The sequence below is a fragment of the Scyliorhinus canicula genome, chromosome 14 (assembly GCF_902713615.1).
Source record: "Scyliorhinus canicula chromosome 14, sScyCan1.1, whole genome shotgun sequence".
NCBI classification, from domain to species: Eukaryota; Metazoa; Chordata; class Chondrichthyes; order Carcharhiniformes; family Scyliorhinidae; genus Scyliorhinus; species Scyliorhinus canicula.
The window spans coordinates 20,499,835-20,568,180 of NC_052159.1; the positions used below are offsets into that span (position 1 = coordinate 20,499,835).

Here is a 68,346-nt window from a genome sequence, read left to right on the forward strand (position 1 = left end):
CACCGATGAACAGTGGCAGTCATGTGTACCATCTACAAGATGCACTGCAGTAACTCACCAAGGTTCCTTAGACAGCACCTTCCAAACCCACGACCATTACCATCTAGAAGAGCAGCGGATACCTGGGAGCACCACCACCTAGAGGTTCCCCTCCAAGTCACTCACCACCCCGACTTGGAAATATATCGCTGTTCCCTCACTGTCGCTGGGGCAAATTCCTGGAACTCCCTCCCTAACAACACAGTGGATGTACCTACACCTGACAGACTGCAGCTGTTCAAGAAGGCAACTCATCACCACCTTCTGAAGGGCAACTCGGGATGGGCAATAAATGATGGCCTAACCAGTAACGCCCACATCCCGTAAATTAATTGCACAAATGGATCACCTGGTGGTTACAAATTCATTTGACCATCAAATGTTTTCCGAGTGCCTCCTACAAGTGTGATTGCAGCATATGCGTGGAATCCAAAAAAAAAGGCATACACGTTTTCAACAAAGTAAAAAAAATGTACAGCTTCCTTACACGACTCAACTGCTGCATTGCAGATTAAATTCTAGGAGCGACCGGAACACGGGATGAATAATACACAGGCTGACACTGTTCAGGCTTGCTTGTACACCCGAATATTTTCCTAACATATTTGCGGCATTATCGAAGATCTGCCACCACAATTTTTGATGTCAAAACCTAAATTTGCAATGATTTCCAAAACAGATATCTCCAGGGACTCAGAAGTATGGGATTGTAGCTGAACAAAAAAAAAGAAATCGCTCAACATCTTCACCATCGCTGGTCACATATCTTAAAATTAATGTTAATTAGTACACGTGACTCACATCTGGTTTTGAATCAACAGGATGTTGCCTGGGATGGAACATTTAAGTTATGAAGAGAGGTTGGATAGGTTGGGTTGTTTTTGCTGGAGCTTTGAAGTCTGAGGGGTGACCTGATCGAGGTGGACAAGATTATGAAGGGCATGGACAGGGTGGATAGGGAGCAGCTGTTCAACTTGGCGAAAGGGTCAGTTACGAGGAGACACAAGTTCAAGTGAGGTTAGGAGATTCAGAGAGGATTTGAGGAAAAATGTTTTTCTACCCGGGGGGTGGTGACAGTCTGGCACGCACTGCCTGGGAGGGTGGTAGAGGCGGGTTGCCTCACATCCTTTAAAAAGTATCTGGATGAGCACTTGGCATGTCGTAACATTTGAGGCTATGGGCCAAGTGCTGGCAAATAGGATTGGGATTGGCAGATCAGATGCCTTTCATGTGTCGGTGCAGACCTGATGGGCCGAAGGGCCTTTTCTGCACTGTATTTTTCTGTGATTTCTGTAATCAGACTCTTGATTTTTGGTCACTAAGGGCAATTTATCATGGCCAATCCACCTAACCTGCACGTCTTTGGACTGTGGGAGGAAACCGGAGCACCCGGAGGAAACCCACGCAGACACGGGGAGAACGTGCAGACTCCGCACAGACAGTGACCCAGCGGGGAACCGAACCTGGGACCCTGACGCTGTGAAGCCACAGTGCGATCCACTTGTGCTTACCGTGCTGCCCAGCTTTGGATGAGCTTAGGTTAATGGAGGGAGTAAGTTTGACCTGAAATGCCAATTCTGTTTCTCTCTTCACAGATGCTGCCTGATCTGCTGAGTATTTGCAACACTTTTGTTTTTTATTTCTCACACGCATGCATTTTGTCACAGGAAACTAATAAAGAGGATATCAACAAGGGTCATCAAGAAATTGGAGTCGTGGGAAAAAGGATGACAGAAGAAAGTATGAAGAAAATGACCCTTAGTGTCTCCTTGAGAAAGGAACGGTCAATATTGGGACCTTTCTGGACTTAAGTGACACAGGGAATTTGTAAAGCCAATGGCTGTGTCCACGCTTATTCAATTCCTAACTAAATTGAAGTACTATACTCTTACCAACATGGACTTTCTCCACCTGGTTACTGTCAGGGTTCCATCTGTATACATTCTGTTCATGGATGTCCACATAGAGTAGCGTTCCATGCTTTTCTTCCCAAACAGGACTTTCGCCAAGCGAGTATTTCTCATTCAAAACACATTTAACTTTAACGGAGGCCATTGTCTGAAACAGAGGAAGTAAAAGCTTCTAAAGTGTTGATTCTTAACTGAACCTTAGAGCCTAGGCCTGTCCACATTCTCCCCGTGTCTGCGTGGGTTTCACACCCATAACCCAAAGATGTGGAGGGTAGATGGATTGGCCACGCTAAAGTGCCCCTTAATTGGAGAAAATAAATAATTGGGTCCTCTAAATTTTTTTTTTTTTAAAAGAGCCTAGGCATGTATTTTCTGCACTGATCAAAATCCTAGAATCCCAGCAGTGTAGAAGGAAGCCAATTGATCCATCAGGTCTGCACTGACACTCTGAAAGAGCACCCAATCCCCTACCCTATCCCCGTAACCCCACCTAACTGTTGGACTTTAGCATGGCCAATCCACTTAACCTGCACATCTTTGGACTGTGGGAGGACACCGGAGTACCCTTGGAAACCCACACAGACACGGGGAGAACGTGCAAACTCCACACGGACAGTGACCCGGGGCGAGGATCAAACCCTGGTCTATGGTGCTGTAAGGCAGCAGTGCTAACCACTGCGCCACCATGCCACCCTTGAGAACAGGAATGTTACACTTAACAATAGCTAACACCTTAATTTAATTTATGTAAACTAACAAGTGATCATGGATTTGGATTTAGGGTTGAATATATTATAAGTGATACAACATTCTCACAGAATTTGAGTGCCTCTGATGTTCCTCTGATATTTATAATGATTAAAACAAAATTTTCATGCCTAATTAATGAATAATCCCTATGTACAGTTTATCCACTCTTATATCAGCATTGACATCACGGTCAATCACCCCAAAGGCCGAGCCAAATTTCTGCCTTGCAGGTATACCCTTTCTTTATATTAAACTAACCCACAGCCCCCAACACAGGCAGATGAGTTCTTGGGTTGCCTTAAAGCCTTGTGTTGGATATCACGCAACTGTGCGTTGGATTTGGAGGCCAGCATTCACATCAGGGTAAAAGTATATTTAAAAGATTAAACCATTCACTGTTGCTATAAACTGTTTTTCTTGACTTTGCAATTCAATTTGTAGACTTTCTGTGATGATACAGCTGGCATCGGAAAGAAACACAAAAAATGGCGTTCCTGGTCACAATGTAGAGACAGCAGCAGCCAATTTACCACTGCTTCAACTCCCCAATTGTTTCTGGTCCTTTAAATTTGATACCCTTCCCTCCTTCACTGTTTCATTAACACAAGGTGTCAAATTTTCAAATGTCTGTGTCATAATCATTGAGTGATAGAGGTCTACAGCACAGAAAAGGCCCTTCGGCCCATCGCATCTGCGCCAGTCAAAAACAAGCACCTAACTATTCTAATCCCATTTTCCAGGATTTGGCCATAGACTGGTATGCCTTGGCATCACATGCGCACATCTAAATACTTCCTAAATGTAACGAGGGTCTCTGCCTCCACCACCCTTTCAGGCAAGTCACAGGTAGAGCCAGTCAGCCCCGAGGGAAATCTTCATCTTCCATTCACCACTCTGGGGGGGATAATAGCTGAACTCCTGATCTGACCTGGTAATAAAATGTTGCCATTCACACTGACCAGCTCACACCATTGCCGGGGGCTGAGTCCTTCTCCCACACCTGAAGCTCGCCGGGCCCCCGTGTGAAAGACTCAGCGACCACTGCTGGTCCCCGACTGGAGAATTAGACGACCCCCCCCCCCCCCCGCGCCCCGCCCCGGCCCGGCCCCAAACCACAAACATATTTGTGGGGGGTGAAACATGTCGCCCGGAAACATACAAAAGGAAAGTCTAAGAGAAAGAGTGAGGAATACCTGGCAGCAGAACTTGTACTTCGCCGCTTAATGTGAGAGATTTCGGGCTGGTTCAATGTCAAAGAGACATTGGTCAATCATTAATCCCAATCGTCCATCAACCCTGTCAGCACTTCATTTTTAGACGTAGCTCTCTGCTGTGCGCAACTCCTGCAGGAAAGTGTGTGTGTCAGAAAGGATTTCTTTTTTTTAAAATATCATTTTTATTGGAATTTTTTACAGAAAATATAAAACATAACGACAAACAATGAAATGCAACAAAATAACCCATAATAACCGTACCACCCCCAGTTTCTTTTGCAGTGAAAATGGGGTTGGCTATCTGGCTCACAATCAAATATCATTCCGTTGGGTAATGAGTCTTTTTGCTTTCCAATTGGGTGGGAGGAATCTGACCAAATTTGGCCGCGTGGGTTCTGGTGTGAAAGCCGCTGTGGCAGTGGCGACTGGGTCTAAAAATATTGGTTGCCAGGAGACAAAGGGGGCCCACCCACAACTACAATGCTATCATTTAATTTTCATAACGAATAAATAAAATTTTCCAAAAATACATACGGAAAAAAGGGTACAATTAAAATTTTTGTGGAAAAAATGTGTATTTCTTAGTAATTACAGTGTACATGTACTGTACATATTACGATGTGGAGATGCCGGCATTGGACTGGGGTGAGCACAGTAAGAAGTCTTACAACACCAGGTTAAAGTCCAACAGGTTTGATTCAAACACGAGCTTTCGGAGCGCAGCTCCTTCCTCAGGATTCACCTAGGAAGGAGCTGCGCTCCGAAAGCTTGTGTTTGAATCAAACCTGTTGGACTTTAACCTGGTGTTGTAAGACTTCTTACTGTACATATTACTGGCAGTAGATACCAAATGTAAATACAGAATGTTATAATTGAGTTTTTAATTTTAATTTTTTTAAAAGTAATTGGTTAATATTTTTAAATAGTTTACAATGTGCACAATTTACACATTAACAGATAGTTCAAAAGCACAATAGAGCATTGCATGCAGTCCACTATATTAAGAGCAATCATTTGTGTTCTCTAGATGATTGTGCGAATCTGCCAATAATTGCTTCTGCATCCAATTCATCTAACAATTCCTTTTCAATGGATAGCAACATGTATGATTCCAAATTCTCCTCAGACAGCGAATTTCTTAACCTTGTCTTTATGATCTTTAGCTTTGAAAATGTCCTCTCACATTGGACTTGAGTAACTGATAGTGTGCAGATGACTTTATAAAGTTCATAAAGGTTATCATATGCCTTGTCATGAAGTCTGTTGGATGCCAGAATTTTTAGTACACACGATGGGCAAGTGCTGCAAATTTTACAATTGTTGCAACTGGAATCCATATTCTCACCATCATTAAGCAATAGCTTTAATACATCAAAGTTTGAAGCAAAAGAAAACAATTCCAATATTACTTGATCTTTGCTGATTTGTGGAAACAGCTTAATAATACCTTCCAATGCTTCATCTTCAAGGCCCTTCTCTGCAATAGTTTTAAACTTTGCTGGGTCCAAGCAGGACAAATCTTTATACAACTGTTTGTGTTGTACAAAGCGTGATTCCAGTGACTGGACAATGCGATCCATTATTAGGTTAAACACATTTACTCGAAAATCAGCTAGAGAATCTGAGGAATTTCTTTCATCATCAATAAGCTCATCTGCCATTCTTTTCTTCCTCTGCCTCTTAACTGGCAATGCTGTTTCCAACGCATCAATTTCCAATGTTTGATTTTCATCCATATTCATCTGTGAAATCCTGTCATTACATTTATTTACAAATTCCAAAGCCTTGCTGTGAACGTTATCAAATGTTCTTGTCTGTTCCTTCAACTTTGTTGTAGCTGAATCTACCAAACTCTATGCAGTAATCATATCTAAACCACTTGTCTGTAGATAACTTGATAACGGGGTTGTAGTTTCAAATATATACAAGTAAGTAAATGCTGTCAATATGGTTTCAAACTTTAGAAGACTTTGAAGTAAAACATTTGCTTCATGTTTTGTTTTTGCATCAAACTTTTCTGAATCTTGTATCATTGATAAGCATGTCAATAGATTTACGAAAGTACTGGCAGCGGCATCATCAAAACGTCCAAATATAGTTGTTGCTGCATTGGATTTTCCTGATCATCTGGTCTCACCAATTAGCTTTAACCATTTCATTTGTCCTAGATGTTTTCCAACAACTTCTATCCATACAGCCATTCTCTTGAATGATGCTTTCACAAAAGTTACTATATTCTGGAGCATATTGAAAAAAGAAACTGCAGGCACACAACATTTTGTTGTTTCAGTTATCACCAAATTCAAGACATGGGCATAGCACCATATATGAACATGTTGATCAGCCACATCAGCAATTTTACTTTGTAAACTATTATACTGGCCATGGTAGCTTGCAGCGCCATCTGTGCTATCAGATAAACATTTTTGGGGGTCAATTTTAAGATGCTGTAATGTTTCAATCAATAGATCAAAAAGTCCCTGTCCTGTACCATCATTACTTGGCACAACTCAAAGTAGTCGCTCACAGATAATACCTTTAAGCACATACCAAATAATAATGCTAAACTGATCGATGGATGAATTATCTTGTGTTGAATCAACCTGAATAGAATAATATTTTGCTTGAGAAACTTCATGACTAATTCTTTCTTGTATCATATTCTTCATAATTTTGATTAACGTGTTTATAGTTGTTTTACTCAGGTATGTAACAAGTCCACCACGGCCTTTACTTTGAGCCTTTCCATGTTGCTCTAATCGTTTGATTCTTTGTTTAGACTTGTTTTGCACTGCAGAAACATGAGCTGCCATAATGGGGTCATATTTTGCCATCAACTGCACTGTAGCTAAAAAATTGCCATGATTCAGAACCTCATTATCTAGAGTGTAGGCCGATTCATTTCTGTGACCTCGAAAAGGAAGTGCTTGCTTGCCTAACATCTTTATGATGTCTATAATCCTCATGACAATACTTCTCTGCTTCAATACTTCTTCTTTCCTTTTAATTAGTGATGCTGCAAAAAATTTATCTAAGGTGCCATCATTAACCACACTGATATATTGCTGAGCATTTCTGAAGTGTTGTTGTCGATTCATGTAAAGTCAAGCTCTGGCTAATACACCTGTAGTCACTAAAGCCACATACGAAGGGTGATGGATTACAAGTGTTGGGAAACTCATGAACTATATAAGCATCTATTTTCTTTGTTATATATTAACCATTTTCTTGGGACTGAGTCATTCATAATTTTCCTCTCATACAAACGAGCATCAAATGGCAGATCATCAAGTGGCTGAAGTGGATGTTCAGCAAAAAACTGTTTTAGGTTTGCTTGTGATGGATATTGGAAGATTCCAGTAATTGATCTTTCATTTTCTTGCGTAGGTTCATTTACAGGATGTGCTTCAGACACCAAGTCATTTATGCTTGAAGGAATATCTTATTCCCTGTCACTAGTTGAAGCTACGTGTTCAGATGTTGCAGCTACAGGCAGTACAGAAGAAATATTGGGCCTGGGTTGATTAGTAATGGATGCACTTGTATTTGTCTCTACATTCAAAGTAGCTCTTCTCTGTTCTTGTAACTCGCATGTCATTGCATCATTACCATGAGCATTGTTTCTTGCTTCTTGATTATTTGTTGCTGAACTGGGTATTGATGTGGATTGTGCTTGTGGTATTATAAACTCTGTAATAGGCCTGCATCGCTTGGCTGATTCCTTCCTTTCTGCTTCTTTTTGTTCTTTGCGTTTTAGTGACCCAGATTTATGCTTTTTCTTTTCCATGCTGGTAGGGGTAATATTCCTGAAATAAAAACTTAATTAAAAATAGCCCACATTGGGAAAAATGAATATTGATGATTGCAAGAATAACTTGAAGGAACGCCAGATAACCCCTACTTGATAAAAAATATAAAATAACTTACTTACACTTCAATAGGCTATGTTTATTAGTCAATACTACTGTGTCCTATGCAGCTTCAGAAGAGGAGACAATCCACTGTCCAGTGTTCACACCAGCAAGCAACTGAGACAACTGTTGAAACTTAGAAGTTTGGTCCGACTATAGTAAGACATTAAGAATGGTCCCACGACCAAAGTTTTTTAAAATAAATTTAGAGTACCCAATTATTTTTTCCAATTAAGGGGCAATTTAGAGTGGCCAATCTACCTACCCTGCACATCTTTGGGTTGTGGGGGTGAAACCCACGCAGACACGGGGAGAATGTGCAAACTCCACACGGACAGTGACCCAGGGTCGGGATTCGAACCCGGGTCCTCAGCGCCGTAGGCAGCAGTGCTAACCACTGTGCCACCGTGCTGCCCCCAGACCAAAGTTAACATGTCCAGTTTGATAACAGTGTAGTGTTACAAGTCGCAACACTTTGAGTTTACTGATCATGGCTTATCACTTCAATATCTTTGACCTCATGATTCACGGTAAAAGGTACCGCTTCTCCTTTTCGGTGACCTCACGACCCTATGTACTGCTTCATATCCTATCAAGTTGCCGACCATCTCAAATCACGAACTGTAACTTTATCTTTAAATTCACACACTCTTGCTGAAAACGTGGATTTCCAACTATGTCCGACCCGGGTGAACCAGCCCCCCCCCCCCCCCCCCCCCCCCCCCCCACCCTCCTCCCTCCACTCCTTTTCACATCCGTTTAACACTGCTTTGTTCCTTCATACACTGAGTGATTATTTGTTTGTTTCTTTATTGCATTTTTATTTGGTATTGCTCTTTTTAAAAACAATTATATTTTATTGAGTTAGAATACAAATCTCAGGAAAGAAGTTGGAGATTTATTTTCTCATTAATTATAATTTTTAAGGGCCCTTCAGAGATTCACGGGTCCCTTCTTGGCTCTCCGGGCCCCGGACCGATGTACCGGCTGAACCAAGACTACTCCTTGATATCCTTTGAAGTTGCCGACCATCTCAAATCACGAATTGTAACTTTATCTTTAAATTCACACACTCTTGCTGAAAACATGGAATTTCCTTAATTATGCCCGACCCAGGGCCCCCTATTCCACATCCTTCCACTACCTCCCCTGCTTCGTTCCTTTTCATGCACTGCTTATTTGTATCCTGTTCTCTCTTTTTTCTTATTCCTTTTTATTACTAAAACAGTTGTCTGTGTTTATTTCTTTATTGCATTTTTATTTGATATAGGGGGCCCACTTCATCAGGGGCCCACTTGCCATCGGGCAAGCTGACACCCTGGCCAGTCCGCCACTGCCGCTGTGAATCCCGCCCGTGCCGGTGGTGGGATATCTCACCCAACGGCCTCCCACTGATTCGCTCCGCCCTGGAGCAAATTAATCTCTGCAATCAGTGGGGACCGCCATATAAACGCCTCCCCATCACTTGATCTATTAGGTGCCGGTGTTGGACTGGGGTGGGCGCAGTAAGAAGTCTCACAACACCAGGTTAAAGTCCAATAGGTTTGTTTGGAATCACTAGCTTTCGGAGCGCCGCTCCTTCATCAGGTGAGTGTATCCGTTAGAGGGAATGGCTACCAGGAAGACAGCATCGCAGTTCACCGAGGGCGCCCTGACCAAGGATTTTGATGGTGTGCAGCAGAGGTGGCATGTCCTCTATCCACAGTCGCGCTGACATCTTTCCAGCAAAGTCACCCCCCGGCCTGGGAGATAGTGACAGCCTTAGTGCCAGCTCACTGTGGAAACTGAATCACTCACTGCAACCCCTCACACACCCCTTACACCTCCAAGGTGATCTCTTACTCAGATACCGCACAGGTTGCCAACACCTGTCACAAGGCCCTCTTCGCTCCCCCCCCCCCATATCTCCATTGGCTCTCGCAGTATCTACTCTGCTCCTCACATCCCCTCTTCCCCCTCAAGTCCCACACACGACACATCTCATCACCACCTGAACTGGCAGGGCTCCCACCGACACCCTCTCCACCTGTCTCTTTACAGGACAAACCAGATCATAACAGTAGTGAACGGGCACAGCCACCTAGAGTCATGCGCAAGCCCAGATGCCTCACCCACTTTGAGGAAAGAGCCCTTGAGGTGACTGCAGAGGAGCAAAATCAGGCCTGTGTGCAAAGCGTAAAATGAGGGTGCAGACAAAAGGAGCGGCACAGTGGTTAGCATTGCTGCTTCACAGTTCCAGGGACCCGGGTTCAATTCCGGCCTCGGCTGACTGTGTGGAGTTTGCACGTTCTCCCTGTGTCTGTGTGGGTCTCCTCTGAGAATCTCCGGTTTCCATCTCACAGTCAAAAGATTGTCCATGATAAATTGCCTCCTAGCGTTCAAAAGGTGAGATGAGATTATTGAGTTACGAGGATAGGGTGGAGGCATGGGCTTCGGTAGGATGCTCTTTCCAAGGGCCAGTGCAGACTCGATGGGCTGAATGACCTCCTGCACTGTAAATCCTATGAACTGAGAACCCTCAGGACACACAGTCATTCTTCGAGCCTCACATAAGTAACCATTGCCCCATCATTGAGCCCCCATGATGCACTAATGCCACCTCCCTTCCCTAGCAGGGCAATCAGGCAACCACCCAGACCATCCTCACGCCCCTTGGAGACCACATACACGAGCAGCTCCAGGGGAGACTTCTCGAACACCCCCATTGAAGTGACGTCACAGCTGTCACCCACACCCTCCACCAACACAGTTGCTCGCATCTCAATGGGATTAAGTAGTAAGCAGCCTTCTGGGGAACTCAGTTGATGATCCACAGCAGGCGGAGACTAGGTGCCTCAGAGAACTAGGACTTGGAGGGATGCCAGAACCCAGGATTCTGCTGAGCCCCTGGCAAGTCCTTTGATCCGGTTGTCCCAGAGCTGATGGAACTGCAAAGGCAGAGTTGCGAACATCAGGAAGGGATGACAGTATTACTCCTTGGAGTACAAGGCTGATTGGAGGAGTCCCATTGCCTCTGTCCAAGGAGAGGCCAACACTGCGAGGGTGGCATCCTCAGACATTGCTGCACTCCATGGCAGGGGGCATCTGCTCCATGTCTCAACCCATGAGTTCCATGGATGAGGGCATGAGCTCCATGGTGCCGGGCTTCAACTGCGTCGTGCAGGAATGAGGCCATGCTGGATGCCATGGAGAGGCGGGCCACACTGTACCCTGGCCCGGGAAGGAGGCTGCCAGCCACCGCCCTTTGCCATGCCTAGGTGCAGGTGGCAGAGGCAGTCAGCACCACGAGTAACCAAAAGACCATAAGATGGCAGCACGGTAGCATTGTGGATAGCACAATCGCTTCACAGCTCCAAGGTCTCAGGTTCGATTCCGGCTTGGGTCACTGTCTGTGTGGAGTCTGCACATCCTCCCCGTGTGTGCGTGGGTTTCCTCCGGTTTCCTCCCACAGTCCAAAGATGTGCAGGTTAGGTGGATTGGCCATGATAAATTGCCCTTAGTGTCCAAAATTGCCCTTAGTGTTGGGTGGGGTTACTGGGTTATGGGGATAGGGTGGAGGTGTTAACCTTGGGTAGGGTGCTCTTTCCAGGAGCCGGTGCAGACTCGATGGGCTGAATGGCCTCCTTCTGCACTGTAAATTCTATGATTCAATGATATAGGAGCAAAATTGGGTCACACGGTCCATCGAGTCTGCTCTGCCATTCAATCATGGCTGATATTTTCTCATTCCCATTCGCCTGCCTTCTCCCCATAATCCCTGATCCCCTTATTAATCAAGAACCTATCTATCACTGGCTTAAAGACACGCAGTGATTTGGCATCCACAGCCTTCTGCGGCAAAGAGTTCCACAGATTCACCACCCTCTGGCTGAAGAAACTCCTTCTCATCTCTGTTTTAAAAGATTGTCCCTTTAGTCTGCGATCGTGTCCTCTGGTTCTAGTTTTTCCGACAAGTGGAAACATCCTCTCCACGTCCACTCTATCCAGGCCTCGCAGTATCCTGTAAGTTTCAATAAGATCCCCCCTCAGCTTTCTAATCTCCAAAAGTACAGACCGAGAGTCCTCAACTGTTCCTCATACAAGTTCTTCATTCCAGAGATCATTCTTGTGAACCTCCTCTGGACCCTTTCCGAGGCCAGCACATCCTTCCTTAGATACGGGACCCAAAACTGCTCACAATACTCCAAATGGGGGTCTGACCAGAGCCTTATACAGCTTCAGAAGTACATCCCTGGTCTTGTATTCTAGCCCTCTTGATATGAATGCTAACATTGCTTTTGCCTTCTTAACTGCTGACTGAACCTGCATGTTAACCTTAAGAGAATCGTGAACAAGGACTCCCAAGTCCCTTTGTGCTTCTGATTTCCAAAGCATTTCCCCATTTAAAAATAGTCTATGCCTAAATTCCTCCTTCCAAAGTACATAACCTCACACTTTTCCACATTGTATTTCAATTGCCACTTCATTGCCCACTCTCCTAGCTTGTCCAAATCCTTCTGCAACCGCCTTGCTTCCTCAATACTACCTGTCCCTCTACAGATCTTTGTATCATCTGCAAACTTAGCAACATTGCCTTCAGTTCCTTCTTCCAGATCATTAATGTATATTGTGAAAAGTTGTGGTCCCAGTACAGACCCCTGAGGCACACCACTAGTCACCGGCTCCCATCCGGAAAAAGACCACTTTATCACCACTCTCTGCCTTCTGCCAGTCAGGCAATCCTCTATCCATGCCAGGATCTTACCCTTAACACCATGGGCTTTTAACTTCTCACAGTTTCCTATGCGGCACCTTGTCAAAGACCTTCTGAAAATCTAAATAAATCAGGCCCACTGGTTCTCCTTTGACTAAATTCCTTGTTACCTCCTCAAAGAACTCTAACAGATTTGTCAGACACGACCTCCCTTTGACAAAGCCGTGCTGTCTCAGTCCTATTTTATCATGCACTTCCAAGTACTTCGCAATCTCAACTTTAATAACAGACTAAAATCTTACCAATGACCCAAGTCAGTCTAACCGGCTGATAATTTCCCATCTTCTGCCTCCCCCCCTTCTTAACCAGTGGTGTTACATTAGCCACTTTACAGTCCTCTGGGACCCTTCCTGCCTCGTGTGATTCCTGAAAGATCATCACCAATGCCTCCACAATCTCCTTAGCTATCTCTGTTAGGACATCCAGTCCAGGTGACCTATCCACCTTCAGACCTTTCAGTTTCCCCAGAACATTCTCCTTAGTAATGGTCACTGCACTCACCTCTACCCCCTGGTTCTCCCAGAGCTCTGGCATTCCACTGGTGTCTTCGACCGTGAAGACTGATAAAAAGTAACTATTCAGTTTGTCTGCCATTTCTTTGTTTCCCATTATTATTTCTCCAGCCACAGTTTCCAGTGGTCCAATGTCTATTTTTGCCTCTCTTACCTTTTATATATTGAAAAAAACTCTGTCTTCCTTTATATTACTAGCTAGTTTGCACTCATACTTCATCTTCTCCCCCCTTATTGCTTTCTTAGTTGTCCTCTGGTTGCTTTTAAAGGCTTCCCAATATGTACTATGACCTCTGCCTGTTTGACCTCCCCCTTCAGGATGCCCGCTACCTGTTCTGAGACACACTGGTCTGTTCCAATTGTCAAACAATTTATTGAGGGTATGCTGGTGGGGAGCGAGTCTCTGGGCGATCCAGATACTTCTCAATTTTTATACCAATTCAAATAGTTACTCAGTCCATCCCGGATGGACACAATCCAGTCATAATTATCATAGATGACATTATTTGATTGGGCCAATGAAATTGATTACTAGGCATCAGGAGACTTTGTGATCCACTCAGGGACAGCTGGGGAATACTCATGGTCTTATGATATCATCTAGACCCCCTTATCTGATGTCCTTGGGTCTCAGGCACACACAGCTCTCTTACCTTAACCCTGCACATGCTGGTATCATCACCATCAGCATTCCACAAGGACATCTGCCCAAAGGGAATCATTCTGCTGCGTGTGCCTTTGTGTATATTTGAGTGAGACAGCCCATCCAGGGAATGTGATCAAGCTGGTCAGCTAGATTCCCATGTTCTCTGATGCCTTACAAACTGTTAGATATGAATATATGTATTTTATATGGAAATACATGTGAGTAATGTAATATTTATCACACTTGCCTCTGCCCTAGGAAACCCACTTCTACAGGAGAAATTACATTTCATTCCGTCATCTAAATCATTAACGTTGCGAATAGCTGGGGTCCCAGCACCAATCTCTGCGGTACCCCACTAATCACTATCTGTCATTTAGACAATGACCCATTTATCGCTGCTCTATTTCCGATCTGCCACCGGTTTTCTATCCATCTCAGTACACTATCTCTAACCCCATGCACTTTAAGTATACACGCTAGAATCATAGAATCCACACAGTGCAGAAGGAGGCCGTTCGGCCCATCAAGGCTACACTGACCCTCCGAAAGAAAACCCTACCTGACCCCCACCCCATCCCTGCACATCTTTGGACTGTGGAAGGAAACCGGAGCACCCGGAGGAAATCCATGTATACACTGGGAGACTTTGCAAATTAAACCCAGTCACCCGACTCCCCGAACATCTGGTGCACCTGTCCTCACCCCCAAAGAACCTACTCATCCTAGTCCCGGACATGTGGGCCCGATGCAGCACCTTAAATTGGATGAGACTAAGCCTCGCACATGAGGAGGAAGAGTTGACTCTCTCCAAGGCATCCGCCCAAGTCCCGTCCTCTATCTGCTCCCCGAGTTCCTCCTCCCATTTAGCCTTCAGCTCCTCCACTGACGACTCCTCCACATCCTGCATTACCTTATAGATGTCAGACACCTTCCCCTCTCCGACCCACACCCCCGAAAGCACTCTGTCCATCGTCCCCCACGAGGGCAGCAAAGGGAATCCCTCTACCTGTCGCCTAGCAAACGCCTTTACCTGCAAGTATCTGAACATGTTCCCTTGGGGAAGCCCAAATTTATCTTCCAGTTCCCCCAGGCCCGCAAACCTCCCGCCAATAAACAGGTCCCTCAATTTACTGATGCCCACCCTTTGCCACCCCCTAAATCCCCCATCCCTGTTCCCTGGGATGAACCGATGATTGCCACCCAATGGAGCCTCCATCGAGCCCCCTGTTTCCCCCCTATGCCGTCTCCATTGTCCCCAGATTCTTAGGGTCGCCATCACCACCGGGCTCGTGGTAAACCTCTTAGGGGAGAGCGGCAACGGCGCCGTTACCATGGCACCCAGGCTCGTACCTCTACATGACACCGTCTCCATTCTTTTCCACGCCGCCCCTCCCCCCTCCATCACCCATTTACGCACCATTAACACATTGGCCGCCCAACAGTACCCCAAAAGGTTGAGCAGCGCCAGCCCGCCTCTATCCCTCCCTCGCTCCAGGAACACCCTCTTCACTCTCGGAGTCCCATGTGCCCACACAAAGCTCAAGATACTAGTCACTCTCCTAAAGAAGGCCCTGGGGATAAAGATGGGCAGGCACTGAAAGAGGAACAAGAACCTCGGAAGCACCGTCATTTTGATGGACTGCACCCTCCCGTCAACGACAATGGCAGCATGTCCCACCTCTTGAACTCCTCCTCCATCTGATTTACAAGTCTGGTGAAATTATGTTTGTGAAGAGTCCCCCAGTTCCTGGCCACCTGCACCCCCAGGTACCTGAAGCTCTCCCCTGCCCGCCTAAGCGGGAGCCTACCAATTCCTTCCTCCTGGTCTCCAGGGTGCACCACAAACACCAACAAATTAAATGTTATTAATAAAAGATGCAAAAAAAAGGGCAGGATGGTGGCACATGGGTTAGCACTGTTGCCTCATGGCGCCTAGGTCCTAGGTTCGATCCCGTTTCTGGGATCATGTGGAGTTTGCACATTCTCCCCGTGTTTGCGTGGGTTTCGCCCCCACAACCCAAAGATGTGCAGGTTAGCTGGATTGGCCACGCTAAATTGCCCCTTAATTGGAAAAAAAATGAATTGGGTACTCTACATTTATTTAAAAAAATAAAAGATGCAAAACAGCAAGAACTTCAAAGTGGGAAAGAATTTGGTATGTACGTGGAGATCCCACATAGGGGACAACGAGTTCTAACTCATAGATGTATATGCATGGAAAAGGTGCTTCCTGATGGAATTTATAATGTCAAAGCCAGGCTGGTGGCACAAGATTTAGAAGAAAACCTGGGTGACCAATATGTAAGGGTAGATCCGCCTACGCCAGGAAAGGTTATTTTGAAGATCTTCTTGGTTCTGTGAGCCATAAATGCTTGGGAATGCAAGGCATTAGATATTAATCTTACAGGGACATCAGCTTCAAAGAGAAATATTTTTTTTGTCCTCTGTGAGAGGCGTTAAAAATGGAAAAGGTACTCTGGAAGTTAAATAAATGTGGATATGGGTTGAATGACACCTCAGAGTTTGATATTTCTCAGTGAGGTTGGCCTTGTTAAAGTTGGGCTGTCTTCAGTTGAAAGCAGACCCTGCGATGTTTTATTGGTACCATGGGGGGGAAACGTACAGGCATTTTAATGTATGTAGGTGATTCTTATTGTGGGATCGTGGTGGCAAATTTGAAAACACTTATCAACGGTCTTAGAATGGAGTTCAAGATTGGAAAGTCAGGCCTCTGGCGCATTCAAATACATTGGGTTATAAATCGGGCAGAGTGGTTCACATGTTACTCTACATCAATAGCCTTACTTGGAGAATATTAACCCCATAGCGATTAATCATGGAAGAGCCTCACAAAAGGAAACGGTGGCTTCTGAGATGGAAAAAGAGGAACTCCATAGTTTAATTGGGCAGCTGAATTGGTTAGCTCGGGGCTGGTTTAGCACAGTGGGCTAAACAGCTGGCTTGTAATGCAGAACAAGGCCAGTTCAATTCCCGTGCCGGTCTCCCCGAACAGGTGCCGGAATGTGGCGACTAGGGGCTTTTCACAGTAACTTCATTGAAGCCTACTTGTGACAATAAACGATTATTAAATTAGACAAATATGACTGGAGGCCAGTTTTGATGTTTTAGAATTAAGCACTAAATGAACAATCGCAAAGTTGAAGAAATTGTTCGAAATTGGCCGCATCCCACACTGTCGGTGAACACCAAAAGGGATTAATGGTTGTCTCCAATCTGAGTTGGTAATTGTGCTTTTAGTTGTTAATCCTGAAGTTGGGAGATTCAATTCCTAATGCAGAATCAGAATTGACAGCAGTAACTGATCTAATAATCGGACAACATAGTGCTTAATCCCTGACCTCTAACCCCTACCCAATTCTCTACTCTACCCAGACTGCAATCAATTAAAGTCACTGAGTTGACGAGAACTTCCCATTTTACGTTGCAATATCGCTGTCAAAACATCACAGTTGGCTTTCAGGCACAAATGCAGCTAATTTCTGCACTGTAACAGCAAATGAAATATTGAACTGACTTTGGGAGCTGGGTGAGGAATATATCTTGCCCAGGACATGGGGAGAATTCCCCTGCACTTCTTCAAGTACCTTGTTCATGTACCATGAGATGTTCTGTATCTACCGGAGAAGGAAAACAGGGGCTCACAGTTTGACACCTCCTCAGGCAATGCAACACCTTTTTAAAAATAAATTTAGAGCACCCGATTCTTTTTTTTTCCAATTAAGGGGCAATTTAACATGGCCAATCCACCTACCTTGCACATCTTTGCGTTATGGGGGTGTGAGACCCACGCAAACACAGGGAGAATGTGTAAACCCCACACAGACAGTGACCCAGAGCCGGGATCGAACCCGGGTCCTCGGCGTCGTGAGGCAGCAGTGCTAACCACTGCGCCGCCGTGCCACCCTTTAGCAATGCATCGGCGCTGAGCTGAGGTGTCAGTTTCGATGATGTACCCAAGCGGGGATTGAACCCATGATGGGAGAGTGCTGCCAGTGAGGCAAGCTGGCACTTACCACTCTATTGGCAGCATGGTAGCATAGTGGTTAGCACAGTTGCTTCACAGCTCCTGGGTCCGAGGTTCGATTCCCGGCTGGCTCACTGTCTGTGCAGAGTCTGCACGCTCTCCCCGTGTCTGCGTGGGTTTCCTCCCGCAGTCCAAAGATATGCGGGTTAGGTGGATTGGCCATGATAAATTGCCCTTAGTGTCAAAAAAAGGTTAAGTGGGGGATACGGGAATAGGGTAGATAGGTAGGCTTGAGTAAGGGCCGGTGCAGAGTCAATGGGCTGAATGGCCTCCTTCTGCACTGTAAATTCTATGATTCACACATTCAACCATCAAAAACAAAATGACACCATACAGAGTCTTGGAAGGAATACTTTTATTGTCTCACAGAAGATCGATTGGTATATTGAGATGACATCACCAACATTTGAGTATTATTCAAATTAACTATTAAGCCAGGATTAGAATATGGGAAAAGTAGAAAAAAAAGATCACGTGGAACAAAAGAGTTTAATGATTTCTCAGTCCATCTGCAAAATGGTATTGTTAGTTTTGTTTGGCTTGCAGTTGATATTGGTCACAGCAGGCGACCAATAACTGCACGGAATACAGGTAGTTAACGGTGTTTTTTATCCTCCATATGAATATGGTGGAAGTCCCTTGACTCCAAGCCCAGTAATCTGAAAGACAGAAAGATGAGGCTCAGCATTAAAGATTATATAACATTGAGGATGTACTCGAGTCCCATGGCGGTGCTTGAACCTACAGTGAGAGTCAAGTTGACACCTAACAGTCTAGTCACAAAGAAGCGACACAGTGCAGATTCTTGAAGAAATTGGTGTTTTTCATAATAAATCCATTTATATATTAAGATGATATTTGAGTAAGTGATGTTAGTCACGGTGATGGAGGAAAAAAAATCATTGAATTATACATGGAAATACCGGACGTTAGAAAGACCTGAGTTTATATTTTAAACCCTGAAGATGGCTGGAAATGTACAATCACTGACAGGAATGGCTGCCGGGTGATTCTCTCAGGGACAAAGGAATCTCTTGCTGATTCCAGACAAGGTACATCTAAAAGCATCCAAAGACTGATTGCCATCTCCTGTAAAGACAAAGGATCGTAATGGCCACCCTATCTCCAAGGTTCCTGGGCAATGTCTGGACTGACTAGTGGGTTCTGGTCTCCACTTGGAATATACAAAGGAGGGGTTAAAAGTTAGCTGGGAAAAGTGTGTGCTAGGAAGATAAGCCGTTGGACGTTTTTCAGACTAAAGGTGGGTGATACAGGAGGAGAAGCAGTACAGCTGCAAAAATAGCCATCTTTTGCCATTGTGCCTCTGAAAAGAGCACTCCACCCAAATCCACTTCCCAACAACCCCTTAACCTAAACTTCACATCCCTGGACACTAAGGGCAATTTAGCTTGGTCAATCCAGCTAACCTGCACATCTTTGAACTGTGGGAGGAAACTGGAGCACCCAGAGGAAACCCACACAGACACGGGGAGAATGTGCAAACTCCACACAGATAAAGTTTGCCAAGGCCCGAATTGAATCCGGGTCCCTGGCGCTGTGAGGCAGCAGTGCTAATCACTGTGCTGCCCTTGAGTCTCTTTCTTTTTCTGACTGTGGAAGTCAAAGCAAGCAGCAAGAGGATCACAACTGGAAAGAGAACTGAATGATTTGACTGCCAAATTGACTGATTCACTATTCACCTCTACTGGAATCACATCGTAATGGTTGCACACTTCATCATTGACTCCTGGCAAGTCAAGGACTGTTTCATACCCCTTTTTAGTTTTATTTTCTACTATTGGACTCATTTTTCACTCATTAATCTGTATGACTATATAGGCATGTGTTTTACCATTATTACTTGCTTTTTAGTTGTTAATAAACTCACTCTATCTTTAACTCAAGAATTCCCAGTTAAATTGGATCATTTATTAAATGTAGCTATTGGGTCTGGAAAAGAGAACCTTGTTAGATTAAACCTTGTTGCTCCCAGCAGAGGGAGGTGTGTTGGGAGGGAGGGGGAAGCGTTGGATAAAGATAGGGGGCGCGATTCTCCCAGACAGGGAGAAATCGTAAGGCTGGCGTCAAATCCGGGCGGGTTTGACGCCAGCCCCCCCCCCCCCCCCCTCCCCGACCGGGAACCGATTCTGGTCCCCGGTCGGGGCTAGTATGCCGCGGCCGTAAACTCCGGCATCGCGGGCTTAAAGAATTTCGTTAAGCCCGCTTGCCAGAGTTTGCGCCGGCTGACGCGTCACATGACGTCAGCCGCGCATGCGCGGATTGGAAGACTCCAACCCGCGCATGCGCGGATGACGTCATCGCGCATTTGCGCGAAACCCGCACATGCGCGGGCCGGGATGCCCCTCAGCCGCCCCGCGAAGTGATATAGCGGGGCGGCGGAAGGACAAAGAGTGCACGGGTATCGGACCCTCTGTGGTACTGCCGTGCCAATCGGTGCCATGGTTTTCAAAATCGGGACTTTACGGCCGTTTTTACGAACGGCCAGACCAGGTGTGTTTGCCGTTCGTAAAAACAGCCGTAAAGGGCTTGGACTTCGGCCCATCGGCCAGCTGAGAATCGCTGCTGGCCGTAAAAAAACGGCGGCAGCGATTCGTGTCGGGAGTTGGGCGTGGGGGGGGGGGGGAATAGCGGGAGGGCGTCAGACTAGCGTGGCCGTAAAATTTTACGAACCCCGCTATTCTCCGCACCGTCGTGAGTGCGGAGAATTGCGCCCAGAGAGCCTGTCCTCCCTCCTCACCTGGGTCTGTAATACTTTGGGGGCATCCCAGCCAGAGAGTGATAAATCGGGCACCCGGACCAGCAATTTTTATGGGAATGTCACCTGGGAGTGATTGCAACACATTTCATTCAATTGCAATCCATAAAATTAAATATCAGGCACTGTGCACAAGAATTGCCCGATCTGATTCCACCTGTTTTTGCACCACAGCCCTGGATGAGTTTCTACTCATTTACCTACGACATTACGGGCAGCACGGTAGCATGGTGGTTAGCATAAATGCTTCACAGCTCCAGGGTCCCAGGTTCAATTCCCGGCTGGGTCACTGTCTGTGCGGAGTCTGCACGTCCTCCCCGTGTGTGCGTGGGTTTCCTCCGGGTGCTCCGGTTTCCTCCCACAGTCCAAAGATGTGCGGGTTAGGTGGATTGGCCATGATAAATTGCCCTTAGTGTTAAAGTAAGGTTAATTGGGGGGGGGGGGGGGGGGGTACTGGTATAGGGTGGATACGTTAGGCTTGAGTAGGGGGTGATCATTGCTCGGCACAACATCGAGGGCCGAAGGGCCTGTTCTGTGCTGTACTGTTCTATCTTCTGAGCTTTCTGCTTTGGATAAGCATTCTACTAGTTTTACTTGTGTGCTAATGTGACTGTACCAATCTGTTTGGTACAAACATCCCATACTAGAGGCTACAGAGGGAAACATAGAAAATAGGAGCAGGATTTGGCCATTCGGCCCTTCGAACCTGCTCTGCCATTCAATGTGATCATGGCTGATCGTCGAACTCAATGCCATATTCCTTCATTCTCCCCATACCCCTTGATGCAATTAAGATCTAAACATTATCTATCTTTTTCTTGAATACATTCAGTGACTTGACCAGCACACCTTTCTGTGGTAGGGAATTCCACAGGTTCACCACCTTCTGAGTGAAGACATCTTCCCTCATCTCAGTCCTAAATCGTTTACCCTGTATCCTGAGACTGTGTCCCATGGTTCCAGACTCCTCAACCAGGGGACACATCCTCCCTGCCAACCCTGTTAGAATTTTATACATTTTAATCAGATCTTCTCTCATCCTTCTAAACTCTAGTGAATACAAGCCCAGATGAACCAATTTCTCCTCATTGGGCAGTCCCACCAATCCCAGTATCGGCCTAGTGAAACTCTGCTGCACTCCCTCTGTGGCAAGTCCTTTCTCAGGTAGGGAGACCAAAACTGCTCACAATGCTCCAGGTGTGGACTCTCCAAGGCCCTGTAGTACGATATCTCTACTTCTGAATGGATGGCATGGTGACTTGTCACTTATGTGATCTCACTGATGTCACCTTCATAGGCCAGCACATTGGGTGGCACGGTGGCGCAGTGGTTAGCACTGCTGCCTTGTGGCACCGGGTACCCGGGTTCGAACCGGCCCTGGGTCACTGTCTGTGTAGAGTTTGCACGTATTCCCCGTGTCTGCTTGGGTCTCACCCCCATAACTCAAAGATGTGCAGGGTAGGTGGATTGGCCGCGCTAAATTGCCCCTTAATTAGAAAAGAAATTGGCAACTCTAAATATAAATTTTTAAAAAGATAGGCCTGCACATCATTGAGCATTAGAAAAATGCTTGAAATAACGACAGATTACAAATTACTCTTCTACGTATCATGTATGTATATGGTGGACATTTTGGCTAAGATCCTGTGCCAGAAAATATTAGAATCGTAGAATTTTACAACAAATAGTTATCAAATAATTATCCACTTTTTAAAAAACCTACTGCAGATTCCGCTTGCGCTATTAGTTCTGGCAGAGAATTCAAGATGGAAATTGATTCTGACCCAATTTTAGGTTCATGGCTTGCAGTCCACTGACTGACAGCATGTCGTGGCACGGTGGCACAGTGGCTAGCACTGCTGCCTCACAGTGCCAGGGACATGGGTTCAATTCCAGCCTTGGATGACTGTCTACGTGGAGTTTGCACGTTCTCCCCGTGTCTGCGTGGGTTTCCTCTGGGTGCTTCCTCTCACGATCCAAAGATGTGCAGCTTAGGGGTGCAGGCTCGATGGGCTGAATGGCCTTCTGCACTGTAGAGATTCTATGGTCTATGTTCCCCAACAGGCAGTGCCAAGGTCTAAAAAGTTCAGAATTATGAAACTTACGAGAAACACTTGTGATTTTGCCAGCTATAACACTGTAGAATCCACCTACCTTAAAAATACCCCCTGCTTCCGGCTGCCTTCGTTTCCACTCTTCGTCCATTGCATCTGCTGCTGTTGTGACATAAAGTTCCGAGTAATCCTTTCCCCCAAAGCAACAAGATGTCGTCTTGTCAACTGGGAGTTTCACTGTCTGGATTCTTTTACCTGAGGGAAATAATTTCATCTGTCATATTTTGTTTTCACTTTAAGACTTCACTCTGTGGCTAAAATGAGGATTTGGATTAGTCGGCTGGTATTGGATTTACTGAAGAATAAATAGGTTAGCAGAGATGCTATGTCTTTCAATCTGTCATAATAAGTTACGAGAGAAATGAAATGAAATTAAATGAAAATCGCTTATTGTCATGAGTAGGCTTCAAATGAAGTTACTGTGAAAAGCCCCTAGTCACCACATTCCGGCGGCTGTTCAGGGAGGCTGGTACGGGAACACACCTATTGTCAATATCCTTAAGTAACCTTCATGTGGTTTCATTATAACCCAATCAAATTAAGTCAACACACCTTCAGTGATGGCTACTCCAGCATCCCTTGCATTTTGGTTGGTTGAATCCCCATGAGTAGCTGCCCTTGACCCTGTATTAATTTTCAAATCTTACCCCTGGATTTTCCCTGTCATCTCTGCAGCTTCCTCCAGTCTTATTTACTGATCTTATAAAATGTATCCTTTCATGGGATGTGGGTGTCAGTGGCAAGGCCAACATTTGTTGCCCATCCCCAATTGCCCTTGAACTATGTGCATTGCTCGGCCATTCCAGAGAGCAGTTTGGAGTCAACCACATTGCTGTGGGTCTGGAGTCACAGTAGACCAGACCAGGTAAGAACATTTGTGATTCAGGTGGATTTTTACAACAATCGATGGGCACCATTCCTGAGACTAGCTTTCAATTCAATTTGTTCACGGAATTTAAATTCCACCATCTGCCATGGTGGGATTTGAACCCATATATCTCCATTAAATGAAATGAAAATTGCTTATTGTCACGAGTAGGCTTCAATGAAGTTACTGTGAAAAGCCCCAAGTCGCCACATTCCGGCGCTTGTTCGGGGAGGCTGGTACGGGAATCGAACCGTGCTGCTGGCCTGCCTTGGTCTGCTATCAAAGCCAGCAATTTAGCCCAGTGTGCATTATCCTGGACTATTTATTGGATTGCTAATGTAGTGACATTAGCACTACATTCCCATCATTCCCTAACACCCTTATACCCCATTTATCCTTCAGCCCTTAGACTTTAAAAAATATATTTTATTCCAAACACAAAACAACAAAAAAAAACAACCAAGTTACAAACAGTTTGTCATTATCCCCCTTTTCACCCCTTAACTACTGCAATACCAATCCCCCCTGCCTCCGCCCAACAGACCCCACACCCACTGGCAACAAACAGATCCTTAAACAGAGACAGAAAAAGCCCCCATCTTACGTAAAATCCTTCTTCTGACCCTCTAAATGTGAACTTAATCTTCTCCAGTTGTAAGAACTCCGCTATATTGGCCAACCATGGCGACACCTTCGGCAGCGCCGACCACCTCCATCCCAGTCAGATTTGCCGCCGGGTGATCAGAGTGGCGAAGGTCACAGCATCGGCCCCCTTCCCCTCTAGTTGCTCCGGCTGCTCCAAAACACCAAAAACCGCCACCAATGGGCACCAATGGACAATCTCTTTTAAAAAATAAATTTAGAGTACCCAATTAATTTTTTCCAGATAAGGAGCAATTTAGCGTGGCCAATCCACCTACGCTGCACATTTTTGGGTTGTGGGGCGAAACCCATGCAAACACGGGGATAATGTGCAAACTCCACACGGACAGTGACCCAAAGCCGGTATCGAACCTGGGGCCTTGGCGCCATGAGGCAGCAGTACTAACCCACAGCGCCACCATGCTGCCCCACCCCCACCATCTCTGACAGCATCTCGAAAATCCATGCCCAGAATCCCACCAACTTCGGGCACAACCAAAACGTATGGACAAGATTCACAGGCCCCCTCGCGCACCTCTCGTATTTGTCCTCAACCTCCGGGACAACACACTCATGCGAGCCCGAGTCACATGGGCCCTGTGCACCACCTCAAACTGTATCAAGCCCATCCTGGCACAGGATGATGTCGCATTCACCTGGTGCATAATTTCCCTCCAGGCCCTCCACCCCCCAAACTCTATCCCCAGCTCCTCCTCCCATTTCAGTCTTCTCCCCTCCACTGGCGCCTTCTCCGTTTCTAGCAACCACCCATAAATATCTGCAATCTTCCCTTCCCCCAGTTCATCCTGAGTTAGCAACTTATCGAGTAGAGTATACTTTGGCAAATGAGGGAACGAGGGGAACTCCTTTTGTATTAAATCATGCGCCCGGAGGTACCTCAATTCACTTCCTCTCGGCAGCTGGAACTTCACCCGCAACACCTCCAGACTCGCGAATCTCCCTTCTACGAACAGATCTCTTACCCACACTACCCCTTCCCTCTGCCAGCTCCTGTACGTCACGTCTATCCCAGCTGGTATGAACCTATGATTCCCGCATATTGGGGCCAGTACCAACATACCCTCTACTCCAAAGTGCCGCTTCAGCTGGTTCCATATCTTGAGGGAAACACCATGACCGGGCTGTTGGCATACCTATCTGGGGAGAATGGGAGGGGCCAGGGCCCTGATGTACGCCCCCACATAGGAGGCCTCCTCCACCCGCACCCATTCTGACCCCCCTTCCCCCCCACCACCGTCTCACCTTCTCCACGTTTGCCGCCAAGGAGTAATATAGCGGGTTTGGGAGCGCAGCCCCTCCAACTGCTGACTTCTCTGCAAAAAGACCCTCTGGATCCTAGACGTCCCAACCATGGGCCACCCATGTTCCCAGATACCAAAACCTTATTGTGGCCAGCTTAAATGACAAGGCTCCCAAATTCTAAGCATTCATGGGAATACCTCACTCTTTGCCACATTCAGTTTACACCCAGAAAAGGCGCTAAACTTCCCTAGTAGGTTCATTATTATCCCCATACACTCTAGTGGGTTTGAAACATATAGCAACAGATCATCTGCATACAGTGACACCCTATGCTCCCTACCTCCCCTTTCAAAGCCCTTCCACTCTCTTGACGGCTGGAGCACAGTAGCCAAAGGCAAACAGCAGCGGGGACAGCGGGCATCCCTTTCTCGTGTCCCTACTTAGTCCAAAATATCCTGAACTCATCGTGGGAGTGTCAGACGGCAAATGCACCCACAGACTGAAAATTGGCCTGAACCGCCCCAGGATCTCAAACTAGTACCTCCATTCTACCCGGTCAAAAGCCTTCTCCGTGTCCATTGATTTAATAATTTCCGGCGCTTTACCCCGAGACGGAATCATTATCACATTCAGCAGGCTCCTGGTGTTGCTCGATAACTGCTGCCCCATAACAAAACCTGTCTGATCCTCAGAGGCCACCTCTGGCACACACCCCTCCAGCCACCAAGCCAGCACCTTAGCATTTAACAGGGAGATGGACCCTTAAGACCCACACACCACTGGGTCCTTATCCTTCTTTGGGATAAAAAGAGATTGATGCCTGAGCCAGCATGGCCGGCAACCCCCCCCCCCCCCCACCAGCAAATCATTACACATCCCCAACTTTGCTGAATACTTAATAAAATTCTACTGGAGAGCCATCCGGCCTCAATGCCTTCCCCAACTGCAACAACCCAATGGACTCAATTGTCTGCTGTATTCCCAATAGTGCCTCCAATCCCTGTCCTTCCCTCCCTCCATCTCCAGGAATACCAACCCATCTAAAATATGTCCCATCTCCGTATCCTCCCCCCGGGGCTCAGATCTATACAGCCCAGGGATAAAAGGCCTTGAATGCCTCATTAAGTTTCTCTGGCGTTGTCACCAACCATCCTCCCCCAGCCCTCACTTGCGCAATCTCCCATGTGGCCCCTGCCGCCTCATCTGATATCTGATATGCAGTCAACTAGCCTTCTCCCTATACTCATAAAACACTCCCCTTGAGCAACGAAGCTGACCCACCACCCACAGTGGCATAGTGGTTAGTACTGCTGCCTCACAGATCCAGGGACCCAGGTTCAACTCTGTGTGGAGTTTGCACTTTCTCCCCAAGTCTGCGTGGGTTACCTCCGGGTGCTCCGGTTTCCTCCCAGGATGTGCAGATTAGGTGGACTGGCCACGCCAAATTGCCCCTTAGTGTCCAAAAGATTAAGTCGGATTACTGAGTTACAGGGACAGGGTGGAGGCATGGGCTTAAGTTGGGTGCTCGTTCCAAGGGCCAATGCAGACTCAATGGGCCAAATGGCCTTCTTCTGCACTGCAAATTCTAAGATTCTATGATTCCCGTGGCCACTGAGTACCGTCGATTCACTTCTACAATGGCATCCAGCAACCTCTGTCTCTCCGCCTTCTCAACTTTGCCCCTGTGGGCCTTGTATGATATAACCTGCCTCCAGACCACTACCTTCAACGCTTCCCAAAACCTCCCCATTCTGGTTAAACTGCACGTTAGTCCTTTATCACCGAGGCTGCCATCTCACAGAATTTCGTGTCTTCCAGAAGCGCCGAATCAAACCTCCACACGGGTCCTTGCGCTCGGCCTGTTTCGAACGTCATGTCCACATAATGTGGCACATGGTCCGAAATCACTATAGCTACATATTCCACCCCCACAATCACCGGGAGTATTGACTTCCCCACCACAAAAAGATCTATACGGGACTTTACCTGATGTACATGGGAAAAGGAAACCTCCATGGATCCACCCCCCAGTCTGGTCCATAAATACCCTCAGGCCCTCCGTCGGTGATTTTACTTGACCTGACCACTGACTTGAGGTTGAACCTATCAATCCTTGGGCCTAACATGCAATTGAAGTTGCCCCCATTAACAGCTGATGTGAATCCAGCTCCAGGATGGATGCCAACGTCTTCTTAACAAAGTCTGCCTTGTCCAAGTTGGCCGCATAGACATTTACTAAAACAACCGGTGCCCCGCCAAGACCCCGCACACCTGCCTCCCGGGTCCCGCACATCACTGGCTCCCACAAATACCACCCTTTTACTAAGCAGGATCGCAACCCCCCTTGACTTAGAGTCAACCCCTACCCTCTCTTTCTTAGCCGCATCTGGTCATTCACCCACAGGTTTGTGTCCTGAAGGAAGACAGCATCTCCCTTTAAACCCCTTAAATGTGCGAACATTCGTGACCGTTTCACTGGACCATTCAGCCCCCACGTCACTATCCTCACTGAGGGTTTCTGAACCCATCCTCGATTAAAGTCCATCATCCCCACTTAGCTCGAAACTCGTCCTACCTCCAGGCTCCACTCTGGTTCGGGCCGCCCCCTCCACTCAACCCCAAAGTCACCGGTGTCTCCAGCACATTCCCCAAAAGCCTCCCCCCTGCCCCATCCCCAAACCCCTCTGCCTTAGCACCATGCCTCCACCTCCTACCCAACCGCTCCCCGCTCCCTGCCCCCCCCCCCCTCCCCCCCCTCTCCCCCCCCCTCTCCCCCCCCTCTCCCCCCTCTCCCCCCCCCTCCCTCTCCCCCCCCCCCCTCCCCCCCCTCCCTCTCCCCCCCCCTCCCCCCCTCCCTCTCCCCCCCTCTCCCCCCCCTCTCCCCCTCCCCCCCTCTCCCCCCCCTCTCCCCCCCCTCCCCCCCTCCCTCCCCCTCCCTCTCCCCCCCCTCCCTCTCCCCCCTCCCTCTCCCCCCCCCCTCCCTCTCCCCCCCCTCCCTCCCCCCCCCCCTCCCTCTCCCCCCCCCTCCCTCTCCCCCCCCTCCCTCTCCCCCCCCCCCTCTCCCCCCCCCCCTCTCTCTCCCCCCCTCTCCCCCCCCCCCTCTCTCTCCCCCCCCTCTCTCTCCCCCCCCCTCTCTCTCCCCCCCCCCCCCTCTCCCCCTCCCTCTCCCCCCCCCCTCCCTCTCTCCCCCCCCCTCTCCCCCCCCTCCCTCTCTCCCCCCCCCCCCTCTCCCCCCCCCCCCCTCCCTCTCCCCCCCCCTCTCCCCCCCCCTCCCTCTCCCCCCCCCTCCCTCTCCCCCCCCCCTCCCTCTCCCCCCCCCTCTCCCCCCCCCTCCCTCTCCCCCCCCCTCCCTCTCCCCCCCCTCCCTCTCTCCCCCCCCCCCTCTCTCCCCCCCCCTCTCCCCCCCCTCCCTCCTCCCCCCCCTCCCTCTCCCCCCCCCTCCCTCTCCCCCCCCCCCCCCTCCCTCTCTTCCCCCCCCCCTCCCTCTCTCCCCCCCCCTCTCCCCCCCCCCTCTCATCCCCCCCCCTCCCTCTCCCCCCCCTCCCTCTCCTCCCCCCCCCCCTCCCTCTCCCCCCCCCTCCCTCTCCCCCCCCTCCCTCTTCCCCCCCCCCTCTTCCCCCCCCCTCTTTCCCCCCCCCCTCTTTCCCCCCCCCCTCTCCCCCCCTCCCTCTCCCCCCCCCTCTCCCCCCCCCCTCCCTCTCCCCCCCCTTCCCTCTCCCCCCCCCCTCCCTCTCCCCCCCTCCCTCTGCCCCCCCCTCTCCCCCCCCCCCAGGCTACCTGTCGCAGCCTCCTCCTCCTCCTCCACACTGCTTCCGTTTACTAGCATCTTCTGCTAGCATAACCACTTCCACCTGGAGATCTACACAATGAACCCCACCTAAACCACCCCTCACCCACTCTGCTTCCCCCACCCCCCACCTTCATCCTTCGGAAAGCCCCTACCAGGCCTCCCCTGCCAGAAAAAAAAAAGACATTTGAAGATTTCTACCGGTGATTTTACAGATCAGAGTCCATAGGGGAGAAAGAAGAGATGGGGTGGTACTTATTTGGGTTGATGTTTCCAGAGGTAGGTGAGGGGAAGAAACAAGGATTGGAAGAGTCACTGGGGCTACAAGAAATAATGGAGGGGGTATGGTTGATACAATCCCGGAAAGCACCAGGGCCAGATGGACTCACTGTAGAGTTATATAAACAGTTTCTGCCAGAACTAATACCCCATCTCCTGGCTATGTACAGTGAATCAATGGCGCAGCCTAAATTTCCAACCACGCTCACACAGGCCTCTATTGTGTTGATACCTTAAAAGGATAAAGGCCCAACAGAATGTGGATCTTATAGACTCATCTCCCTGCTAAATGCAGATATTAAGATCCTGGCCAAGGTACTAGCAAGACATTTAGAAGGTACCGGAGGTGGTCTCGGAGGACCAAACTGAGTTCATTAAGGGGCGGCAACTAGTTAGCAATATCGATGGATGCAGAAAATGCCTTCAACCAGATAGAATGGAGATACCTATTTGAGACTCTAAGGAGGTTTGGATTTGGACCATTATTTATAGCATGGAAACGGTTATTATATACCGCACCCACGGCAAGTGTGAGGACAAATGGGATGGACTCAAGGTATTTTAGGTTACACAAGGCAATGCAGCAAGGATGCCTGAGGTCACCATTGTTATTCGCACTAGTGATTGCACCCCTTGCCATTGTATTGAGACAGTCCGGCGATAGGAGGGATATTGTTAGGGGAGACAGAGTGCATAAAATATCACTCTATGCCAATGACCTACTGTTATACGTATCAAACCTGCTGGAGGCTATGGACAAAATTATGGATCTATCAGGGAATTTTGAGAAATTCTCGGGATATAAGCTAAATCTATCAAGGAGTGCGGTATTTTTTGTGAATACCCAGAGAGGTTTTACCATTCAAACTGGCCAAAACAAGATTTAGATGCTTGGTTATACAAATAACACATGACTGAGACACGATGCTCAAATGGCCCTTGTCCAGTTTGGTTGAGGTAGTGAAAGGGGATTGGAGGAGGCGGAATTCCCTGCCGTCGTCCCTGGCAGGAAGAAGATGCACGTACTACCGAGATTCGTGCATCTCTTTCGCATGATGCTGAAACTCCTCCTTGATGAAATCCACCAACTGCTCCACAGGCAGTGGGGTAGGTGATGACAAAGCTCCCAACTCTGCCATACTCTCAGTTACTGCGGCACCAAGATCCTCCGCCTCTTCAGCCAAGGCTTTACTCGACTTTTACCGGGTGTCGTAGCCCGCCAGCGTTCCACTTTGGAGGGGGAACCAACTCTCTCCACCTATTCTGCACCTTTTACAAACAAAGTGCCCATTAGCTGTTCAGAAAGGGCAAAAACCGAAGCTTCCAAGCAGGAGCCACCTTGTGTGCGACCGATTAGCTCTTGGCCGCCACTGGAAGTCCCGATCCTCAGATGTTTTTACCCTTCACCCACCATTAGTCACTTCGATCTTCTCTCTGCAACACCCTTCCTAAGCCCATCATCTGTCATTTTTTTTCTTTCCGCCTTTAGAAACCTTTTTTAAAAAAAACAGATCATTTTAAATTACACCCCCCCCCCCCCCCAAATTTTCCATGATAAGCATCCATGTCCCATATCTACATCTGTTTGAGAAGTTTTGAGGTGTTTTTTGCCTTAATGGAAATATATAAATTGGTCAGATTTTTACGATTATCTTACAGAATGAACTAAAGGTTTTACCATTTCTTTTTTCCCCTTCCTGTCTTTGAGGACCTCATGGTACTCGGTATTGCAAACTATGCAAGTATCGTTAAAATTTATCCAATGTAGTCAATCAGAACCAGGGTTAAAATCTTTATAGATATACTATATCTAGGATTGTGTGCTTGAAGCAATTCTGATGAACTACAAAGGGCCATTGTTGTTGTATTTATAGATTTGCCTTGGCAAGGAGGGATGTGGAAAAGTGTTACAGAGTCTGACATCGTGGTCTTGTACCCATGACCTGCCCAATCCACCTGCTGCTCACTTCTCCTCATGCCAGTCTATACAGATAAGCCCACCATGCTAAGGAATAACAGCAGAGGCCCTGTGGCAGCAGGAATGTAACAGACACACCACCATTAATTTTCTTTTTCCAATTAAGGGGCAATTTAGCATGGCCAATCCACCTACCCTGCACATCTTTGGGGTGAGACCCACGGGGAGAATGTGCAAACTCCACACGGACAGCGAGCGGGGGCCAGGATTGAACCCGGGTCCTCGGCGGCGTGAGGCAGCAGTGCTAATCACTGGGCCACCGTGCCGCCCACGCCACCATTAAAAATCACCAGATCCCAGAGCCCGCTAACCTGGCTGCAATCTGCCACGCCAACCTTGCGCACTCCTCAACCATTTCTGCACTGGCCAAGGCCTTTGAGTGACAAATTGGTACAAGTGGGGCCTTGCAGGGAACTCGGACTGCAGCTGTGGTGCAACCCAATCAATGACTCACATCATTGAAAACGGCCCCCTGACAGAATTCAGAGGAGGGTTCAGAAAGCTCAATTTAGCCATTGTGAAAGCTGTTGGCTGGCTTGGTGATTACTGCTAATAAGCAAACCATGATGGGCAGCTCGGTGGCACAGTGGTTAGCATTGTTGCCTCACAGCGCCAGGGACCTGGTTCAATTCCGGGCATGGGTCAACATCGTTGCGGAGTTTGCACATTCTCCCAGAGACTGCGTGGGTTTCCTCCAGTGCTCCGGTTTCCTCCCACAGTCCAAAGATATGCAGATGGATTGGCCATGCTAAAATTGCCCCTTAGTGTCCAGGGTTGTGCAGGTTAGGTGGGGGTTGCAGAGATAGGGGAGGGAAGTGGGCCAACGTCAGGTGTTCTTTCAGAGGGTTGGTGCAGACACGATGATCCAAATGGCCTCCTTCTGCACTGTATGGATTCTATGGTTCTATAGTTCTATGATAGCCCGCATGGTGAGTTATCGTTCTCAGTCAAGTTTTCAGGAGGAGTTTCCTCCGGAGTTTTCAGGAAATGGAAAGAGATATTGAACATTGACTTATGGTTTAATGTTGCTTGTGAGTAGATCACCCGTATTACTAATCATAGCCTAACATTGATAATTTGCTGGCACGAGAATATTATGTGAGAGATTAAGGGGAAGTAAAAGTATAATTAATTCTTACACTAGTATTGAGACGTCAAAATAGTAAATGGTTGTAGTTTTCTGAAGCATGATACTGGACACCACTCGTTACAGATTGAATTGATTTACCGGTTTCTGGATCAATACGAAGGACTCTTCCACCATTATAGCAGGCAATCCAAAGCTTCCCTTCTGCATCGATGCACTGTCCATCTGGAATAGCCTCCTCCTGTTCAAGCTTGTACACAAGCCTTCGATTGGCTACAGGGTTATTTGAAATAAATTAAAGACTTATCAATTGGAAAATTAATAAACCCCTTCCCAATAAAGAATTGGAAACTGATATAAGCTTCCCTGACCAGGTTCTTCCCAGTGGGGGTTGAAAGACCTAAGTTTACTATTTATGTCAATTTCTCATGGGTTAATGAGATTATAATAATAGACAGAATAATTTGACTTAAATGTTTTAACCAATGCACATTGTGGATAAAAGAATTTTAGTTGGGTAGGGCAGAATTTGACTTCCTCCACCGGGGGGGTGGGGGGGCTAAAAATGTTGCTTATCCTTTGCATCAGGCTTCCGCCCACTCCAACATTTCCACAATTTCACGCTTGGATGGACAAGGCTATGACAGGCCACCACGCCCTTGCCCCTATGGAGGCCCTTAAGCTGCCAAGTTTGACCACAAGGCCATTTCTCACCCAACCTTAAAATTCTTGGGCTAGTGGGAGGAGTTCAGGGTGGGGGGAGGGTTGGGGCATGGTAAATGTCTCCAGCATCAGCCTTCTTTTAGCAGCAGGCTCCTCCTCCCACAAACAGGTCTGGCACCTACTGGTACTGTCTTCCTATTCTAGCCTCTCCACCAACACTTCCAACTCTGCATCCACTCCCCCACCCTCCCAGACCTCACCTCCCCTCCACATCCGGAGGTCCCACACACTAACCTGGTCCTGGATTCCCGGGACTTAGGCTCAGGAGTTCTGCTTGGTTTTGCTTTAGTACTTGATGAAAGGAGAGCACACTGGCAGACAGCACTCCCTCAGTACTGCACTGAATCCTAACCTGGATGATACAATCACCACCGGTTAACAGCTAGCTGAGCTAAGCTGACATGGCTTGGAAGGGCTGCTGTGAGTGAAGTAAAAAAAAAAATTGAACAAAAGTTTGGCTTAAAAAAAGGTTTACCTGTCACTCACATAAAACCCCATCGTCCTCAACAAAGATTGAATATCTGTCATGGACCAAAGCAAGTAACATAAGCAGAGTTTTGCAATCTTAACGTGTTGCCTAAGACTGACAGGGCTCAGGTTCCAGCACAGAAACCGTGTTGAGTTTCCGATCTGAGATGTGTCACCAGTGAGGCACCAAGGGACAATCAGGCATTTCCTCCATTGGCCTTGAAGAGCAAGCCCAGTATTGTTTGCACAGGGTGGGTCAGGAACAGCCTTACTCTTTCTTACTTCCAGCCACCTATAATGTTCTGCAGAGAAACTGAGAAGGCAAGGACATACTTTTCTAAAAAAAAATATACACATCAACACAGAATGGCTCAATACAACGAGCAAATGTGTGCATTTTGAAATTCACTTACAGATTTTTCCTGACTGCAGGTTGTAGTCAAATGCGTCCACAGCAAATGATAAGCTGTCTATATAATAGAAGACCTTGTGATCCGGTGACCAAGCCAGGCCGTTCGAAATGTCCACTTGGTCAAAGTGCTTAACCACAGAGTGATCAGTCTGCAGGGAATACAATGATCCCTGATGTCTTTCTACCTCAGCTGGACGAATCTCCATTGCCATGGTCCCTGTAGCAGAAGTCAGCATTAGCCCTGTGAACATTGACCATTGCAGTTTTCCAAATGCATCAACCGCCTTCTTTCTGATCCGCATGCCAACTTCCCATTACTGAGACGGCAGGCGTGAATCCACAACCCCGTGCTCCCAATAGGGAAGTCACATTCACACAGAGTGTAAACGAGAGATAATGTAACCAAGGATCAGGCAATAACTATTATTCACTCGGTTATAAACATTAATCCTCATGTCTAAATTTCATGATGTAGCAAGAAAGGACACATGGACAGAGTGGATAGAAAGCAGCTGCTCCCCTTAGTTGAAGAATCAATAACAAGGGGGTATCATTTTTAGATGAAAGGCAGGAGGTTTTGAGGGGATTTGAGGAAAACAATTTTCACCCAGAGGGTAGTGGGAATCTGGAATGCGCTGCTTGGGAGGGTGGCTGAGGCAGGAAACCTCAATCTTTAAAAAGTACTTGGATGAGAGCTTGTAATGTCTTAACGTCCAAGATTATGGGCCAAATGCTGGGAAGTGGGACGAGTAGCTTTTGTTTGACAGTGCAGGCTTGATGGGCCGAAGGGACTCTTCTGTACTGTATGATTCTATGCCTCTGCCAGCACAAAACATGATTCAAAACTTGAGATATAAAACGAATATGTTTTAAGAACATATTTCTGAACTTCATTTCAAGTCTGTTATATAATTTAGATATTGGGTGAGACATTCATAGTCACTGGATAGAAAATTTAGCATCTTGATATGAACCCTAAGATTACAACGTAAAAGATACTATGGTTAAATCTCCTCAACCTTTTGAGTAAATTATTGTCCGAACCAGTTACTTTACAATGAAGAAGGCCAAGGGCAGCTGTGCATGGGGACGCCATCATCGCCCAAGTTCCCCTCAAGTCACATATTATTCTTTTTTTTAAAATATAAATTTCGAATACCCAATTCCTTTTTTTCCAAATAAGGGGCAATTTAGCATGGCCAAGCCAACTAGCCTGCACATCTTTTGGGTTGTGGGGGTGAGACCCACACAAACACAGGGAGAATGTGGAAACTCCACACGGACAGTGACCCGGGACCAGGGTCGAACCCAGGTCTTCAGCGCCTTGAGGCATCAGTGCTAACCACTGTGCCACCGTGCCTCCCAAGGTCACATATTATTCCGACTTGGAAATATATTTGTTGTTTTAACACCGAGTCAAAAACCTGGAACTCCATACGTAACAGCAGCACGAGAGCACCTCCACCACACAGGCTACAACCATTCAAGAATTCCCAAACACATCTCGCACTGAGCAATAAATATCAGCATTGCTGCCATGTCTGAAGAATGATTTATTTTTAAAATTCTGACAATGTATCCCTTGCTGCGTTTATAATTATGGGAATCCCTCAATCCTCAATGCCTGTATTGTTCTAGGGGGTCAAGTATAATGACTGCAAAAGAGGAGTTTTTAATGAGGAAAGCCATTCAGCCCCTCTAGATCATTCTTTAGCACAGGGCTAAATCGCTGGCTTTGAAAGCAGACCAAGGCAGGCCAGCAGCACGGTTCAATTCCTGTACCAGCCTCCCCGAACAGGCGCCAGAATGTGGCGACTAGGGGCTTTTCACAGTAACTTCATTTGAAGCCTACTTGTGACAATAAGCGAATTTCATTTCATTTCAAACGAAAGCCTCCATCTGCCGCCTTCACCCCCCCAAACCTTTAAATCTAAAGTATCCCGCCTGAGGTAGATTAAAGTAGACAAGATCAACACCGGGGTAAAATGCTGAAATTCACTTTCAACTAAGCGACATGTGGACGGAGGTGGGAAATATAAAAGAAATGGATTGTGACAAACCTGAAAAGAAACGGCCAGCAGGATCCACTTTGCCATCATTAAACCTGTTGTTTGCTTTATCCTGGTCGACCGAAGCTATTTCAGTAACTGTCTCCTGTTCCCAGTCCAGGAAGGCAAACCTCTTTCCAACTGCCAGAACGTACCCCCCGGATCTTCGAGGGACCACTGATCCAACAGGACCACCTGCGGAATGACAGGCGCACACAATTCAGTCACGTGAAACATTCTTGGAATTATAGTGCAGAAGGAGGCCATTCGGTCCATCAAGTCTGCACGCGACCCTCCAAAACCCGTGGAGCAACTGGAAGCCCTCTTCCAGAGAGTACAGGCTACTGCCCTGGTGATCAATCTCGCACAGGGTCAGTTCGCTATAGCTAAAGTCACCTATCCAGCACACGTATTGGGTCAAGGACAGATACTGCCCAGGGCCACCAAGGTACAGGCTCCAGCCCAGTTCCCCATTCCCACCACAAAGCAGGAAAGGGGGGGAGGGGGTGAGTTCTACTACAGGTTTGTCCTGAGCTTTAGCACAATTGCCACCCCACTGACTGACCCACTGCAGAAAAAAAGCAACGGTAGTGTGGGCTGAGAAATGCCAGACACCTTTCAAAAAGCTAAAGGTTCCCACCACCCGTGCTTGTGGCCCGGGATTTTAACCAGGCATTTAAAGCAGGCATTGATGTGAGTGACAAACAGCAGGATGAATCCGGAATAGAGACACAAATTAAGTACTGCTCTAAAAAGCATCAGTAACAGTATTCCACAAATGAGAAGGAGACTCTCGGGCAGTTGCTCGCTCTCAAACATTTCGAGACACATGTCCAAAACAGGTACGGTGAGGCCACAGTCTATGCCAGGGGTGGGCAAACTTTTCCGTGCAAGGGCCACATTCAGAAATTCACAATTTTAAAGGGCTGCATAGTATATTAAGTAAAATAATTAATATTTAAAATAGCCAAAATAAAAGGTTTTTAAAGAAAAAAAAAGCAATTAATTTTTATTAATTAATATTTTAAAGTAGAAACTTTACATGAAACACATTTGTTTGAAAAACAAAGTAACTCAGTTTAAAGAAAAAAAAGCAATTAATTTTTATTAATTAATATTTTAAAGTAGAAACTTCACATGAAACACATGTTGTGCCGAGCAATGATCACCCTACTCAAGTCAATGTATCCACCCTATACCAGTAACCCAACAGCCCCCCCATTAACCTTAAAATTTAAAAATAAAATTTTTTAAAATTTTTTTTTATTTTTTTTTAAATGACTTGCTCTTGGTGGGCTGCATAAAGACCTTTGGCGGGCCGCATGTGGCCCGCGGGCCATAGTTTGCCCACCCCTGGTCTATACCGACCACAACCCATGAACTTTTGTGGAAAAGTCTTCCAACCATGTCACTTAAAAACCACCCATATTCCTGGGAAAGCGAACATGATTGTGGACACTGTGTTCAGAACTTAAAGCAGCCCAGTTAGGACAGAGAAGAGATCAAATTGACCATTGCTAAGAGAGTGAATGTGTATGTGAGAGATAGCTCAGTTGGCTGGCTGGTTGATTTGTGATGCACAGCAAGCTAGCAGCATGGGTTCAATCCCTGTGCTGGCTGAGGTTATTCATGATCTTGCCCCTTGCCTGAGGTGTGGTGATCCTCAGGTTAAATCACCACCAGTCAGCTCGCCCCCTCAAAGGGGAAAGCAGCCTCTGGTCATCTGGAACTATACCTGCTGTTTTGTAAAAACAATTTCTCCCTTTTTGTAATGAAATTAGAATGAATCTCATATCGTTCCACAAGGAAGGAAAGTATTATAATTATGGAGATAAAACCAGGGAATTATAAACAGAACTATTGAACATTAAAAAAAGACTGGAGTTATATATTTTAAAATAGACAACGACCCAGAAGATGGCTGAAAATGTGCAGCTACCCTGTGATAGGAATGGACGCAGGGGGTTTAACTTAGGAACAATGGAACACTTCCCTGTGCTTTCAGACAAGGTCATTCTAAACAACTCCAAAGACTGATTACCATCTCCGATAAAGACATAGGAATATAATGGCTGTCACTTCCATAATGGCAATTATGCCATCTCCTATCATAACTGCCTAGACCGACTAATGGGCTCCAGTTTGAATACACAAAGCCAGGGGTTAAAAACTAGCTGAGAGAGCTGTCCAGGGCATGTGTGCGTGTGTGTGTGTATTGTAAGAAAAGCAGATGGAAATTTGCTGCAGCAAAGAGCATACAGGAACCATGGCAGGGCCCCTACAAAAATAGTCAGTTTTTGCAGGAACATCTAAAACTCTCTGAATGTGAAAGTCGATCAGCCAGCAAGAACTGCAGCTCGAACCATAACTGAAATGTCTCTACCAAATATAAGAATATCCGATCTGAAGAATCAGCTACTGGAATCAACTTGTATTGGTTATAACATGTCATCATCTACTCCTCGCAACTCAAGGACTGTTCTGTAAAATGTTTTATTTATGTTTACATACTATGGGACTGAATTCTTACTTTTAATCGGTATGAATGTAGGTGCATGTGTTTTACCATTTCTCCGTATCTTTTTAGTAGTTAATAAACTTAGGCCGGGATTCTCCGTTTGGGAGATGAAGTATTCCCGCCGGGATTTAATAGTGTGCAATTGGCATTTTCATTGGGAGCGCTATTCATTCCGCAATCCTGGGCATGCAAATGGGCCAGCACTCTGCCGGCGAGAATTGGAAGCAATTCCCGGCCGAATGGACAGTGTTACCGCTGGGGCCAGAATTAGTGCTAAAGAGCCTGACAACTGGAGCTGTTGTTAAGAGGTCCACTCAGCACACACTCATTGCAGCCACAAAGATTCTCAGGGAGGACCTGCGCCCAATTTCAGGGGTTTGAAGTGGACCCACTGCTCGATATCAATGAGGAGAGGAAGGACACCCTCTTCCCCAGGGTGGGACACAGACTCAAACCCACCCTCAAGAACAGCGCCCGAGAGGTGGTGGCAGAGGCAGTCAGTGCTGCCAGTCTCACCAGGAGGAGACAGCTCGGGATCCTGGGTTGGGGGGGGGGGGGGGGGGGGGGGGGTGTCACCGGTGAGGCCTCTGCCCCAAGAGGGGCAGAGTACCTGGGAGGGTTATAAAAGCTGCGGTGCAGGTGTCCTTTGTTTGAGGTGAGCTCTGCTAATCCTCTGCTTCCTCTGCAGTGGGTAACTGCTTCTGCCAACACCTGGTGGGCCACTGACAGAACCTGGCCACGCCCATCCTCTTGATGGGGTATGAAGGTTTCCAGAGGGGTGGTCTGGGTGGGCTTTTGATCCATTTAGGTATTCAGGATCCAAAGGGACTATCTGATAAGCTTACATCAGGCTAAGCCACCAAAAGAGGGAAATCTGTTTCTCTGTTAAGACTCCTAGAAGGGCGGTTTGCACGTTTGGAGGAGTTGAGGGTGAGGTTTGGGGAGTTGTGAGGGGAGGGTTTCAGGTACATGCAGGTGCGGGATTTTGTGAGAAAGTCTGCCGACCTTACTGGTGTTACCGTCTTCTCGTTACTGGAGGGGTGTTGTTGGTGATGGGGTTGGAGGGTGGGGTCAGCTCTGCAATTTATGGGAGAATTTTGTAAGAAGATAGGGCTTCTTGGAGGGCGGCTTAGTGGGAAGAGGAGCTGGGGGTGGTGCCGGAGATGGAACTGTGGTGGGAGGTGTTGTGAAGGTTGAATGCCTCAACATTGTGTGCGAGGCTGGGGCTGATACAGCAAAGGGTGGTACATAAAGCGCATCTGACAAAGTCAAGGATGAGCTGCCTGTTTGAGGGAGGTGGAGGATATTTGTGAGCGGTGTGGGAGGGGCCACACAATCACATACATATGTTTTGGTCCTGCCTGAAGTTGAAGAAGCTGTGGGACCTGTTCTTCAGCACCATGTCGGCAATCTTGCATGTGGACTTAGAGCCTGGTCCCCTGGGGCCATATTTGGGGTGTCCGACTTGCTGGAATTGAAGGTGGGAGAGGGGCAGATGTTTTAGCCTTCGCTTCGCTGATTGCCCACAGGTGAGTACTGTTGGGTGGAGGTCAACTCTTCCTCCTTGTGCCGCAGTATGGCTGGGGGATCGAATGGAATCCTTTATTTGGAGAAGGTGAAATTTGCTCTGAGGGGGACGAGTGAGGGGTTTCACAAGAAATGGGTTTTGCATTTTGGCGAGCTGTTTGCCGCCAAATGCGAGAGGGGAGGGGAGGGGAGGATGGTTTGGAGGTGTTTTGTTTTTGTTTGGGGTTGGCTTTATTTTTGTATATTATGTGTTTTATATGTTTAATTGTTCAAATTTGAATAAAAATATATTTTTTTTAAATAAATTGACACAGAGTCCATCATCCCTCCTCACCAGGGTTTGTACAATATGGGGCTATTTCCGTCGGATGGTAACAAATCAACAACTTTTGGGGAACCTCACCCAGGCTGCTTGTAACACTTGTCCGACTTTGCTCTGTGCACAGATTGACTGCAGCATTTGCCTACATAACAATAGTGACCACACTGCAAAGCCATTCATGTGAAGTACTCGGAGTCATTTTTAAGACAAGTGATAAGTCAATAGATAAATTCAAAGTTTCCTTTCAGTACAGACAAGTGTGCGACAAGCTTTAAGAATCAGGGTGGGGGGGGGGCAGACAAATTCAACGGCACAAAACTAGTCTCAAATTGAACATTGTGCACCCCTCTGGTGATTTTAGAGAGATACATGTTGCGTTAATAGTGGGAGTAACAGGTAATGGTCTTCTAAAAGTGAAGGTTTTCACCCATTTTAATATAGGGAAGAAACAATTGTCATATAAAGCTGGAGGTGGAACGGTCCTATTGGAGACAGATCTTTCACTTACCAACATGTACTTCCTTCACTTGATTGGTGACTGTATTCCATCTGCACACCTTCTCGCCAGTGATGTCCACATAGAGAAGGGAACCATGCTTTTCCTCCCAAACTGGGCTCTCTCCAATTCTGTACTTGTCCCTCACAACACACTCGATCTTAATGCAAGCCATTTCCTGTGAAGAAGATTTAAAAGTCTAAGTTGCTTCCCTCCAAAATGGTTAGGTGGGGTGACTGGGTTATGGGGATGGGCTGGGCTTAAGTGGGGTGCTCTTTCCAAGGGCCGGTGTAGACTTGATGGGCCGAATGGCCTCCTTCTGCCCTGTAAATTCTATGACTCTATGGCTCTCTTGATAATCAGATGGGAAATGGAGGAATATTCATCTCCAGGCATTCAGTACAGATTCCATCTTGCTGATCCATAACACTGGATAGTTCCAATCTTCGCATGAATGCATCTAAATGTTTATTCTTTTCTGGGAGTGTAAATATATGCAACAACTGGCTTTCAGATAGCACCTTTGATATAGTAAAACATCCTGAGGCACTTCACAAGAGAATTAGCAAATGCAATTCTGACTCCGAACCAGATAAATAGATATGATCGTCCCAAGACTGTGATGTGCAACCTTTCATTCTCCGATACCACAAGGAAGTGAATCTTTAGTATTTTGAGCTGAGCATGCGGAAGCAATTGTCATGTCAGGCTAGAGGTAGAACTGTCCACTGGAGTGCGAGCTGAGGTTAAAAGGTGCGGCCATTGTAAAGAAGTGAAGATGGAAGAGTTCCTTACACCTTCCTCAGGCTTCAGTTCAGCCACTCGACGTTGTGATCTCCGTGTTGTCAGTGGGAGTTATTCTGGATAAAATCTGCACAACTTAGACACTCCATTCAGAACCTCAACTCATGGTACAATCTGCTGTGGTGGGATTCGAACCTGGGTCGCCAGAGCATTACCATGGGTCTCTGGATTACTAGTCCAGCGATAATACCACTACGCCACTGCCTCACACAGATGGCATTTATATTGAACATCATTTGGAAGAAGGGCACAGAATGTACTGTGAGGGAGGGCATCAATATTCATAAGATCAGTTGGGAATGATGGGATGTTTCAAAGGCATAAGGGGCAGCAGATTTAAAACAGGGTTAAGAAGAATTTACTTCTCTCAAAGGGTCACTAATCTGTGGAATTCACTACCCCAGAGTTCGGTGGATGCCGGGACATTGAGTAAATTTAAGGAGCAGATAGACAGATGTTTAATTAGCAATGGGTTGAAGGGCTATGGAGAATGGGTAGAATTGAGATTGGCCATGATCGTATTTAATGGCAGAATGGGCTCGAGGGGCTGAATTGCCTACTCCTGCTCCTAGTTCTTATGTTCTTATGTTCTTATGCTCTAAATACTAAGCAGAGGAGGTGACAGTTTGAAGATCCGATCCACAGCAACAGCACAGCCCCTGCACTTGGTGCAAATACAAAATGTTGTAGGGAGACAAAAAATGAGGATTTATTAAGAACAATCTATTAGGACAATTAGCACATAGTGTAGGGCAGTGTACTAAAGCAATTTTCATAAAGATGCCAGCTAAAAGCTGCCGTGGCACCAGTTACAGCAGTTAGTACAAGGATCGAGCAACATGTTCCGGTTAAACCAGTTTCAGTGACCTTAAACAGTTTGTTCTTAAGACACAATCTACATTAAAGATTAACAAACATGTTTTTCTAACTCAACCTATGGACCACACACATCCATCAGTGCTGGCATCAAGTAGGAAGGTTAGGGAGGAATCCATAGAAAAACCAAAGGGAGATGATACTCACTCTGCCTGGGAGCACATACGTAACTTGTTTAATGTAAAATTTAAAACAGACATGAAATGAAAATGAAAATCGCTTTTTGTCACGAGTAGGCTTCAATGAAGTTATTGTGAAAAGCCCCTAGTCGCCACATTCCGGCGCCTGTTCGGAGAGGCTGGTACGGGAATTGAACAGTGCTGCTGTCCTGCCTGGGTCTGCTTTAAAAGCCAGCGGTTTAGCCCAGTGTGCTATGATCCAATGTACACAATATTCTTCCGACGTAACCACACTCTGTAACCTACAAAACTACACTCTGTATAAATGTCACCTGATTCTTTGCGTTGGCAGAGTCAGCTCTGGAGGTCTATCTCTGAAGCTATGCTATCCCAACGCGTTGGTCAATAAACGATCGTTCCGTACCCGAGACTCCTCCGATTATTCCATGGAAAAGAGCAAAACCACAACAAAGGTTTACGGCTCATTACTATCTTCAGCCGGAAGTGCAGACTGGATAACCCATCTGGACTCCCATCGTGACAGATGCCAGTCTCCAGCCAATTCTATTGACTCTACATGACATCAAGAAATGACTCAGTGCACTGGACATGGCAAATGCTGTGGCTTTGACAACATTCCAGATCTAATACTAAAGTGCAGTCTCCAGAATGAGCCACACTTCCAGCCAAGCTATCCCAGTACAGCTACAAATTACACATCAACCTGAGAAAGTGGAAAGTTACTCGAGTACGTTCTGCCCACAAAAAGCAGGGCAAATCCAATCTGGTCAATTACGGCCCCAGCTACCCACTCGCAATATTACAATCCCGGACCAGGCCCCAATAGTGGCTAGGCTAATGGACAGAAACCCCAATATTTTATTTTAATTTTGTGAGACTGTGAGGGAAGGATACCTTGCTCCAGGAGTGATTTCACGCAAAATAGGGATATGGCATATTAAAACAAAGTTTATTACAACATAACATTAAAATATCTTTATCATCATGCAAAAAAAAGCTCATTATTATCCCTTAAACAATGCTAATCAATACAGTGACACAATAACCCTTAACTGCTATCTTTACTTTCACTCAAACAACAGAACCATCTAGGTCCAAATTCACTTTTAAATACCGTCAGCACACAGGAGCACTTGCTGTACAAAGATGTCTTGAAATTCCACTTTAAGCAAGAGAGATCTTTTTACACTGCTTTACAGAAAGACCCCGTCTGAACAATGCAGGATCAGTGGCTGAAGTCTTCAGAAACAGTCTTCATATTTTGACTTCCATCTCCCATCTAAACTCTCTGAACTATTTGGAAAGATACTGCTACTGTCTACAAACATCTCTTTAACTGAACTTCATCGAGAGCAGATGCTTGACTTCTGTTCATATCCCAATCTAAAACTTAACTGCTTTTCGGCAAAATGGCTGGTACTCTAGCTCCTCCCATTAGTTACATCATCTTATCAAGCAGAAACTCAATGGGCGGGATTCTCCGTCCTGCTGCACCCGTTTTCTGGTGCAGCGTGCCCCTGCCGGCAGTGTGATTCTCCACCCCTGCAGCCGGCCAATGGGGTTTCCCATTGTGGGACCCCCTTACTGCGCCAAATACATATAATACATATATCTGAAATCCCTTCATTCATCACAGCAAAGTGATGGGAGGCGCTGTCGACAGTGTTATCAAGCAACACCCACACCTACTCAGCAATGGTTCCACCAGGATCATTTAGGTCATGACCGTGTTACGGCCTTCATTCAAAAATGGACAAAAGAGCTGAACTGCAGAGGCAAAATGAGAGCGACTGCCTTTGACGCTGAGACACTTGACTGAACATGGCACTAAGGAACTCTAGCAAAATCAGTCAATGGGAATCATGGGGAAAACTCACTACTTGTTGGAGTCATATGCAGCACAAAAGGAGACGGATGTGATTGATCCAGGCCAATCAACTCAGCAGCAGGACATCATTGCAGGGGTTTCTCAGGGCGGTGTCTAGGGGGCGTCCATCTTCAGCTGCTTCATCAATTACCTTCCCTCCATCGTATGGTCAGAAGCGAAAATGTTTGCTGATAATTGCACAATGTTCAGCACCATTTACAAGTAGTCCACACCCACGTGCAACAAAACCCGTGCAACATTAAGTCTCGAGAGAATAAGTGACAAGTAACATTCATGGCACAATAGTACCAGGCAATGACCATCTTCTGGTCATTTAAAAAAAGAATAACTTTCATTTGTATAGCACCTTTCTCTACCTCAAGACATGTCAAAGCACTTTACAGCTAATTAAGTATGGGGCTGGTTTAGCTCAGTGGGCTAGACAGCTGGTTTGTGATGCAGCACAAGGTCAGCATTGTGGGTTCAATTCCCATACCAGCTGAGAATTCTGATTTCTCCCTCTGTGTACCCAAACAGGTGCCAGAATGTGGTGACTAGGGGCTTTTCACAGTAACTTCATTGCATTGTTAATGTCAGCCTACTTGTGACAATAAAGATTATTAATTATTAATTCACCGTGAAAGAGTTGAATCCCCACATCCTGGGGGTACAATTGACCAGAAACCTAACTTGACCAGCCATATGAATACTTGGCGCTACAAGTATAAATTTAAAGCACACAATTATTTTTTTTCCAATTAAGGGAAATTTAGCATGGCCAATCCACCTACCATGCACATCTTTTTGGGTTGTGGGGGTGAGATCCACGCAGACACAGGGAGAATGTGCAAACTCCACACGGACAGTGACCCAGGGCCGTAAACTGGCTGCTATATTTCCTTCATTACAATAATAACCACACACATTCTCCCCGTGTCTGCGTGGGTTTCACCCCCACAACCCAAAGATGTGCAGGTTAGGTAGATTGGCTACACTAAATTGCCCCTTAATTGAAAATAAATAAATAAATGATTGGGTACTCTAAATTAAAAAAAACAACAGTAACCACACTTCAAAAATACTTAATTAGCTGTAAAGTACTTTGACATGTCTTAAGGTAGAGAAAGGCGCTAAACAAATGGAAGTTATTCTGTTTTTTAAATTGACGATATTGATCAATACACCAATTAAAATATCTAAATCAAGCAGGATGTCGTGAGAGATTTTATGAGGAACGGCACTCACAGGGTAATGCAAAGACTGAGGAGACCACAGATTATAGTCGCTCAGCTCAAGATCCAGGGTGACCAACTTTTCTTCTCTTCATTTCCTTACCACGGTCCCAGCATGACAGCGTTTCCTCCAAACTCTTTATTCTTGGTTGAAGCTGAGGTTATTACTCGCTCCACATACCAAGGATGCAGTTTCTCATGGTCTCGGGACCGCATTGGAACCTCAGGACAAAATAAGCTATCTTATCCATTTTTGTGCACAAAAAAGAATAAACACGAGAGGATTCGCTCAAACCAAGGCTATTTCGTGCGTCAACAGTTATAACCTTACAGATGGGTTGACATTCTTCAGATATCTCTGAAGTGGCTGCTTTTACTCACAACCTTTGGGTGCAAAGTTCAATATGTGGTGCCACATTTTTTGATGGTGATTTAATGCCGCATCTGCCATTGTAGAATGCAACATTCGAACTAATGCCCTCTTTTAACCTGGCACAGCTGAACCGGTGTTCAACAGTAGGAAGGACTCTCCAAACAGTACTATTTAAAGGGATCATCAACTACTTTTGGATCAGTTGTCAGTTGATTTCTAGTGACTGTTTGTCGATATTGTAAACGTGTCTCGTTATTTCTAGATTCCTTCAAAGTTGTTCAAAGTCGACAGGGAGTGGTGTGGCACATGTTGAAGGGTTTTAGCCTGACTTCAAGGATTCTGTATAAACTTCTCTCTCCCCAACATGAGTGTAGTAGTTTGCAATGCCCTTGGCCTATCATCTGACAGGGAGCAGGAGCAGAGGCACTTCAGAGCAGGACTGGTTTTCAGAAGAGAGAGGAGGAAGAGTAGGTGGGCTCTCAGCGGGAGGTAACATCTGTCCCATGTGCCCAGGGAGCAGTTCCACAACCTTAACCTCGTAGTGTGTCGGACATTTCCACTTCACCAATGAGATTCTCTTTGAAATCTGCCACTTTTTGCATCCATAACTGAAACCTCAAAGCAGGGCAAAGACATCTTTGCTGACATATGTGTACAGTAAGAAGTCTTACAACACCAGGTTCAAGCCCAACATGTTTGTTTCAAACACTAGCTTTCGGAGCACTGCTCCTTCCTCAGGTGAATGAAGAGGTATGTTCCAGAAACATATATATAGGCAAATCCAAAGATGCCAGAATTTGTCTATATATATGTTTCTGGAACATACCTCTTCATTCACCGGAGGAAGGAGCAGTGCTCCGAAAGCTAGTGTTTGAAACAAACCTGTTGGACTTTAACCTGGTGTTGTAAGACTTCTTACTGTGCTCACCCCAGTCCAACGCCGGCATCTCCACATCATGGCATATGTGTAGGTAGCGGTGAACTTTCATTGTTACAACGCCGTGGGCTAGGGTGCAGTCAATTCTAGCCCCCCTTGATCTGGCGTCACAACACAATTGAATTAACCAATAATTCTTAGAAAAATACCCAAAGTCTTTGGCCCTTGGCTGCACAACAATTACAGTCACCAGGTTTGTAAGTTTAAACACAATTACTTTCTTATTGTAACAAAACTATGATGAAATATGTAGCAAATACAACTGGTCAACTATTATCGAATTCCTAAACCACCACTTTAACTTTCCCCAACCCTCTATATACACACGCGCACACACACACATAAAGACAAACAAGCACAGAGGGGTGAAAATAATAAGTAAAAGGATAAAGAGTGTTTGTTTCAGACAGTTGTCTTTAAGCACACTTTCCATCAAACGAGGCTTTGAGGTTGAGGTTCCTGTTTTCAGTCCGCAATGGTTTTCACTATCGATCATTCATTCAGGTTCTCTGGAGGTTCATATATACAGCAGCTCACAGCATTTCTGTCGTGATAAAAAGAGGGAGAGCAGGCACCACAGCTCCTTCTTCCTTGAGAGTCCAAGTCATAAATCTGCTTTCCTTGGGTCTCTGGAAATCATCCCACTCGAGTAGGACCCAATCCCCACCTGTTACCAGGCAAAATATTGCCTTTTGGCCAATTCATTGGCTACCAGCCAATCGATCGAACCAAGTCTCACCCCATCTCTCAGGCGCCACAAAGCCTGAGTTCTACTGCTCGGAAACTAGCACCATGTACTATGTTGCAACTTTTAAAATCGCTCTTCTCTCTGCTGCTTCATTTAAAGATACATGCCCATTAAGCATTCATGGCTCAATGATACCAGCAAAAAACTAAAGGGGAAATAAGGGAAAACCCTTACATAATGTAAGGAGGCAAATTTGCAACATCTACCCATTTGCTGTGCACTGTTGCATAAGGGACGTCATTAAGGTACTAAATTCCAAGTGAGCTGAATGCAGTTTATTTTATTTTCCCAAAATGAATTGACTTTGTAAGGGTTTCAGGATCCCCCATTGTGCCGGGTGCCATGTACTGGTGTAAAGGCCCTTCCTCTTGATTCCCTGATTTCTATTTGTTTTATTTTGTCATTGCCATTTTGATCCATGAATCCTTACTAGACATATGCCTTTATGTTGAGCAGGGGAGCTGAGGAAGTCAAAAGTTGCAAAATAGTGTGCAATGAAGAAATTGGATTTTGAACAGAAGAGATCAGACTTTCTGGCACCCAAGAGATTGGAAAGATTCAGTTTGATTGGATGGCTGGTTACCAATGGATTGGCCAAGAACTGTATTCTGCCCGGCAACAGCCATGATTGTGTCCTGCCAGGTGGGGGTTTTCAGAGAACCTGAAAGAAAGCTCTTGGACGCTGAGAGGAGGAATTAGCACTGCTGCCTTACTGTGCTGAGGATCCGGATTCAATCCCGGCCCCGGGTCACTGTTCATGTGGGGTTTTCACATTCTCACTGTATCTGCGTGTGTCTCACCCCGACAACCCACAGATGTGCATGTTAGCTGGATTGGCCATGCTAAATTGCTCTTTAATTGGAAAAAAAGAATTGGGCACTTTAAATTTGAAACAAAGAAGTTGATAACCACCTTGCACCTCAAGGTGAGCTCCTCCTCCACAACTCAACTGGCAAACTTATTTTTTTCCAAATGCAGGAACTCTGCCAAATCTCTCATCCCTGCCTTTGACAGATCCAAGTTCCACCAACACAGCATGATCCGTCTCCGGGCTATCAGGAAGGCAAAGGCCAAGACGCGGCCTCACTTCCCACCTGTACTCCCAGATCCTCTGGCACCCCAAATATCGCCACCTCCAGACACAAAGCTATTCTCCTCCCAAATTCTTTGACATTGTCTGAAAATCCCTTCCAAAATCTCCCTCAACCTCAGACATACCCAAAACATATGTCCATGTTTCGCCAGCCTATCCGCACTACACCGCCCACACCTATCCTCCACCCCTAAAAATAGGCACCTCATCCTGAACACCCATGGAGCCTTCCATGCTCACACAAACCTCAATATCATTCCATTCACCTTCCTAAAAAAGGACTTCAGAACAAAAATCAGGAGGTTCTGGAATACAAACAAAAGCTTCAGCAGTACAGTCATCGTCACCGGCTGCACATGTCCCACCAAAGACAATGGCAAGGCAACACATCCCACCTCATGAAGTCCACCTTCATTCCCTCCACCAGCTGCGCCAAGTTCAGCTTGTGCACCTTGGCCCAACTCCCTCCCACCTGTATCCAAGATAGGGAAAGCTTGACCCCACCACCTGCAATGGCAATTCTCCCAGCCTCCTCTCCTGTCCCCATGCATTAATTGGGAACACCTCGCTTTTCCCCATATTCAGCGGCCAAACTCACCTAGAATCCCCATGATCCTATTGAAGCTCCCAATCGGGTCCAAAACATACAACAGGAGGTCATCTGTATGGGTGGTAATGATCCTTAACTAACTAATAATAATTTTTATTAGTGTCACAAGTAGACTTACATTGACACTGCAATGAAGTTACTGTGAAAATCCCCTAGTCGTCACACTCCGGCACCTGTTCGGGTACACAGAGGAAGAATTCAGACTGTCCAATTCACCTCACAAGCATGTCTTTCAGGTCTTGTGTGAGGAAACCGGAGCGCCTGAAGGAAACAGACACAGGGAGAAATTGCAGATTCCAGACAGACAGTGACCCAAGCGGGAACTGAACCCGGGACCCTGGCGTTGTGAAGCAACAGAGCTAACCACTGTGCTACCATGCCGCCCACTAACCCTCAAATGTTTTGGAGTCGGAGGCATCTGGAAATGTCAGATTCCTAGTTAGGTTGTATGTGCGGGAGCCCTGCAGGCTGCGAGTAAAACTATCTGCTCCTTTTCCTCTCCATCGACTTTATTTGCCGTGAAAAAGTCATGGAGACGCTTTACGTAAAGCACCCATTGCTCCGTGTGGGAGTCGAATGGTTCTAGTTTACCAAAAAGGGGCACTGTCACTCATGGACTGCGAAACGTGTTTGCGTCGATGGAGAGGTTTTCAGATGAGGTCAGCTCATCCGATTTCTGTAGCAACAGGAAGGTACTCCGGTGGATCCTCGTCACCAATGTAATATACTGACAGATGACCAATCACCAGATGGATTAACAAATGAATAATTTATTAGAGTAAGAAAGTATATACAAAGAGTGAGACAAATGCTGCCACTCTCCCAAGACTCCAAAATAATTGGGAAACCAGAGTTCCGCCCTCAGGGTTCACGTGCTCTGGCTAAATGGGTCACATGAAATGAAATGAAATGAACTGAAAACCGCTTATTGTCACGAGTCGGCTTCAATTAAGTTACTGTGAAAAGCCACATTCCGGGCGCCTGTTCGGGGAGGCTGGTACGGGAATTGAACCGTGCTGTTGGCCTGCCTTGGTCTGCTTTAAAAACCAGCGATTTAGCCCAGTGTGCTAAACCAGCCCCTCTGGGGACTCGCTCCCTGAAAGGGGCACATGACAACAACCCCTCAGAATCTTTTCAATCAACCCGCCTCTTATTCTTCTAAAAACAGAATCACAGAATTGTGAAGGTGCAGAAGGAGGCCATTTGAAATGAAAAAAAAAGAAAATCGCTTATTGTCACGAGTAGGCTTCAAAGAAGTTGCTGTGAAAAGCCCCTAGTCGCCACATTCCGGCGCCTGTCCGGGGAGGCTGGTACATTTGGCCCATCGTGTCTGCACCAGCCCTCTTAAATGCCTCGATTAAATCTGCCTCCACCACACTTCCACACTCCAGTGGACACAAGCCTAACCTGTCCAAACTTATTGACTGAAATTTCACATAAATAGCAATTTATGTCATTTGAAAGACGAGGGTAGAGTTCGGCTGATAGTCTCAGCAATCACAGCTAAAATTTATATTTGAACATTTGACATGGGGGGGGGTGCTGATATCTTGTAAATGTACCCCAAGATGATTTAATTCAGCATATAAACTCCACCAATAGTTACCCCAACATCAATTACCCCGGGAGCAAATGCCCCAGGATAAATTCCCCCAACGCAAATGATCCAGCATTCAATTACCCCAACAGGAATGAGTCAAAACATAAAATACCCCAGCATGCAGACCCCTGCAGCCAGAATGACTGCCTCCAGCCAGGGAAGGGAGATATTGGAACACACAATGTATCCGAGACTGTGAAAGTAGAACAATGAGTCACTAGATGTATCTTTTTGGACTTATACACGAGATGTTATAAAATCTACTGACCACCGACCGTAAACAAAAAATAGACGATCTCGATATTCATCCCCGAGCTAATTGATCATCATTTTCCCAGAGGATATTTGCCCGAGGGAAATTGACACAAACTCTCAGATGCCGCTGACTACCTCGCTTCGCTGGGGAAGATTGGGAGAACCCCCGGGAGAATTTACCCCACTTTACCTTGGCAGAAATCACACAAAAAACCTAGTCTCAAAAAATAAACAGGGTTCGCGACTCAGGAGTGGTGGAAATACCTGGTGAGCAGACGGGATCCAGCGCTTGTAGCCAGGTGTGAAGCTGGCACAGTCCAGTCCTTTTTCAAGAAATAAGCTCATTAATATTTAACTCAAACAGTAAACTGGCGGGCGTCGTTGTCAGCAGATCTTCCCCTCTCTGTCAAGCGAGGTAGACCTTTCAAATTGCGCTGTTGGCTGAATTCTGCCCACCTCGTCCAAGCAAAAGTGGAAGGGGGTCGCTGGCCCATTAATGATTTGTAAGATTTCCACAAAGTGGTTACTCATCTCCAGTTGAGTATTTGGTCTGGAATTCCCTAGTTTCACATTTTTCTTCTGCCTAATCTACAAAACAAAGAAGCGGTGCCTGATTAGATTGGATTTTTACTCCAGTCAAAATCCGCAAGGTACCTTCTGGGCAGCAGGGTAGCATGGTGGTTAGCATAAATGCTTCACAGCTCCAGGGTCCCAGGTTCGATTCCCGGCTGGGTCACTGTCTGTGAGGAGTCTGCACGTCCTCCCCGTGTATGCGTGGGTTTCCTCTGGGTGCTCCAGTTTCCTCCCACAGTCCAAAGATGTGCGGGTTAGGTGGATTGGCCATGCTAAATTGCCCGTAGTGTCCTAATAAAAGTAAGATTAAGGGGGGGTTGTTGGGTTACGGGTATAGGGTGGATACGTGGGCTTGAGTGGGGTGATCATGGCTCGGCACAACATTGAGGGCCGAAGGGCCTGTTCTGTGCTGTACTGTTCTATGTTCTAAAAGCAGACTCAAAAAGACTCAGTCAAAAGATGCCGGTGCTTATGTAGTTACATTGTGTACCTTGTGTTGCCCTATTATGTATTTTCTTTTATTTCCTTTTCTTTTCATGTACTTAATGATCTGTTGAGCTGCTCGCAGAAAAATACTTTTCACTGTACCTCGGCACATGTGTCAATAAACAAAATCCAAATCTGAGTCGAAGAGAAGGCACCTGAAAGATTAGGATGGCAGCAGCAGGGAGTGTCATAATATACACATCAGTATATGATGGTGCAGAGACACACACTGACTGACACACTGCAAGACCAATCAACACACACAACACAGCAGCCAATCACCAGTTCGAGCACACTCACTATAAAGACAGAGGGCACTAGTTTTCCCGCTCATTCGGGATGCAGCCTCTAAGAAGGACGAGCTCACAGCTTGTAGCCCAGATCTTTACCATGTGCTGATAGTATAGACTGGTTAGGATAGGCATAGGTCTTCAGTTTAATCTAGCATAGTGGCCACCCACAGTGAAAGTATGTTCAACAGTTTCTAGCTTATTAAAATAGTGTTGTACTATTTCAAGTGTTGGTAGCCTGTATGTGTTACTGCTGAGGTAAACGCAGTCTCCACAGATCTAGAGTACCCAACACATCAGGGGGTCGCATCTCAAGGGAAACGAAGACCAGGGGCTGGTTTAGCACAGGGCTAAAGAGCTGGCTTTTAAAACAGACCAAGGCATGCCAGCAGCACGGTTCAATTCCCGTACCAGCCTCCCCGAACAGGTGCCGGAATGTGGCGACTAGGGGCTTTTCACAGTAACTTCATTTGAAGCCTACTTGTGACAATAAGCGATTTTCATTTCATTTCATTCAAGACCTGTTTCATCACATTTGCTTTATTGTTTGGAGATGAGAAGCACAAGTATTGTGATTTCACACAAAAGGGCGTTTTAAAATTTGTTCGTGGGGCGTGGGCATTGTTGGTAATGCCAGCATTTAGCAACCATCCCCAATTGTCCTTGAGGAGATGAAGGTGGTGGAATGAAATGGATTAATTTTGATTTCACTTCTAAATTAAATAAGGAGAGCTATTTCCTGACTGAGGAACAGGCGCATTCCTGTTTTAATTTTTTTTCAAACAAAACGTCCTGAAACAGTGTTCCCCAGCACCTGTTTTCAGAGATTTAACCCCCTTTATACGAGATATTGTAATCCTTAGTTAAGTATTTGTAACGTGACATTCAAGCACGGGGGCTGCAAGAAGATTATAAAACCAAGATTTTTTTTATTTCACTGGCCGTCAAATCTTTAGACATATTTTTTTAATATAAATTTAGAGTACTCAATTCATTTTTTCCAATTAAGGGGCAATTTAGCGTGGCCAATCCATCTACCCTGCACATTTTTGGGTTGTAGGGGCGAAACCCACGCAAACACGGGGAGGACGTGCAAACTCCACACGGACAGTGACCCAGAGCCGAGATTGAACCTGGGACCTCGACGTCGAGAGGCAGCAGGGCTAACCCACTGTGCCACCGTCCTGCCAAAATCTTTAGAAATATTAATGGACTAGCTCAGCTCAGAGAAATGAACTGTTTACAATGGACATTCGTGGCTGAAGCTCGAGGTCCTCCGGGATACTGTCACGAGCTCAACTCCTAATCTCTAAACAGCTGGACAGCAGAGTTCACATGGTGGAGTTTCATAGAAACAGAAAATAGAAGCAGGAGGAGGCCATTCGGCCCTTCGAGCCTGCTCCGCAATTCATTATGATCATGACTGATCATCAAGTTCAATATTCTGATCCCGCCTTCTCCCCATATCCCTTGATCCCTTTAGCCCCGAGAGCTTTATCTAATTCCATCTCGAAATTACATAACGTTCTGTCCTCAACTACTTTCATAGTAAGTGAATTCACAGATTCACCACTCTTTGGGTGAACAAATTTATCCTTACTCAGTCCTAAAAGGTTTATTCCTTATCCTCAAACTATGACCCATAGTTCTGGACTCCCCCACCATTGGGAACATTCTTTCTGAATCTACCCTGTCTAATCCTGTTAAAAGTTTGTATGTTTCTATGAGATCCCCTTCACTCTTCTAAACTCCAGTGGATATAATCCTAACCGACTTAGTCTCTCCTCATATGACAGTCCCGCCATCCCAGGAATCAGCTGGTGAACCTTCTCTGCACTCCCTCCATAGCAAGAACATCCATCCTCAGATACTTTCAGCTGCTAATTTCATATGGCTGTGTGACCCAGATTACCTCATCTCCCAGATTTTTCCCTCCTCACCTTCTCTCAGGGTGCTGCCCAGGGTGGTCCGCCTAAATCTCCAGCAGTTGTTCGCCCATGCAGCTACTGCTTTCTTGGTCTCAGGACACCATCGGAAGCTTTGGTCTGCCCCATTTGTGACCATGGATCCTCGGCATTGCTGTCTCACCACTCTCAAACCTCTGCTCCAGCTCCATGCTGCTGCCCTGCTCTCTCACTCTCTCCACGGGATTCCTGACTCCATCCAAACCATTTAGCCCATTCCCCTGGCTTCAACCTACACCCCCTCCTTCTACAGCCTGTGCTCCAGGCTCAGCCTGCACCCAACAGCCTGCTGAAGACCTTTCCTCGTGCCTAGTGCCCCGGAGGATATGCCCTGAAGTGGGCAGGGCTCAGCCTCCAGCCCCGCTCTGAAGTCAGATGTGAGGATGCCGTTGGTCCGCTCACCTGGCCGGTTACATATGTCTAAAAGTTCTTTCACTTCTCAAACCTATGAAGGCCAGTATGGTTGTGCACGATAGGTAAATCTGGCGCGACTACAAAATGTTATCGAAACACCAAGATAACGGTGAAGAAATCTTTCATGTCCTCTTGCTATTGTTTAGCAAACTGAGAATGCAAGAATACCTCAATCACAGTGCTGCACCAAGTCAGTGAATTTAATTCTATAATTTGAAGGCTCCTCATTACTTGCGCTAGACAGAAAAGGACTGAAATGAAGTAAAAATTGGAGCTTTCAACTTCATGCTGCGAGCCCTACTTACTTTATATAACAAGATTGGGATACTAACAATGTTCACACTTCAGGGTGCCCTGGCCACTGTCCTAAAGCTTTCTTATAAGAGAGATAGTGCATGTTGATAAAGTATATCAGATCAATGCTCCCCACGCATGTTATGTTGCCCCACTCTTTGAAAAAGTACATTCATTATTCATGAAAAGAGTTTTACAAACAACACAAAGGCCTGCAATTATAAAGAACCGTGGTGTTCTTGCAGGGAGGAAGAATCCAGCTGTTAAGTCTCAGAAACGGAGAATCCGCTCCATGTCTTTTTTGAGACATTTGTCTCAGTTCACAGTCTAGGATGAACTGCCACATGGTGTGGAATCAAAGGGAAAACGTAATCGTATCAACCCCTTAAGTGATTTGGTGTGAATTGATGAGCCGCACTTTTGTGACAAAATCCATCAGCTCAGAAAGGTTTTAGTGCTGAGGCCTTAATCATTTCTCGTATAACAACTTATATTGATATTGCACCTTTAATGTACGGAAATGTTCCAAGGTATTGCACAGAAGCTTCATAAAACAAAGTAAAACACTGAGCCATTGAAGGAGATGTTGAGTCAATGATGAAAAGCTTTGTCAAAAAGGAAGGATTTAAGAAATATTTTGAAAGAGGAATGTGTGGAATTCAGGTGTATAGATTTAGGGGAGGGTTTAGGATTTAGGCAACTGAAGGCAAGTCCTTCAATGGTGCAACAATTATAACTGGGGATGCAAAGGGCAGCACGGTGGAGGTGGTTAGCATTGCTGCCTCACGGCGCCGAGGTCCCAGATTCGATCCCAGCTCTGGATCACTATCCGTGTGGAGTTTGCACATTCTCCCCGTGTTTGCGTGCGTTTCACCCTCACAACCCAAAGATGTGCAGGGTAGGTGGATTGGCCACACTAAATTGCCCCTTAATTGGAAAAAATGAATTGGGTACACTAAAATTAAAACTGGGGATGCAAGAGAGGCCAAAATTAGAGGAATGCAGATATTTTGGAGTTGCAAGGTTGGAGGTGATTACACAGAGGGATTTGAAAGCAACGATGAGACTTTCAAAATCAAGACATTACCTGGTCGGGAACAAGTGTAGGTCAGCGAGTACAGGTTGGCAGGGGAACAGGACTTGCTGAGAGTTATGATGTGGAGAGCACAATTTGGACTTCCTCACGTTTATGGAGGGTAGCATGTGGGAGACCAGCCAGGAGCGCTTTGGAAAAGTCAGGTCTAAGATAACTACAGGCATGGATGAGGATTCCAGCAACTGATGGGCTGAGATGAGGGTGAAACTGAGTATTGTTAGGCGATAGAATTAGGTGGTCTTAGTGACAAGATAAATAGGAGATTGAAAGCTCACCTCAGGCTCAAATGTGACACCAAGGTTGGGCACAGACAGGCTTACTCTCAGACTGTTGCCAGGGAGAGGGATGGAGTTAGTAGTTGGGAAACAGAGTTTGGAGTAGGGGCTGAAAACAGTCTTCCCAATATTTAAGTGGAAATTTCTGCTCAGTGAGTACTGGGTATCATATCGGCTAGGTGCCGTCAGCACGTTAAAACTTAATGCTTGCCTTCAGATGATGTCACTGAGGACAGCATATAGATGAAAAATAGGAGGCGTCCAGGACAGATCCTTGTGTTGGAGGTGGTCAACAGAGGTAATAGTGAGAAAACATGATGTGGACATGCCGGCGTTGGATTGGGGTGAGCACAGTAAGAAGTCTTACAACACCAGGTTAAAGTCCAACAGGTTTGTTTCAAACACGAGCTTTCGGAGCACTGCTCCTTCACCTGAGGAAGGAGCAGTGCTCCGAAAGCTCGTGTTTGAAACAAACCTGTTGGACTTTAACCTGGTGTTGTAAGACTTCTTACAGTGAGAAAACAAGAGGAGAAACCATTGCAAGTGATTCTCTGGCTTCAACTGGATCGATAGAAATGGAACCACAAGAGCAATCCCACCCAGCTGGACAACAAAGAGGCAACAACACTGACATACTCAAGAGAACTTTCCAACTGGAAATATTGATAATCGGGCCAAAACTTTCTGGATCCCCAGTATCGGGGTAAGGGTTCACATGGCAATTGTCCAGATGCACTAACTTTCCCTGGACAATTGTGTTATGCCTGGAATCATCCAATTTAAATCACTAACTTTGCATGGTTCTGCCAGTTTTACACTCATAGTTACTTTAAAAGAGCTAGAAGGAAAACAAACGCTTCCAACTTAAGTGTAACTATTTTAAAGACCCAGACCGAGCTGTGCATGGGACATTGCCTCCCGTCCACCCCAACTAAGCACCCTACATCCCATGGTATTCCCTCCCATCCCCACACCCCTCCAACCAGGCTGGACCCAACACCCGCCCGTCCCATCCCCAACCTGAAAAACCATCCCCACAACTCGACCCTGCCCCGCCCCACATCCGTGCCTGGCTTGATGTCCAAAACCCCCCCCCCCGCCATTAACAATGTCTGAATCCCCACCCATGGCCAAACCACCAGTCCACATCCAAATCACTTACCCTCCCCTTTCAATGGGACCTCTTTAAACTCACCTACTTTGCAACAGCTGATGCTGTCTTCTCCTTTGCTCAGCTTCCGTTACACTTCACCGCTGGAGCCGGGGTCACGCTTCGCTTCGTCAGTCCCACCCGGCCTGAGTCAGGAAGGTCAGGCGAGACGCGCTTTAAGCGCGGGTAAGTGGATAAGGAGTGGTGATCTGCTGCCGATTGCCACTCCGAGGGAGTTACAGTTATCCCACTTGCAAACTTTTGTATTCTTAGATTTGAGTATATTGACTCCTTTTAAAACTGTAACTACAAATGTGCTGATGCAGCCTGCCTGTAAAGAGGAGAACGAAAGCAGCAATAAGGAGTTTTTAAAAAAACTATAGTAAAGTTTAAAATTGCTCTGCTGGGAACTATTATAATCCCCCACAGAGGTCAAGGAATAAGAATGACCCGATTCCCCATGGTCTCCACTGAAGTCACAGTAACTTCACTGCAGTGTTAATGTAAGCCTACTTGTGACAATAAAGATTATTAGATGAACTTCCCCAGTAACAGGGACGGGGCATCCCCTTAACAAAGGAAGACCTCCCTGGTATAAAAACCTGACCTGGTGCAGGTCAGGGAGGGAGACCCTTAGGGGAGGGGAGTGTGAGATTGTATTGATAAACCTTGTTCAGCGGTTTCTACCTGCTGTTTCGGCAGATTCAACAGGGACAAAGTCCTTCTACGATTACAGAATAACCCAATTAACAAGCTTTGAACAATTCATTAACTGATGCATAGTAATTTTGCTCTGTCGAGTGCAGTAATATCTGATCTATGTTGTCATTGAAAAACTAGCTTAATTGTTAATTTTGTGAATGAGTTTTCAGACTGCTTTCCAAATACCAGCGAATTCCATTTAATAAAGTAATCATTAAGAAGAAAAACAAGACATTGAGGAGCCAACCTTGGAAAATTGAAAAAGTCAGTAAAATAAGCCCAATGTTAAGCTATTTACTTATTTCTAGCCTTGGATTGAGATGAGGCGGGGGGGGGGGGGGGGGGGGGAAGAGAGAGAGAGAGAGCGAGTGTGCAGAGTGAAGTTTTCTTGGTTAAAGCTAAGTGCGAGGAAGAGCTGGAGGCAGCACTGGAGGAGGGATTGTGGTGTGAGATGCTGCGGGGAGTAAGTGCCTCGGCTTTGTGTGCGAGGTTTGGGCTGATACAGCTGAAGGTGGTGTAGTACAGGGCACACCTGACAAAGTCAAGGATAGCCAGCTGATTGAGGGCGTGGAGGATTGAGAGGGTGTCTGTGAGTGATGTGGGTGGGGCCCTGCGAACCATGTACAGATGTTTTGGTCCTGCCCGAAGCTGGAAAGGTTCTGGAGGGTGGTTTTCAGCACCATCTCGGGGGTTTTGCACGTTGATGTGGAGCCCAGTGCCCTGGAAGCCATATTTGGGGTGTCAGACCAACCAGAGTTGTGGACGGTGCGGGGGGCAGATGTTTTAGCCTTCATGTCGCTGATTGCTTGCAGGCTGACTTGTTGGGGTGGAGGTCAGTCTCTCCACCCTGTGCCTCAGTGTAGCGGGCGGACCTGCTGGGATTTTTAGCCATGGAGCAGGTGAAAATTGCTCAAAGCGGGGTGAATAATGCGTTCCACAGAATTTGGGATTTGTTCATTTTGCAATTTTGAGTGTTGGTTACCGATGGCTGTTAAGGGATTGGGGGGGGGGGTGGGGGAGGTTAATGTGTCGGGTGGGTTTGCTACTATTGTAAAATGTAAAAATTGTGAAAATTTGGAATAAAAATACTTTCTTTTAAGAAGTCACATTCGTCGACAAAAGTACCAGGCAATGGCTACAATGACTATCTCCAAAAGAGGAGAATCTAACCATCAGAAGCAGCACGGTAGCACAGTGGTTAGCACAGTTGTTTCACAGCTCCAAGGTCCCAGGTTCGATTCCTGCTGGGTCACTGTCTGTGAGGAGTTTTCATGTTCTCCCAGTGTCTGTCGGGATTTCCTCCGGGTGCTCCGGTTTCCTCCCACAGTCCAAAGATGTGCAGGTTAAGTGGATTGGCCATGCTAAATTTCCCTTAGTGTCCAAAAAGTTTGGGTGGGGCTACTGGGTTACACGGATAGGATGAAATGAAAATGAAAATGAAATGAAAATCGCTTATTGTCACAAGTAGGCTTCAATAAAGTTACTGTGAAAAGCCCCTAGTCGCCACATTCCGGCGCCTGTCCGGGGAGGCTGGTACGGGAATCGAACCGTGCTGCTGGCCTGCTTGGTCTGCATTAAAAGCCAGCGATGTAGCTCAGTGAGCTAAACCAGGTCACTTCTCAAAAAGAGCCGGAGGCTTTTCACAGCTATGTAGAATTGTGGGCCTTTCATGTTTAATTCAGTCTTTAGGTTTAAAAAAAAAAAAAATTGTTGAAGTTTTTCCGTTTTATAAAACAAAGCAACAAAACCGCAGGATTGGTACAGCACAGCAAAAATGTCTCAGCATACATAGATACAGAGGAGGACAGAAGAACAACAATACAGTTGGCTCAGTGCAAACACTAAACCCGACTTGATGCCTCTCTACACAACACTAGAGAACACAGGGGGTATCGATAACACGCTGTGACATCCTCCCCTTGGATATCAGACCTGTCTCGAACCTTGCAGGAGCCAGAATTCTTAGTCTTTAGGTTTAATGTCGTCAATAGGCCTATATAGGTTACTGGCATCGATACAACATCTTTGAGATTTTCCAAAGCAATTTACAGCCAGTGAAAGACTTGAGAAGTGTAGCCACTCATGTAACAGAGGGAAATGTGACAGCTAATCCGTGCACAGCAAGATCCCACAAACTGTAATAAAACTAATCACCAGTGAGCGCTGTTGATTGAGGGTAAAATGTTGCCCAGAAAGGGAACCTCCCAGTTCCTATTCAAATATAGCAATGCTATGTTTTACATTCATCTCGGAAGGCAGAGAGAACCTTGTTTCAATACCTATAGAAAAGGAAAATTACATTGTCCATTACCTGCATAATACTCTTGTCCATTACATGGAATTCTTCTTGGCAGTCACTCCGGGTTGAGGATGACTTGCTTCCACTCTGGGGAGGTGGGTTGCGCGATGGTTGAATAGTCCAATCCTGGATCTGCAGACTCTGCCACAGTTTTGGCAGGTGGTGTTTAATGAGGTGGGTGGGTGGGACGCATTCTGCGCTCTTCACGCTGTCTATGTTTGGTCTCCGCGTGCTCTACCCTGTAACGCTCAAGGCGATTGACTCCTTTGCGGATGCTTTTTCTCCAGTTTGTACATTCTAAGGCAAGCTATTCCCACGTGTCGATGGGGATGTTGCATTTCATAGAATTTACAGTGCAGAAGGAGGCCATTCAGCCCATCGCGTCTGCACCGGCTCTTGGAAAGAGCACCCTACCCAAGCCCACACCTCCACCCTATCCCGATAACCCAGTAACCCCACCCAACACTAAGGGAAATTTTGGACACTGAGGGCAATTTAGCATGGCCAATCCACCTAACCTGCACAACTTTGGACTGTGGGAGGAAACCGGAGCACCCGGAGGAAACACACCCATTTATTTAGGGAGACTTTCAGAGTGTCCTTGTAGCATTTCCTGCGCTCTCCTAGTTATTGCTTGCCACTGTGGAGCTCCGAGTAGACCCCTTGTTTCAGGAGTCTCGGGTCGGACAATGAGGCCCACCCATCACAGCTGGTCAAGCGTGACCAGTGCCTCGATACTGAAGATATTGGCCTGGGAGAGGACGATCACATTGGTACACCTATCCTGCCAATGGATTTGCAGGATTTTGCAGAGGCAATGTTGGTGATATCTCGCTAGGGATTTGAGGTGTTTGCTGTACATTGTCCATGTTTCTAATGCATACAGGAGGGCAGGGACCACGGCTGCTCTGTAGACCATGAGCTTGGTGCTGGGGTTGAGATCTCGGTCTTTGAACACTCAGTTCCTTAGGCGTCCGAAGACTGCACTAGCGCATAGGAGTCAATGCTGGATTTCATCGTCAATATCTGCTTTTTAATAACCTTTATTGTCACAAGTAGGCTTACATTAACACTGCAATGAAGTCACTGTGAAAAGCCCTTAGATGCCACATTCCGGCACCTGTTCGGGTACACAGAGCGAGAATTCAGAATGTTCAATTCACCTAACAGTACGTCTTTCGGGACCTGTGGGAGGAAACCGGAGCACCAGGAGGAAACCCACACAGACACAGGGAGAACGTGCAGATTCCACACAGTGACCCAAGTCAGGAATTGAACTTGGGACCCTAGCACTGTGAAGCAACTGTGCTACAGTGCTCGCACTGAGAAGAGGCTCCTGAGGTATGGGAAATTACCAACATTGTCCTGGGGCTCACCGTAGATCTTGACCCAAGTTAACCTATGCCAGTCATGCGAAAATTCAATTCCAACTGCATTGTTCAAAGAGTCGTCCCACAAGATTCTTTCCTCAATTGATACTGCAAAAAACAGTCCGTCATTCACATAATTCTAGCTCCAGGATTGTGCTGATCTCAAAATGTCTGCATGACATTGCACTTGAAGTTTCAATATATCAGTGGCTGTTTTTCTAATATTGTTCACTTCCTCCCAATATATTCAAGCATTGCACCGACAGCTGCTAACCTGCTGCTTGTGTTAAACTCAGTCTTGTTCTCCATTATAACTTTTGTTCTGCTCTTTCATACCAACATTGTGATGTTTGCTGTGTTGTTAAAGGAACTCATTTCATAAAAGCAGTTGGCACCATGTTTGGATGGCAGTCTAAAAAGGTTTAATCATTAACCCCAATAATGAGTCAACTGGGATCCAGTCAATCCTTTCACTGGGTAATTAGAAAATTTCACAGCAGTTCAACATCACTTAGAGACAATCTGTTAGGAAAGGCAACAGAGGTGCAGTTGTGTTTAAATCAATGACACTGTCTACAAGACGTCTGCATGCTAAAATCAACAGACTTGCAGACATTTAAAAACTACATTCAGAATCTGTAATAACTATGTCTTCATCCACACATAAAATTATAGTACCAGTAAAATTGAAGTGCATTTTTGAAAGAAAAATACGATCCTGTACCAGACCCCAACAGTGGCTAGGATATTGGACTGAAACCCCAATATTTGAGTTTAATTTTAGACTATGCGAAAGAATGATTCGCTTCAGGACTGATTGCATGGAAAAAAAATAGGGCTTGGGTAGCTGGGGTATTTTTGTTGGGGTGTTGTTTATATAAGCCAAGTTGACTGGTTTTGGGGCGTCTGATTGTTCATTAAAGAACAAAGGAAAGTACAGCACAGGAACAGGCCCTTCGGCCCTGCAAGCCTGCGCCGACCACCTGTACCGGTGTCCATATCCCTCTATTCCCATCCTATTCATATATTTGTCAAGATACCCCTTAAACGTCACTATCGTCCCTACTTCCACCACCTCCTCCGGCAGCGAGTTCCAGGCACCCACTACCCTCTGTGTAAAAAAACTTACCTCGTACATCTCCTCTAAACCTTGTCCCTCGCACCTTAAACCTATGCCCTCTAGTAATTGACCCCTCTGCCCTGGGAAAAAGTCTCTGACTATCCACTCTGTCTATGCCCCCCATAATTTTGTAGTCCTCTATCAGGTCGCCCCTCATCCTCCTTCGTTCCAGTGAGAATAAACCAAATTTATTCAACCTCTCCTCATAGCTAATGCCCTCCATACCAGGCAACATCCTGGTAAATCTCATCTACACCCTCTCTAAAGCTTCCACATCCTTCTGGTAGTGTGGCAACCAGAATTGAACACTATACTCCCATGTGTGGCCGAACTAAAGTTCTATACAGCTGCAACATGACTTGCCAATTTTTATACTCAATGCCCCGGATGAAGGCAAGCATGCCGTATGCCTTCTTGACTACCTTCTCCACCTGTGTGGCCCCTTTGAATAGCCTGTGGACCTGTACACCAAGATCTCTCTGACTGTCAATACTCGAGGGTTCTACCATTCACTGTATATTCCCTACCTGTATTAGACCTTCCAAAATGCATTACCTCACATTTGTCCAGATCAAAATCCATCTGCCATCCCGCCGCCCAAGTCTCCTAACGATCTAAATCCTGCTGTATCCTCTGAGTCCTCATCGCTATCCGCAATTCCACCAACATTTGTGTCGTCTGCAAACTTACTATTCAGACCAGTTACATTTTCCTCCAAATCATTTATACAAATTTAGTACGAACAGCAAAGGTCCCAGCACTGATCCCTGCAGAACACCACTATAGTCACAGCCCTCCAATCAGAAAAGCACCCTTCCATTGCTACTCTCTGCCTTCTATGGCCTAGCCAGTTCTGTATCCATCTTGCCAGCTCACCTCTGATCCCGTGTGACTTCACCTTTTGTACCAGTCTGCTATGAGGGACCTTGTCAAAGGCCTTACTGAAGTCCATATAGACAACATCCACTGCCCGACATGCAATCATCTTTGTGACTTCCTCGAAAAACTCTATCAAGTTAGTGAGACACGACCTCCCCTTCACAAAACCGTGCTGCCTCTCGCTAATACGATTAGATCCTGTCTCGAAGAATTCTCTCCAGTAATTTCCCTACCACTGCCTAAGGGTCACCGGCCTGTAGTTCCCTGGATTATCCTCGCTACCCTTCTTAAACAAAGGAACAATGGCTATTCTCCAGTCCTCTGGGACATCACCTGAAGACAGTGAGGATCCAAAGATTTCTGTCAAGGCCTCAGCAATTTCCTCTCTAGCCTCCTTCAGTATTCTGGGGTAGATCCCATCAGGCCCTGGGGATTTATCCACCTTAATATTTTTCAAGACGCCCATAACCTCGTCTTTTTGGATCTCAATGTGGCCCAGGCTATCTACACACCTTTCTCCAGACTCAACATCCACCAATTCCTTCTCTTTAGTGAATACTGCTGCAAAGTATTCATTTAGTACCTCGCCCATTTCCTCTGGCTCCACACATATATTCCCTCCCCTGTCCTTCAGTGGGCCAACCCTTTCCCTGGCTACCCTCTTGCTTTTTATGTACATGTAAAAAGCCTTGGGATTTTCCTTAACCCTATTTGCCAATGACTTTTCGTGACCCCTTTTAGCCCTCCTGACTCCTTGCTTAAGTTCCTTCCTACTTTCCTTATATTCCACACAGGCTTCGTCTGTTCCCAGCCTTCGAGCCCTGACAAATGCCTCCTTTTTCTTTTTGACAAGGCCTACAATATCTCTCGTTATCTAAGGTTTCTGAAATTTGCCATATTTATCCTTCTTCCACACAGGAACTGACATTTGAAAGTCTCCCACATGTCAGATGTTGATTTACCTTCAAACATCCACCCCCAATCTAGGTTCTTCAGTTCCAGCCTAATATTGTTATAATTAGCCTTCCCCCAATTTAGCACATTCACCCTCATCCTTGTCCACCAGCACTTTAAAACTTACTGAATTGTGGTCATTGTTTCCAAAATGTTCCCCTACTGAAACTTCTACCACCTAGCTGGGCTCATTCTCCAATACCCGGTCCAGTACAGCCCCTTCTCTAGTTGGACTATCTACATATTGTTTTAAGCAGCCCTCCTGGATGCTTCTTACAAACTCTGCCCCGTCCAAGCCCCTAGCACTAAGTGAGACCCAGTCAATGTTGGGGAAGTTAAAGTCTCCCATCACAACAACCCTGTTGCTTTTACTCCTTTCCAAAATCTGGCTACCTTTCTGCTCCTCTATCTCCCGCTGGCTATTAGATGGCCTGTAGTAAACCCCCAACATTGTGACCACCCTTCTTATTCTTGATCTCGACCCATATAGCCTCGCTGCCCTCTGAGGTGTCCTCCCGCAGTACAGCTGTGACCAATCGCCCTAACCAGTAGCGCAATTCCTCCACCCCTTTTACATCCCCCTCTATCCCGCCTGAAACATCTAAATCCTGGAATGTTTAGCTGCCAATCCTGTCCTTCCCTCAACCAGGTCTCTGTAAGGGCAACAACATCATAGATCCAAGTGCTAATCCACGCTCTAGGTTCATATGCCTTACTTGTTATACATCTTGCATTAAAACATATGCACTTCAGGCCACCAGTCCCGCTGTTTTCAGCAACATCTCCCTGTCTGCTCTTCCTCAGAGCCATAGTGGCCCTATTTCCTAGTTCTCCCTCAATTTTTTCACCTTCTGACCTATTGCTCCGGTACCTACTCCCCTGCCATACTAGTTTAAGCCCTCCCGTGTGACACTAGCAAACCTCGTGGCCAGGATATTTATGCCTCTCCAGTTTAGATGTAACCTGTCCTTCATATACAGGTCACACTTGCCCCGGAAGAGCTCCCAGTGGTCCAAATAACTGAAACCCTCCCTCCTACACCAGCTGTTTAGCCACGTGTTAAGCTGCTCTATCTTCCTAGTTCTAGTCTCACTGGCACGTGGCACAGGGAGTAATCCAGAGATTACAACCCTTGAGGTCCTGTCTTTTAACTTTCTGCCGAGCTCCCTGAACTAGTGCTGCAGTACGTCATCCCCCTTCCTGCCTATGTCATTAGTACCAATATGTACCACGTCCTCTGCCTGTTTGCCCTCCCCCTTCAGGATGCCCGCTACCCATTCTGAGACATTCTGGACCCTGGCACCAGGGAGGCAACATACCATCCTGGAGTCTCTTTCACATCCACAGAAGCTCCTATCTGTGCCCCTGACTATAGAGTCCCCTATGACTATTGCTCTTCTGCGCTTTGACCGTTCCTGCTAAACATCAGAGCCAGCCGAGGTGCCACTGCAGTGGCTGCTGCTGTTTTTCCCTGATAGACTATTCCCCCCCGACAGTATCCAAAGGGGTATACCTGTTCGGGCCAACCACAGAGGATTCCTGCACTGACTGCCTGCCCTTTCTGGTGGTCACCCATCTCTCTGCCTGCACCTTGGGTGTGACCACATTTATATAACTGCTATCTATGACGTTTTCCGCCACCTGCATGCTCCTAAGTGCATCCAACTGCTGCTCCAACTGAACTATGCAGTCTGTGAGGAGCCCCAGTTGGGCGCACTTTCTGCAGATGAAGCCATCCGGGACGCTGGAAACCTCCCGGATCTGCCACATCTCACAGTCAGAGCACTGCACCCCTCTAATTGACATTGCATTAACTAATTAGTAAATTAAATTGAAAAATACATTTAAAAAAAAAGTTACTGTTAATTATATATTTCCCAGCATTAGATTTCTACTATAAATAAATGCTAAATACAGTAGTCTCCGGTCTCTGGCTTAGATACCCCTCTAAGTTATGATTAAGTAATTAATTACGTTTAATTAGTTTAACAATGTTTAATTTTTAAAATTAAGGGCAGCACGGTGGCGCAGTGGGTTAGCACTAATGCCTCACGACGCCGAGGTCCCAGGTTCAATCCAGGCTGTGGGTCACTGTCCATGTGGAGTTTGCACATTCTCCCTGTGTTTGCGTGGGTTTCGCCCTGACAACCCAAAGATGCGCACGTTAGGTGGATTGGCCATGCTAAATTACCCCTTAATTGGAAAAAATTAATTGGGTACTCTACATTTATATAAAAAAAATAGAAAACATTTAATTTCACACCTGAAAAGAGTAGTTTACAATTACCCCTGACCACAACTAAACAATTTCCCACATACAGCTCTTAATCCATCTTAAAATTAGCAGGGCACAGAGTCATACTTGCTTTATAAAACAGATGTGGCTCCGAATGGAACCCCTTCAGACTTCAACTGCTTCAATAGGTGCTTCAACTAGCTTGTTTTAGCACAGTGTTTTTCAGACTCTGGCTGAATATTTTCAAATAGCTGCTTCAACTAGGTGTTTTAGCGCAGTGTTTCTTTCAGGCTCTGGTTGAATATCTTCAAATAGCTGCTTCAACTAGGTTGTTTTAGTGCAGTGCTTTTTAAACATTTTTGCCCAGGACCCATTTTTGCCAATCGCCAATCCTTCAGGACCCACACTAGCCGACCACACTGGCTGACCTCTGCGACCCATCATTTTTGCTTATCTTTAATGTGACGGGTGAGCCTGCTTGGTCCTCATGATCTCACTTGCTTTGTTATTTAACATTTTTGATGATGACTTCAGCTGATGATTAAAGATCTCATTGCATCTGTTGAAAAAAGTCAAGAGATTTATCCTTGATCCTGGCATGTTTAGTCTTCAAATGTC

At 46.3% G+C, this 68,346-nt stretch overlaps 2 protein-coding genes across 6 annotated transcripts in view; both read right to left on the reverse strand.

Annotated features, from left to right (window-relative positions):
• The window catches only part of LOC119977620 (regucalcin-like), a 21,980-nt gene extending 17,898 nt beyond the window's left edge, over positions 1-4,082 (reverse strand). The window contains exons 1-2 of the mRNA XM_038818761.1: positions 3,893-4,082; positions 1,932-2,097 (exon numbers count right to left, since the gene is read on the reverse strand). Of these exons, the coding sequence (XP_038674689.1) occupies positions 1,932-2,094 (163 nt within the window). The 5' untranslated portion in view covers positions 2,095-2,097; positions 3,893-4,082. The remainder of the gene's footprint in view (positions 1-1,931; positions 2,098-3,892) is intronic.
• Positions 4,083-18,123: 14,041 nt separating this feature from the next.
• On the reverse strand, positions 18,124-58,292 carry LOC119977846 (regucalcin-like). Of its 5 annotated transcripts, XM_038819092.1 has the most exons (8): positions 51,891-51,912; positions 43,223-43,323; positions 41,104-41,269; positions 36,241-36,423; positions 34,182-34,397; positions 32,719-32,850; positions 22,714-22,868; positions 18,124-18,442 (listed from the first exon to the last, which is right to left on the reverse strand). In XM_038819092.1, exons 3-8 carry the CDS (start codon positions 41,264-41,266, stop codon positions 18,392-18,394), a joined length of 900 nt encoding a protein of 299 aa, XP_038675020.1. In that variant the 5' UTR covers positions 41,267-41,269; positions 43,223-43,323; positions 51,891-51,912; the 3' UTR covers positions 18,124-18,391. The 5 variants fall into 5 exon arrangements, with proteins under 5 accessions (XP_038675020.1, XP_038675021.1, XP_038675022.1 ...); XM_038819093.1 differs by lacking the exons at positions 43,223-43,323; positions 51,891-51,912 and adding an exon at positions 58,214-58,292; XM_038819094.1 differs by lacking the exons at positions 43,223-43,323; positions 51,891-51,912 and adding an exon at positions 58,218-58,262.
• Positions 58,293-68,346: the final 10,054 nt, after the last annotated feature.

Bases quoted from the DNA above. Each gene is read 5' to 3' on its own strand.
- LOC119977846 (XM_038819090.1), bottom strand. From the start codon at position 51,971: ATGAGCTTATTTCTTGAAAAAGGACTGGACTGTGCCAGCTTCACACCT. The intron at 41,270-51,890 runs GTATTTCCACCA...TCTTCTTCACAG, and splicing joins GGATCCCGTCTGCTCACCAG to GAAATGGCTTGCATTAAGAT. The intron at 32,851-34,181 runs GTAAGTGAATTT...ATAACCCTGTAG, and splicing joins CCTGCAGTCAGGAAAAATCT to CCAATCGAAGGCTTGTGTAC.